The 72,089-nt window shown below is 44.9% G+C and overlaps 1 protein-coding gene across 3 annotated transcripts; it reads left to right on the top strand.

The window, feature by feature from the left end:
• The first annotated feature begins 22,918 nt into the window (after window positions 1-22,918).
• Window positions 22,919-61,282, top strand: LOC146200441 (uncharacterized). 3 transcript variants are annotated; one of them, XR_014705236.1, is made up of 4 exons: window positions 22,919-23,078; window positions 23,656-23,756; window positions 29,199-29,259; window positions 43,135-43,319. XR_014705236.1 is itself a non-coding variant. In XM_084595521.1 (4 exons), the coding sequence occupies exons 3-4, from the start codon at window positions 29,243-29,245 to the stop codon at window positions 61,239-61,241; spliced, it is 360 nt and encodes a 119-aa protein (XP_084451647.1). In that variant the 5' UTR covers window positions 22,919-23,078; window positions 23,656-23,756; window positions 29,199-29,242; the 3' UTR covers window positions 61,242-61,282. The 3 variants fall into 3 exon arrangements, 1 of the variants encoding a protein (XP_084451647.1); XR_014705237.1 differs by lacking the exon at window positions 43,135-43,319 and adding an exon at window positions 40,031-40,568; XM_084595521.1 differs by lacking the exon at window positions 43,135-43,319 and adding an exon at window positions 60,899-61,282.
• The last annotated feature ends 10,807 nt before the right edge of the window (window positions 61,283-72,089 follow it).

The following is a 72,089-nucleotide window of genomic DNA, read 5'->3' as shown; positions in this document are numbered from 1 at the left end:
TGGGGAGGGGGCGTCACTGATTTCAATCCACTGCATGTTTCTTTTTTCAGCTATTCTATGAACATCTTTGCCCATGTCATTGTGCAAGTGCATGCAAAATGTTTTCAGCCAGCAGCAAGAGGCTCATGCTAGTTGGTCACTGTCTAATAAGGCCAGTGCTCAGCAAGCCTTTGCACGCCTGTTGCTTATGATGTTTCTTTTTCAAGAATAATTTTTCTCAGTAATTTGCTCTTGCAAAATAAACTGTTTCCTTCGTTAGTTGCCTTGTTTTCAGCCTCCATAATTTCTCATTACCAAGCCTTTGTGTTGTTCCTAGGCCCAAAATTACATCATTCACATCACAGCTTGCAGTTCGGCGGTCTGTGGGTACCCATGTCTGAGCACAACGCAGTGGCCCAGATTATGGAACTTGACTGTTAGATTTGGAGAATTCTATTTCGATTCTGGCCTTGGTGTCTGCGTTTAGATGGTGACCAAACACAAAGCTGGCCGTGCACCGTGCAATCTCAGTGTATGTTAAAAAAAGGCGCAGTAAGCTTGTGCACATCCCGACTATGACATTGCTTGAAACTTGACATGCTAAATCCTCCCAAGCAGCACGCCGTCAATGGACCACCACTGGTCCAATATTGGGATATATTGGTCCCAATATTGGTCAATATTGGCGTCTGATTGGGGCGCACAAAGAGCCAAGATATATGCCAACCAATTTGATTGGCTCTCCTATCAAAACCAGTATTGGCATACTACCTTGTTTACTGGCATTCAATGGCACTCAATGGCTACTCAATATCTTCCCCCCAAGCTCACTCACTGGTGGTTGTATCACGCTATCCCGCCAAGCTCACTGGTCATCCAATATCTTGCTTCCATGCTTATTCACTGGATATTTACAACTGGCATCCAGCCAGATTTATCGGCTACCCAATATTTCCAATCCAATCTTGCCCGCTGGTTTTGCATTATTGGCATCCAGCCACAGCAATTGGCAATCCGGCACATTATAGTGCTGAATGTTTCAATAATCAGTACTACGACTAGTTGCTATTTCGTGCTATGGCTAATAGGCAACTACAAAGCCATCCCATGCGTATGCAGTGCTGATGTTTTTCATGTAGCTTTTTATGAAATAAAGCAGGCTGAGAATATCCATGCACAGAAAATAATACAGCTGAAATGTTCATTGCATTGCGATTTATTAGGTGTGCATGGGTTACAAGGCATGTAAATTTTCAGGCAGAACTCTTAGACTTCAGTGCTCCTGTTTTTGCGTCCCATGGCAAGGTGTTCTCAGGTCCCAGGTTGGAGGAAGGCACTGAGTTCATTGCAGCTTCTTTCGTGGTCGGTTGTAGGCGCAGCAGCTCCCAGCAGCCTTTAAAGATATGGACTTGAGCAGTGTGCATAACAATGTATTTCCTTTCGCAGATGGCACCTGGAAATAAAAGCAACATTCATAAATCCCATTAAGAGAGAAAACTTTTGGAAAGTGGAAGTACAGCTTGACCGTGGAGTACAAATGCAAAATAAAGCACCACCTGTTGGCCTTCAGGCAACTTTGTCTGGTTTACTCAGGTTTAAATAAGCTGCATACTCGGTGAGGCCGGCCATATTAACTTGGTTACATTGGTTTCGACATCTGGCAGTACACGGCTTCCCATGTGGATGTGTTGTTGACGCTGAAAACATAAAACAAATGATTCCGTTATCTATTCGTTAAACGGTAGTCAGTGCTTGCCCCCTTCTTGTAGTGCCTTTGTGATCGAACGCCTGTAGAAGAAAGACGTCGTCATAACTGCATGCTTCAGATCAATAGCTTTCCTTTGAATAGTTTTCGTTAGGGTAGATTGCCGCAAGAACTAAAAGAAACTACAAAGAAAAAAAAGAGACGCAAAAAATGGCAGTCGCACTCCGACCGCGGCTGCTAAAATTAGTGTACACCGCATCATTACTGCAAACAGAATATTTTAAAATTTGTCAAAGCTGCAGCCAAAACAACATACTACACAGATGCTTTGGGGTTTGTATGATATACTCAAATTGAAAAAATAAAGAAATCCATAGCTTAGCATCACGTTTGTTGTGGAAACAAGTTTGTACGTGTGGCAAAGTATAGGAACTATGGTAGCAACTGTAAATAAGAATCCCCTTTTCAGAATTTTTTTTCGTAGAGTTCTTCGCGCGGACAGTAGAAGCTCTTGCACGTAGAAGATAAAGTGTCATGTTTCAGGCAAATCCTTTTTTCTGCGCGATATAACAATCAATAATTGTGGATAAGTACATTTTTGAACGAAAAGTTTTTTTATTATTTCCGCAAAAATTCAAATTTAGCAGTAAGAATAAGTGCGTCAGCAGATCTTCTTTCCGGACGCTTTTAGTTTTCTACAAGTGATAGTAAAACTGCACCTGCTGGCTATTTTATGACACTTCTACTACTCGGGATTAGCGCCGGAGAGAGATCAAACAGGTGAATAAACTAAAAGGCGTTTAGACCATTCCGAACGCTCATTCATAACGGAAAATTAGAATATTAAATATTCGCTCGCAACTAAAAATCATGTTCCAGAAAGCTCAACTTAACCATGAGTTTTGAATATAGTATGTAAAAGAAATTGATCACTTCAGACATACAACACGCGCGATGAAGTTGTAACCTGAAAATCACACAAAACACGCATCATTTTTTACAGGGCCACATTTTTCTTTTGCAATACAAATTGGCCACCTCTGCGCCGTAAATTTTGTCTTTGTGACCAGAGTTTATGCATACAAAATAGTGCGCTGAAAATACAGTTCAGAATTGACAAGAGTGGTGCGGTCCAAATAAATGTCTTTCCGTTCTTGCAAGCATATCGGTTATTGACATGATGATCAAGGCTGACAACATACAGCACCAAATCATGCAAAAAAAGGTATCTTACCGTAAGGCTAGCGCAGATTCGCAGACCTCAGTTGCAACAATCCAAAATGAATGTTGCCAAGCAAAGTACATCCCAGTGATCTGATGCTTTATTACACCTGGTAAGAAAAAGTAGCGATCTTACAACGAGACAAAGCAAGAAATAATCTCAGAAAGCTCAGTTCAGTTATGAACAAACAACTTAAAATGCTGGTGATACTCACAGATATCCTCTTTCAGGCATGGTCATTAAAACGAATTGGAACTTTCACACGGCTTGGGTTTTCGGTTCTGCTGTCCAAAGCTGCGGGAGCTCGAGCAGCTCCAGCGGGTGGGATTGTGTGACCGGCCGGACGCCTCTGAATCAGCCGCTTGTGTTGAGTTTCGAGGCACGGTTGGAAGGGGGCAGAAGGGTCGTTGTGTTTTTTCTCTCTCTCTCTCTGTTTTTTTTTTTTGCTGGAGATCTGTCGAGAGAGGAGGCATAAAGCTCGAAAGGCGGTGAGAGAAATGAAAGAGGTCCCGTAGGACCGCGCGAGCCAAGAAGGCTGCCAGCCAGGAAAGTTGGGTCCCCCCCCACCCCACCCCTCCCCACGTCCAATCTCCCCTTCCCCCGGACGCCAAGAGTGCCGCCGCGACATGAGGCCGGCATAACCCGCGTCCGGTATCCCCCCCCTCCCCCCCAAGAATATCCCACAGATCCTAGCAGAAGAAGTTGACGGGAAGGAAGGGAAGAGTGCGGGGGAGTAGACGGGGGGCATTGTGAGCAACGCATGCCTAGCCGGGATGAAAGAAAGGGCAGTGAAGGTCGCTGTCCTTCCGCGATGACTGCTTCACGGGGAGAAAAGGCTACAAGAGGTGAAGTTGAAAGCAGTTTGGAAAATTGCTTTAGTCAAGGCCCTTGGGCGGAGAAGCGACAAAAGGACGAGAAAATGGAAACCATATGTTCTTTGCGCCAGGCATGTGAGGAGGAATGCGCAGAGTTTTGCCCTCGGCTTCGCTAAAACAACGAGAAGTGCGTTCGGAGTTCTTTGGTTGCCTAGGTTGCTGGCTCGGTAACGTTTTCCGGGGCGTGATAATTTCGCTACATTTTTTTGTTAATGCGAAATGCGTTTTACCTATGTGTTTCAGTAATAATCACATACGTAAAACAATCTTCAGTTTTCATGGAATCGTTCTCGGTTCGAACAAATGGACATAATATTTTTACTGAAGATGGCACACAGGTTCATGACGGAGTGCTCTTGTAACGTCATCACGCGCAACTGAGCGATGCAGCAGCCCTTATACTTGCTGTATTCCTATTAAGGAAAAGAAAGGCGAAAACGACCATAACTACGGGTACTTCAAGGTTAAAATTCCCATGTTATTAGTTTTTTTTTTTCAAATCAGGTCGACGTTTAGAGCAAGAAAAAATCCGCATAGAACTAAGCATGGGCATACAAAGCAGCAAGAGATACAAAATACTCAACGAGCTAAGATCTGAAGAACTAAATTGGCAGTAAAGAAAGAATAGAAAGAAAGCAAGGGTCAACATTGAAACTATATCTACGAACTTGGGACAAGGTGTAGTCCTCAGAAAGAAGCGTGGTAAAATCATCTTTCAGCCTGCGGAAGCTGCGCTTGTGAAAGCGGCAGAATATTTCAGAGGAAACCTAATTCTCAATCATGTGTTAGATTCTTCGACAGTGATGTTCTCTAAAAATGCCCCAAAACTGCTTAAATAACGCACTCGCATTACTTTTAATATATATGAATTGCCATTAGCTATCTGGTTGACAAGATGGGATAGAATTGTTTAGTTCTCTGGAGGGAAACGCCTTCAGTGCGGTGATTATATGGTTGGATAATAAGGCATAGAATGCCTGAAGAATAGTTTCTAATCAGTGCTTAGGAGAACGCTGTCAAAAGCTGTAGTCAAATGCATCATTATGAGCCATGTATTGCAGCTTTTGAACAAAAACAACTTCCATAGAGAGCATCGTTATTATGCAATTTCAATTTTGTTACCGTATATGCTGGCGACAGATGAGCGCGCATTCATTTCACTGTAGGTAATTGTTTTAAATTTCTCTTTTTTTCGTTTGCCTTCCCACATGTAGTGCTGTTGATTTTTTTTTATTATCTTCCACATGCACAAAACATTTCGGCAGTGTGCGATTTACGTCGCATTAGAATACTAACCATTCCAGTACAGTTCAGATTTCTTTTCTTGTCAAGTGAATTAGCTAGACATAGTGTAGAATATATTTGCTTGTATTTTTTCTTTGAGCTGAAATATTTTATGCGCTGCTACACCGATGGCCAAAGTCGTTCAGTCTTTATCTGTCTATTGCTGAAGCCCACAGCAGAGCGCTAAAGAGTACAGGAATAATATGAAAATTTGTGTTTAGTAGATATTAGAACTCGAAGGCATTGAAAGCTGCCCAACATATCTGTCTATAACAACAGCTAGTACTGAGGCGTGGTATAGTCGGTGCTAATGCTGACTGCTGGAAACAGCTAGCGTAATTTCGAATCATGAAGTGAGTGTTTGATTGGCTAGCGCGATCGATCTCTCCCACCTCTGCTATCACTTGAACATATGTAGGGTTTCTCTCTATTGCGTAAAACAAGGCGGAAATGATGATGCTACGCGTGTGTGTTTCCAATCATGGACAAACGTTTACAGGAGGTGGATTCACCGGATATATTCGATCGTTTCTACGTTTACTATCCAAACGTAGCTAATGGTGTTTGTTCAAGCGACTCACACGTTCTGTTGCGCTCTTTGCATTTAAATATACCGTGCGTTTCTTGACTGCGCAGGTGGTTTTTCGCGGACACGCATCTATTAAACGCTTGCTTGTCAGATGTGTGCTCGAGCGTGTGCGTATGCTTGTGCACTCGTATGCGTATATAAAGGCCCATGGAACGAAATTTCATGCTCGAGAATTGTTGTCGAGATGTGTTCAGGATCTGTGCACTGATGTGTCTATCACTTTCAATCATCCTGGTTTGACAAGATCAGAAAATCAAATCGTCTCCACCAGGAATCGGACTCCTAGCCTAGCTAGCGCTTTAACCAACTGCGCTAAACCCTGGATCGCGAAACTAGCACCATACGTAATTCTCCTTGTCTACTGTGATGATAGCGACGAGAATGACGCTGCAATTAGTGGTAATGAAAATGATGACAGTATCAATGGTAATGATGCTGCGTTTAGTTGATAACGATAATGATACGTGATGCACCGTATACAGCAGCATCAATCTCGCCTTCGCAAATTTCTGCAGTGTAGATTCCACGTGGTCAGAATTTTTTCAACACTTGGCTAAAGTTTGGAACACTATCTGTTTTAGCTACGTCCACGCGTGATCGACATCCGGCCCTCTAGTCTGCAGGAATTGTCTCGAAGATATTGTATGCAGAATTTTACATAACAAATAATCGTGCCTAAAATCGTAAATAAAAGTGTTCTCTACCAAAATTGTCAAATATAATCGCAGGTCATCCGCAGCAATTAGTGAATCACGAAAATTATATTCAGAAAAATATATTCTACATTTTCCGTGATGGGCGCTTCTGTGCATTTTGTTTGGTCAGCTCAGTCAAACAATTTTAAGACAATCTGTACATTGATCCCAAAAACATTATATATAAGGTGGCCCAAATTATGTATGGCGTATGAATATCTTCTACAGTTGAACGTATACACTGATGTCCGGGCCAGCGAAAAATTTAGTTGGGACCAAATTAGTCCAAACACAGTTATATTGGTATACATGCACATTGAAAAATGTCTGTGTCTGTCAGAGCTGCTTCTACTGTTTTTTTAGCGCCGCCGCAGCCTAAAATGTACAATGGTGACCAGCCATCAAAGCTCGTTAGACAATATTGACTACTAGAAACCACGGTATATACAATATTGGAATGCCACCAAATCTGATGGGACAATATTGACCAATCTATGTCAGGATATATTTGATGTTGACCACCCATCCATATTGGCAGAACATTATTGCCCAACCTATGCCATTAGGATGCAATGCTGGCTAGCCATCACAGTCCATCGAACATTATTGAACAATATAATGCAATATGTATACATTGTTGGCAGGCCGCCATGAGAGGCGGGTCACTATTGATCAATATATGCCAAGATTTATTTATAGCTGACAAGACAACCATAATGGCCGGACAATATTAACCAATTGATGCCATTATATGTGCAATGCTGGCCAGCCATCAAAGTTCATTACACAATATTGACCACTATAAACCAAGATATATGCAATGTTGGGATGCCACCAAAGCTGGTGGGGCAATATTAACCCATACATGCCAAGATATATTCAATGTTAACAAGACAACCATAATGGCTGGACAATAATAATCAAGCTATGCCATGATATGTCCAATGCTGGTTAGCCATCACAGTCCATCAAACAATATTGACCACTAAAAACCGATCTGTATACATTGTTGGCATGCCAGCATGACTCTCAGAACAATATTGACCAATGCATGCCAATATATATTCAATGTTGACAAGACAGCCATATTGGCAGAACATTATTGCCCAACCTATGCCATGATATGTGCAATGCTGGCCAGCCATCAAGGCTCATTAGACAATATCAACCAGTAGAAACCAAGATATTACAATATTAGGAAGCCGCAAAAGTTGGTTGGACATTATTGACCACTGTATGCCTAGATGAATTCAGTATTGAGAAGCCGTTGTTATTTACCGGACAATATTTACCAGGTTATACCATGGTGTGGAAGATATTGGCAAACCATTGTAGCTGGTTGGCCAATGATGACCAGGTTGTCTCATTGTGTATACAATAATGGCAAACGCTTCAGTCTGCATGGACATTATTGACCGCGTTTAGCCGGTCGAATGCCGATAACGGATATGGGTGAAGTTCACTGGGCCAATAATGATTATGTTATAGCACGGCTGCACATTATTGGTAGGTCATTGGCACCATTGGGCCACTTGTGGCCCAGTAATCCCCAGTCAATCCCCAATATTGGGCCAATGGCTGGTGCTGCCTAGGCTGTAAACAAAAAAATCATGTTCTCAAAACGTATGGGCAGAGGATGTACAGACAGCACTAAATGGGTGCTTAAATGAAGACATAGTCGTTTTTTTAATTTTCAGTATTTTCAGTAGGTGAGCAGCAGACCGGTCACCGGGAAGTGTCTGTCATATGAGAACAGGTGGAAGGAAAAATGATAGTGATATTGATTATTAGAGGTTATGACTTGTGATGACCCACATGTGTACCGACGACCTGTAATTGCAATTGATTAGAAATGACTAAAATGACTTGCAATGACCAAATGTCTAACAATGACTTGTTACAGCTACAATTGATCCATGAGTGCTTGGTATTCCAGCCAAGCGGCAACTAGTCCTATCATTGACACCACTCAGTAAGAGTCGCTTAAGCACTTCATGTTTTATGTGTATGCGCTGTTATGTGTACGCATGTGTATGCCCTGTTTACAAATGTGGAGCACCACCAAATCGTCTCACAGCTGTTCTGATTTTTGAAGACATGTGCCACACAAAAAGTCCTGTCCGTCAAGCTTACTATATTTAATCAACATCAAGCAACACAGGTAATTAATATACCCCTTGTTAGCTATCAAACTAGACTTTTCTGCAGTGCAACACACCATACCACAGTTCCTATTATGTCAAAAGGTAAAAATACGGCCAGAAAAAACAAAGATAATAGCAAGGTTGAGTCTCCCAATCTTCATACAAAGAACATATCTGTACTAAAGCGGGGGGAAAAATGGTAGCACATCTGCGGCGCACATTGCAAAAATAAAGGAATAAAATAAAATGCTGCCATAGCAGCAACTAGTGAAAACATGGACTGTGCGTGTGTCTTCCTGCTTTTTCCTCACATCCAACTTCATAAAACCTTTCCTGCCATTTGTGCGTTAATTGCAGCGCGAATGTTACTGCAATTCACGCCAATCACAGCCCAAATGCTTTGTGAACACAAACACGACCCAAGGACGAAAGTTTGTACTGATCACGGGTCGTTTACAGTACGGAGACAGTAAAAAGGAGGCATGTCGACAGCACAGCATTGCATTAAAGCCACCGACGACCACAGACGTGACACAGGCGTGATCACACGCACAACTCATCACTTCGCCACGAGACCTATGCACACGGTGCACAAGATGCTATCGCGCACACATAAGCGCGCGCGCACACACACGCACACACACACATACGTCGAATAAAATTATACATCACAGTATGCGCGTTGGACGCGGAAGCTCTTCGGCCATCACCGGAGACGCATTTAGTCACAAGGACGATTTTATCGCACGTTCTATTTTTTTTCTTTTCACTGAACGCTCACTGATTCACGATGTGCTTGGCTGCCTTACTGCGCCACGAAAGGGGCCCAAATGCTTCGTAGGCTTGCAGCCGGGTGCCAAAACGCAGAACCAGTGATTTCAACAGTTGCAGAGAAATAGACTGCTGGAGAACGAATGCTGACAGAGGGAAAAACGTACTAGTGAGCGCACAGGCCACACAGCAAAACACCCGACTGCAATCTTCGTTGCTCCCTTCGGCTGGGCCCGTGTTCACCACAGTGGCGTCCATGAACACCCTCAGCAACCACGTTAGTCATTTTACTTCATGACACAATCTTAAGCCTCAAAAAAGCAATGACACGGATCTAGCACAACGCAAGAATGACAATGTTTACATCTCTAAGCTGGGACGGGGCCAGCACGTCCCTCCTTTCCCCTATTTCGCTACTTAGGTACCTGCCGTCCTTGTGTCTTAACTAAGACAGCACTAGAGTCGTAATCTTGCAAGTGACTTATAAAAGTCAAGACTAAAGCCCAGTCTTGGCTCCAGTCTTAAGCAGCCATGCTAGCGGCCTATCCTTAAGACTCCAGTCAAGTCTGGACTTAGCTAAGACAGTCTTAAGATCGTTTGTGCAAGCGGGCCCTGGTCTCTTTTCAAACACTTGGTTCCTAGAAAGAGACCATTAGTTCAAGAGCGCAGGCTCTTCTTTTGGATCCCCGCCACGCGGTTCCCTTTGCTACGGTGATACGTTGTTTTACGTTTTCGTCCCATTCCTTGCGCCACTACGTCTTGATGGGGAAGGCAGAATATTCCAATTTCATATATCACACCTTCTATGTCCATGTGAACATTCAAAGTGCCACCAAATTGCACCAAGTGGGGAGCAACGGTTTCCTTCGGTCTAGTTTGAAATGGATATCAGTGAAACTTCGCGTCTGCCCCTACGGTTTCCAAGTGCGAATGAGAAGGCGCCTGCGCGAATTGTTCACTAAAGTCGACGTTTTGAATAGTGTGCTGCATTTTACGTCGCTGTGACAGGACGGCGTTGTTAGCACATCAATACAAGTTATTATGCATGCTTTGAGTGACCCTTACCTGCGGAATATTTCTACCTAGATACGCCGGCCCTCAAGGGTATGCATAAAACCTAGTCTTATGTCGGAGTGTAAAGTGTCGCCATAAGTACTTTTGCGGCTAGAGTCTTATTATGCCATATTATAGCAGGTATTCTGTTTTAACATTTGATTTTGGATTTTGTATGAATATACATCTGCGCTCGAACGGCACATTGTTAGTGCATTGTCAGTGAAATACCTGCGATACATTTCACCGAGCATAGCTCGCATGCTCTGCCTAGTCTTCTTGTATGTGTGCACTGATGTATTCTGTTTATAGTGGAGATAGCTTATTGGCATTTTAGTCAATTAGGTGCTTTCAAAAGTGATTCTAATTTTGTTTCTTTGCATGGATGTAACATCTGCAACCACTAGCATTCATTTTGCCTTACAACTGGGTGCACACACTTACTAGACCTTTTTGTATATAACTCATAACTTTGTTTAAAAGCCGCAGTTCCGGTTGCAAAACGTAGTTAACATGCCCGTTAACCCAAGTGACTATACTCGTGCCAGACGTTTCTAAAGCGTGTTCTTATGTCTTTCAAGTAAAGACTGTTACGCACACCGGTGGTAAGAAATACATTTAGCTTTTTATTAATCATAAATCTTGGTTGACTGTTTTCGGTGGTTGTTGTGCGCGCTGTGTGTTGCCCCAAGCACCGGTAAAACGGGTTTTGCGGTCGGGCTTTGCGTGTTTGTGTGTGCCGTGCGTACTGCGAAGCGTTGGCGGACTTAACACAATCGCGAAACCAGAGCAGCCGTCCTTCTGAAGGGGCGGTGGGGATCCGAGAACCGGCGCCGGAAGCACGTCAAGGGGGAGAAATTTATGAGCTCCCGCAGGGTGCCCTGCCCGTGTCATCCGAGCTGGCCGCTGCCCGCGGCTTGAAAAGGGTGTCTTCAACGGTCGCCGGCTTCTAGGAAATGTTTGCACCTCCGAGTAGTTAGATTGGATGCTTGGCATGTGAAGACAGCCGTGGACCTGGCGAGGAGGACTCTCGGAGGGAGAGGGGGATCGGAGGGAGCACCGTGGACACGGGACGAGAGAAGACGACAGGAGAGACTGAGTGATACGTACGAAATGCGGCAATTTGTAAATAAATTCATAATAATCAGGAAAAGCCAGGTGCGTTCGAGCTTCGTCGGAGAATGCCAGAGGGACGGAGCAAATGATCTGCCTGACTGACGCAGCCGACAGGATCTAAGACGTCAAGCCGAGCCGACCGGGAACTGGACGGAGGATGTGGGGTCACAGCTGAGCGTTAGCCGGGAGCGTCGACGAATTTGCAGTCTTCCCCTGCAGCGCAAGTCTGGACAGGTGGGTGTCTTGTTGTCTTCTGTTTTGAGGACACTATGGCAACCACGGAAAATAACTTGCGGAGTCGTGAGGCCGAAGTAGGGGCCCGAAGCGAAGAAGGGGAGAGGCAGATGGAGCTGGTGACGACTGCCGAGGTGCGAAGCGTCAGCGAAGATTCAGTAGTTTCCGTCACTGACCAGATGGCATTGTTGCAAATGAAATTAAAAATTGCGGAAGCAGAATTAGAGCATGCAAGACTGTGTAACAACGGCAGTGCCGGTGTCGCGCTGATGGCTCCTCCGAGTGCAGAGGAAGACAGGAGGCTGAAATACACAAACATGCTGAATGGAGTGCTGTTATATGCCAGCGGAAGAGGCGCTTGTCCCAGGCTGGTTTGATGATATTGAAGCAACACTGGATGCCTACAGCGTCGCAAACTTATGGAGAGCGGGCTTATTATTGCCCAGACTGAATGCAAAGGTTCGGGGACTGCTCGGTCGGCTATCGGCGGAGAAGCGCAGGAATTACGTTGCGCTAAGAAGCGATTCTTAAAGTGCTCAGACTGTCGTCAGCTGAATACAGGCGACTTTTTAACCACTCAAAAAATGGTTCAAATGAATCATAGGACCAGTTCGCAACGTGACTGCAAAATTATTTTGCCTATTATTGCAACAGTTATAACGTTACTTCTCTGGAATAGCTGCGAGAGCTCGTAGTGGTAGGCAAATTGAAGATGTTAAGTCCCGATGCCCGGGCCTTTGTTGTTCAAAATAAGGCTACAGAGAAGGCAATGCGCCCGGATGAGGTGACCAAGCTTGCGGAATAATTTGATGAAAGCCAGATCACTAAACACCCTAATAGGAGCACAGGAGAATCGGTGGGTGGTACAGCGAGCCCGGTAAGGAGAGAGAGAAAAACAACTGACTCGGCTAGAACGCGCTATGACGATGCCGGACGATCGGCTCCATATGCCAGGGCACGTAGGCAATGCTACGAATGTGGTCTCCCTGATCATCTAGCCCGCGATTGTCCGAAACGGCGGTCAGCACAGGCGAGCCTCGTGCAAACGACAACAGATGGAGGCTTGGTAGCTCGTGTTGCGGGGGCTAACTTCTGATTAGGAAACGTAAACGGTGGGGAACGCCCGTTCCGCGCCCTCAATACGGTCATGTTAGGTAGCGAGAAGGCCGCATTTGTGGGGCACTTGGATTTGGGAGCACAGATTAGTGTAATCAGACGATCCATTCTGGGAGACCATGAGCCACTTACAGGGTCAAAATAAAATTAACTGGTGCATTTGGGAGCAAAGCTGGCAGAGTTGGTGTAAGTGCCCTTGAAGCTATTGGGTACGCCTAAGTACGTCGGTGCAACTACGGCTGGCACCAAACTTCTTTGTGCCGTGACAGATTAAGTGACCCCCGGGATAAACGCACTTATCACACCAGACAAGCACGTACAGTTGCTGGAAGAGACACCTGCGGTGACAGCCGCTGATGCAGCGTTAGAGAGTGGAAGCGAGACTGAAGTGCGCGGAGATGCGGCGGTGACCGCGGCTATCACTACGACCAGTGGACCGCACAGTGACGGCGACGAGGTGGGAGACGGTGAGCGCGCAGGTGCTACCGAACATGAGGCATTTCGCCGCACGCAGATCGACGATTCTACGCTGAAGAATGCATGGGAGCAGGCCGGAGTGGGAAGCCATAGCATGGTGGAGAAGGACGGTTTACTTTATCACAAGGATGAGATCATGGGTCGGTCTTGTTTGCCGCTTGTAGTGCCAAAGTCGGGCCGTGCGGAGGTTATGAGGCTTCCCATGCCTCTGAGTGGGCTGGTCACCTAGGCGAGAGGAAGATTCTTCAGAGGGTTAAGGGGGCCTTTTACTGGCCCAGAATTACTGGGGACATACAACGTTACTGCCAAAGCTGCAAAGGATGTCAGATGAAATCCCGTGTGAGAACAAGTGACAGATTACCGATCGTGCCAATTACTCGGCCTGACACGCCATTCGAGGCCAATAATATTGACTGTATTGGGCCAATCGAACCGCCTTTTGCAAGGGGCCATCGGTATGCACTATGCGTAATCGATCTCTGCACCCGAAGGCCCGAGTTGGTGTGTTTGCGTTCGGTCACTGCAAAGACGACCTGCGACGCCATGCTCGACATCATTTCGCGAATGGGGGTGCCGTAAACAGTGTGTTCCGATCAAGGGACCAATTTCACGGCCCGCCTTACGCAGGAGTTCCTATCGAGAATGGGGGCAACACCACGATTCTCGACGCCGGAACACCCACAAAGTAATGGCATTGTTGAAAGGTTTAACGGCACGTTCAAGAGCATGTTGTTTGATGTAATTCAGAACCATGGTAGTAACTGGGATCGGCACGTGCCTTTCCTGCTTTGGGCATATCGGGAAGTCCCGAACGCTACAACGGGAGAGAGTCCGTTTGAAATGATGTATGGACGTGTACCTATCGCACCGCTAACTATCCTTCAGAAGACCTGGTCAGGAGAGTGGGCAGTGCCGGATGGCCTCAACACTCCTGGGGAGCAGTATCTTCGCGGGTTAAGGGATAAATTGGCGGCGGCAAACGAACGAAACTCCGTAACAGCCCACCTGAGGCAGATAAGGCACGCAAAAAATTACAACAGAAGAGCCAAGCAAAAGCATTTCCAGGAGGGCGAAACAGTTCTCATTCAGGAATCAGACAACGCTGGCAAATTCGCAGCGAATTGAGTAGGACCCGCAAGCGTCGTACGTAAAGAGAGACCTCACAGTTATCTTGTGCTAACCGAGGATGGGTCTAGGAGGAGTATCCATGCAAAAAGACTCCGACCGTTTGTAACGCGGGTGAACGCAGTGGACGGCATTTCCGAGGAGGACGAGGCATTCGGTGAAATCCCATCATTGACAGCTTTGCCCCACTTCGCTCGTTCGCGGGTTACGCTCGCTGTCGATCACCTCAGTGAGGAGCAGAAGAGTGAGCTCCCGACGTTGGTGGAGCAGCATAGCGACACGTTATCTGAGACGCCTGGGAGATGCACAGGATTCGTCTGAAAGACGGTGATGAGCCGTAGCGGGCTCATGTATACCTCGTCCCTTTGAAGCTTCGAGATGAGGTTGAGAGACAGGGCAGGGAGTTAACGGAATGGGGTCTGAGCTATCCAACTGAGAGCGGGTTTGCACATCCGATCGTGTGCGTTGCGAAAAGGGGCGGCGGTTCGCGACTGTGCATTGATTATCGCCGATTAAACTCAGTGGCAGAGCAGAATGCGTTTCCTATGGGAAGAGCTACTGAGTTATTGTATCAAGTGGTCGGGTCGAACTACATATCAGTGAATGACATGCTGCGAGGTTACTGGCAAATACCGCTCGATCTGGTTGCCCAAGAGTACACGACGTTCGTGACTCACCGGGGACAATATGCGTGGAGAGTGATGCCGTACGGTCTCAAGAATTCGGCTGCGACTTTCCAACGAATCATGAACGAGATCGTCATGCCACATCAGGAATACTCGTCCGCGTACATCGATGATGTGGCGGTACATTCAAAGACGTGGGAGGATCACTTAGAGCACCTGTCGGAGGTGCTGTCGGCCATTTTCGCGGCAGGGTTCACGGCAAACGCGACAAAATGCAGGTTTGCGCAGCATGAGGTGAAATACTTGAAACACATTGTAGGCTCTGGTAAACACGCTCCTCATCCTGAACGAGTGGTTGCCCTACGAGAGTGCCAAAGCGACCACTAAAAGAGAGTTGCGGAGTTTCCTGTGGTTGGCCAATTACTACCAGGATTATGTACCGGGTTATTCCACGGTGGCCTTGCCCCTCACAGATATGGCCAACCGTAGAGTGCCTGGCGTAATACACTGGACAGAAGAAGCGAATCGAGCGTTTGAGCAGGTCAGACAATGTCTTGCGGATGCACCTGTATTATTTACTCCTGATTCAGACAAGGAATATGTGCTCGCTACAGACGCTTAGGAGTTCGCCGTAGGCGCCTGCCTGTCGCAGATCGACGCCGAGGGTTCAGAACGTCAAGTGGCCTTTCTGAGCAAAAAGCTGAGGCCGACTCAGCGTCGCTGGGCCACAATTGAGCGCGAGGCCTATACGATCATCTGGGCTCTCCAGCGTATGGAGACATGGTTGTTGGGAGCCAAGATTACTGTCAACACTGATCACAATCCGTTAAAGTTTCTCACTCTGACTTCTTCTGAGAGCGCCCGCCTAATGCATTGGGCACTGGCAAGGCAGGAATTTAATTTGGTGATTGTTCACAAAGCGGGATCACTCAACGCCAATGCTCACGCATTGTCGCGGTTTGTGGCATCAGCTCCATAGCCTCGGGTGTATGGCACGGGCGGGAGGGGATCCTTAACTTTGTGCATATGTTGTATTTTGGTTTGCCATGGTGTACTGAATATGAAGTTGCGGGGCATCTGCTTGTTTCAGTTTAGCGCGAGTGATGTTGAGCTCAATGGCGATGGGGCTGTCGTGCGCGCTGTGTTGCCCCAATCACCCGGAGAATGAACGGTCGGGTTTTGCGTGTTCGTGGGTGCCGTGCGTCCCGTGAAGCGTTGGCGGACTTAACACGTTCCCGAAACCAGAGAAGCCTTCCTTCTGAAGCGGCAGCGGGGATCCGAGAACCAGCGCCGGGAGGACGGCTAGGAGGAGAAATTTATGGGCTCCCGCAGGGCGCACTGCCCGTGTCATCCGAGCTGGCCGCTGCCCGCGGCTTGGAGAGGGTGTCTTCAACGGTCGCCGGGTTCTAGGAAATGTTTTAACCTCCGAGTAGTTGGATTCGATGCTTGGGATGTAAAGACAGCCGTGGACCTGGCGAGGAGGACTCTCGGACGGAGAGAGGGATCGGATGGAGCACAGTGGACGCAGGGACGAGAAAACATGACAGGAGAGACTGAACTGGAGTATCGTGCGGAGAGGCCGCGCTACGTGATACGTGATACGTACAAAATGCGCGCAATTTGTAATAAATTCATAATAATCAGGAAATGCCAAGTGTGGTCGAGCTTCGTCGAAGAATTCCAAAGGGGCGGAGCAAGGGACCTGCCTGACTGTGGTAAATTGTTTTTCTGAATTACACTTTACTGTGTGAGCGAAAATGATGAATGCCGTGCTTTCCAATGAAAGACAATGTCACTAATTGCACAGTTCTGCCTATATTTTACGAACAGAGTGATAACTCCAAAAGTACAGTGCATCGAACCGCTGTGTTTTCCTGGTTCTGGTCGTCGGTTCAGGCGAGATCGCGGAGCCGTCCGAAAACACGATGCCGCTATATTACAATGCTTGGCGTATCGCCTTATTCGGCCGAAACAAACTGTGATACGTAGTGGCTGTCTGCGTTCAGTAATTGAGAAGTTAAACGGTTCTAGTAGGATTGGTAAATGCCGCGTTAAACATCGTCTCATAATGAGCGCAAATGGAACAGTTTTTTTTTTCAGTCAGCATCGGCTCCTTTTACCGACTGCAAGTGCTACATTTATTTTGAGGCAAAAATCTACCTAATATCAGCCTCCGCTGCCAGCCGTAACTACTCTGTTTTTGGGAGAACGAAATGCTACCCGAAAGGAACTCCCGCTGCCACCCGCATATTCTCCGGCTTATGGGGGGTAAAATTCCACCCCACATTTTTTGTTCGAAAGGGATCCTAATTTATCGAGGAATATATAGGACAGCCCATTTGTTCCGGTTTGGATGAGTTCGTGTTTAGGGTGAAATCTAGATTCAGCTCAACTTGTTTCGGCATATGCGGGTCTTCAACCGTGGGCAGGAGAATTGAGCGCTTCCACCGACGTGGTATACGCGTGCAGTGCATGTATTTGAGATCAGTGCGCCAAAATTGTTTCGTAAATTCACTGCATTGCCTCTGTGCCAGCTAGAGACTAGTTAATACGCTTTTGGGTGGACGTTTCGCACGAAAATGAGACACATGCGCCGGACATGCGGGCCGCCATGTTCTGAATTAGTGAGCCTGACTGAGATGGCCAACCCCTTTTCGCGGTAACCGTGCTTTGCAAACTACGGTTTGGTATATCGTGTGGATGTCCGTAAGTGCGGTTAGCATTAACCGCAGTGAAGCCTAGCCATGGATAGACTGCACAAGTGACAAGAGTATAAAGCTCCTTAGCTGTGGCTGCGGTAATAAAAGGGTAAGCGAGTGGAAAGAAAAGTCAATAAAGAGAGGAACAATAGGGAGAGTAGACATGATAGAGACATAAAACAGTGACAAGACCACCGCAACCGCTCGCGATTGTCTTAACACAACACGCTCATCACTCCGATTGTGCAGCAATTGTTCGCACAGCGTCCGCACGTGCAGTAAGAAGTCAAGTTCGGGGGGGGGGGGGAGAGTTCCTCGGATGATTTTATTCCCATCGAGGGAAAGATGCTTCCCAGCGAGCGGAGCGCAGGAAGGAGGATATGAGGCACGTAGTGTTCATAGGGTACCTCTGACAATGCATCTCCCCTCCCATTCTTCCTGCCGAAAGCTTTTTATGCATTTCAACTGCACCCCCCCCCCCCCCCATTACTCTCGACCTGCTGTCAGGCTCACTCTGCCATTCTTAAATACCTTCCCCTCTTCGACAATGCTCTTGCCGTCCTCATGGCATTCGCTCAGTGGCGGAGATGCTGTCACCGAACCACACAACCACCTGAAAGAAAAAGTTTGCACGCCGGATTTCTTTCCGTTTGCAGTCTTTGGAGGTGGAAATCTCGATTATATACAGGAAGAGGGCTTCAGTCTGGCTAGCACGAGTGCTTCTTTTGAATACCACTGTTATTTTAACATGCGATACTTCCTGAAGTGGCTATGGACTACATTTCGCTTTAATTGTTGCGGCAGGACTGTAGCGAGAGACAAAGCACCATTCTGAATGGCGAAATTTCAAGCCTTGCTTCGTGCACGTAGCAATTCCAGCCGAAAAGTAGGAATTTATTTTTTCTCATTCCATCGAAAGTCAAGTAACTGTTCTGTCGCCTCATATGTGCCGTACGTTCGTAAACTATTTGCTCCTTAGTCGTTCATTGAGGAGAGAAATCCGGAGTGCTTGCTGTCCTACAGGTGAAGACCTCTCAGGGCAATTTTACATGCAAATGAATTAGCGAATTCTTTGTAAAGAGGCGTTGATGTGGTAAGTGAAACATTTGTAATTCACTCAAATGTCGTTGCTTTTCCCGGTTTAGTTGGCAGCAACAGCTCGTAACTAATTCTTCCAAAACGGTGGCGGAAATCGCCAGTACCATTTGCATTTGAAACTTGCCAAATTATTTCTTGACTATAATCAGAGTCGTTAGGTACAAGACAACGCGCACTTTCTTGTGTTTTTTTAACAATCGCTGAAGCTTTAACAATGCCATAATATAAAAATGTGCTGATTTAAAATTTTAGGGTAACTTTCAGCTTGATCTTCTGTCTCATTTATCACCCTCCTATATCATAATTTTCCATAAGCGATAGTAATATGCCGCTGAGCCAATTAGTTTGTAGTTATTAACCTGAAACTTCACATTTCGGTACAATTTAGTAAATAAAAAGTAGCTGCCTTTCATTCAGAACAGAGGCTCTAGAACTATTCGTGTTAAACTGTTGCCAAGGTGTTGCAGTCAGCTGTTTAGCATATGCCAGTGGTCTGTATACCGTTTCACTGCGACGTCATGAAAAGTAGTGAACACAGCTGTTTGTTAAAAGGCTCTGGTAGAAAATATTTTCTTCCCCGGTGACCGTGAGACTTCGCCCCCAGAACGCAAGGCCGCAAAGTGTTTTTGAAAAGAGTAACTAATAGCGCAGTTACAGCCACCGCAATCACCCGATTGTGTCGTGCTTATCTTCTTCCGTTCCCTCGCAAAGGTTTTTCACTCTCCTACCCGAGGTCGTCTAGTCTCCGCAAGACAAATACCCCTTCCTCCTCCGCGTTTGGCGGCAGGTGGGGCGTGGCACTCCGTGTGCGCGAAAAAAAAAAAGAAACGGGCGAGGGAGCGCGCGCCGGTGGATTCAATCTGGCCCTGGCGAGGGAAAAGCGCGCAGCGAGCTGTAGGCACCCATCCTTCACCCTCAGACCGCGAGTCGGACCAATGGACGTCGTTCCCGACAAATACGTCAAAGCTACGGCTCGACGGGCCAGTACAGGGAACGGGAAAGCTGGCTTTCTGCAGGAGAGCATGAGAGAGCTTTAATTTGTATTTTCGTTGCTTTGCGGCGCATGTGTCACTGTAACATTTTGCACAGACTATCTCCGGTACCTGATCGAAACATTGGGCTCCTTCGCTTAAAAGGTCCTTCCCTAGACAGTGGCCCTTTAAGACTTCTTTGTTTTGCAATAAATATGTTGAAATACAACAAGTATATTTGCCTGATGCATAATTCATGCATTGCCGGAATCATTTTCTGCGTTTACATGCACGTTACCAACTTTCTGATTCCTCAGTTTCGCTGTATAAATAATAAACTTTGTTTCTATGTCTGGTGATTTGCTTTTATATTTGCATATACCATCTCTGAAATGCAAGGCGCACTTTCTGAATCCTGAACTTTGCTCAGCAAAGGATTACAGGTTTCGCTAGAGCAAGCTGGCGATAGAAATGTCGTAGATCCGTGTACACTGTTCCACACAATCTACATGGTCCAATAAAGTTTTTTCTCCGAGTCCTTTTTTTTTTCGCTTCTTTCAATGAATGTTTGATGACTACTAAAAACAAGTCCAGTATTTATCTGTCGTGTTGCTAAATGAATTATGGATTAAAATCTTGTTTCAAATGAACCACTAAAAGGAGTGATATGTTTGTAGGGAAGTGATGGCTCCGCCAGTGAAATCAATGTGATTTCAGTGGGGAAAATGGAGCAGTAAAGCGTTGTTGTGCTTTCTACACACAGGCGATATTAGCTTTACGTAGCTTAACTTTAGATATCGACCTACGAAAAAGGATAAATTGCAATAGTTGAGAACATTCAGTTTCGCATACTCTTCAGTTACCTAGCCTAACAAAGCTTTCAGTTTAAACAATTCGCAACCTCGCAGCCTATACAGGTTTCACGAAGCCATTTGTCTAATTATACGTAGTCCATAATATTCTGCGACTTACAGGCTTACGTGCAACTCCGGTAAATGTTATTAGGGTTTATTGGATGCGATATAGCCCTTTCTGCTGGCCCCATGCAGCATCTGCAGAAAGTGGCTTCATCGGGAAAGCCAGCAGCCCTTCTTGTTGTCTGGTGTCGAGTCCTCCACAACTGACACGAATTCAAGACGCATGTGCATGTCACCCGGGACATTTGTGATTTCTGCGAAGCAATTCTGTTTATACCTGCTGCATGCAGCCTGTTCCACACCTAATCAATAGATGCAATCAAGGTTAGCATATCACGAAGCAACCGAGCACTGAAGAATTGAACATGAGTGGATACTACTACAATCATTTGATTTTCGTCGTATATAGTCGCTCTTGTGGCCAACCAAGGGCAGCATCCCAAATTTCGCCTTGCCTGATGCAGGCTTCCAGCCCTACCTTTATGATGGCAATGAATGTCCCATCTAGAACCGGGATTTATTGCTAGATATTACGCACGTAGCTCAGAGCTGCCAGAATCATGCGTTTGGGCTATCTTAGAGAAGCGGTTTGCGTTATGTGCATTCACCGTATATTTTAAACATCTTAGACACAGCTTAAGCATTCATACTCAGAAATAAAGCTTCATTGCAGGAATGGCTTTACACACAAAAGAACAAATTCAGTCTTCACATAGTGATAATGAAGCAATTAACTAGACATGTTTTAACACCTTGGCTAACACTGCTGTTTATGTATACGTAAAAAAAAAACTAAACACCCCCTCCTGAGTTGTGTCTGGCTTAATGAGGGAGAAGCGTCCCTGAAGTAAGGACAGGATATAATCATTCACGAGCGCCTTAGTTTTGGTGTTGATAATTTAGAACAATTTCACTTTACCTATGCAAATGTCAAAATTTGACATTAGAGGTGAGCGGGTAGTTTGAAAAGGTTGCAGAAAGCCGCATTGTTATGCATTCCGCCGAAGTGTCCTTACAGCGATAGAAACTGTGGCTTTTACTCCACAAACTAGCCTGTCTCACAGAACCTGCCGCCAAGGAAATTTCGCCAAATCACTCATTTCGACTTAATGTGCACTGAGGGAATACTATTTCAAAAAGCAAGCAATATATCGTAGCAGGCACCCCTGACCGAACAATGTATGGCTGCATCTACTTGAAATAGGCTCCATGCGAGGCAGAAGAGATTGAATGGCAATATTTGTTTTTTCGAGCATTTTTGGTTTTAACCGCGGCTATTGCCGCCTATGATCGCTAGCATACGAGTTTTGGCTATTCACACTATTAGGTATTGTCAGTGGGGCCAGGCATAGTATGAAGCGAAATATAAGTGAGCATCCAGCACTCATTATTTAATCGATCTCGGTTTCTCTAATTTGCTCTCCATGGCGTTTATCATTAAACCCAATGAAGTAGACTTCTCCCTGAAAAGGTGCGCTGTAAAGATAATCTAGGGTTGGAAAGCCACTGGAGCCCCCTACTTCGTCACGACGCATGGCCTATGTGCCTTTGTAAAGATAAATACTATATCTACATAAACTATAACATGAACTAAAACAGGTTCGTTTACATACCTCAAGTGAATATAGTAAACACGTTTGTTGTTTCAATAACCTATCCTGGAAATCTCGAATTAAGGCAGATTTATATGGAATGGTCGATTTGAACCCAAACTACCGCTAGCTCTTATTGACACTTGGCGTTGTCGCTATGGGCCGTAAAGCACTTCTCATTGCAACTGTTCCTAAAGCCCTCATATTTTCTTTGGAAGGTAATTTCATTTTTTCCATCTTTGCTCATTGATATACGTGGATATCAGACCGTCTCCTTTTTTCTCCCCTCTTTTTTTGTCGCATCCCTCCCGGGTATAGATACCCATAAAAGCCTCGGGTCTGCATAATGAAGTCTACACAAAGACTGAGCGTCATGCATCATTTTTGCTCCTGACAGTACATCGTACATGTCACCCATTAGATATGCAACGAAACCTACCAATTTATTACATATATTATTAATTTAATGCTGTCTGTAGCGAACATTTTGCTTTTCCTATTTCAGCACTGCTCACATCAGCCAGCTACCATCATTAATTAGCAATTGTCCGCCGGGTATACAAAATCGAAATGTTGTATTTTAAATTCATTTGGTGCTGCCTTAGCGGAAAGACGAAAAACATGTGCCATGTAATAAATGTGAGAGTGCAAGACAGTCAGTATTTATGTCGACAATCTACTCGCCTGCTCACGCAGTGTCGCATGTTTATCTGTAGGATTTCGACTTACGATAATTTTAGCTGACCGTTGCTTCGGCGTTAGAAGATTGCCCCTCGGGACTTCGTGAGAGGTAATGTATATTTTTTTATACAACTAACTTGAAAACTTATTCACGCTGGCTGGCGGATTGGAAAAGCGCGATAGCATTCATGAACCGTTACGATTGTAACAATATACATACACCTGTTAGAAATTGTAGCTGGTGTTTCAGCACATGGGGCAAACTTCCTCCCACGTTTAGCCGTACCAATAGGTCGCTCTGGGTTTTGGGATTTAGACAAGAGAGCTACCAGTTTTTCTCTTTTTATAATATGCTGGCTAATTCTAATACCAGCTGGTAGCACCCGTGTCAGTGCGTGCTTGTCCAGTGTAGAACACTTACCAGTTCAATGATAAAGGGGTAAGGACCTTTCGAGACATAGAGAAACATGTGGAATTATGCTAGATATTGTATCACTTTAGCTATGAATACTGCTCATGAGTGCCTTATTCTGAATTACAAGATGACATCACTATAATCACTTTCATTGCTGTTCAATAGTCTTCGCTGCTGCTATTGTAATACAGTTTAAAACAACCGTAGGCGATTATGTATTCGTTTGAGATAAGCGAATTTATGAATTACGTTGCACTGCGTTTTGTTGCAGTAACGGAAGCAAGTAATTGTGAAGGCGTCAAAAATGAATACAATGATTCACGGAAAAGTTTTAATTTTCTGTTTACTTGGCCTTCACATTTTTGTGCCAAGGTGAGTACGCTTATAGTGCTATACAAAATGTTTGTCCGACGCCACCAGCTTTATTCTAGGCCAAAAGTGACAAGCATCATAACTTTTTGTTATAACTAGTTCTTGTCCGACTTGTCCCGGGTTGTAGAAATATCTGCCTATTGCAATACTAAATAGTTGGTAAAACAATAAGCAATTTTTAAGGACATGTTGCGACAGATTTATTGGGTTTCTTTTGCCAACTGTTCTTTCGGATTCTTGTTTGCGTACATAAACTTTCTTACTCACCAAAGCGAAAATGCCTTTATTTGTTCCTCTGTGTCACACGAACTCTGTGTCATACGGTAATATATGAACGGTCACATGACACAGGTGTAACGCCCCGCATAACTAGGCCGTACGTACGCGTCTCCGTGGCCTGGGCGGGAGTGCCTAACTAAGACTTTAATGCCCTGAAAAACATATTCTATATCATCTTTCCACCTGTAAGGACCGACCCGTGTCGGCCATGCCATGTAGTCGCCTTGTGTCCAGGAACTGTATGACTATCGAATTTTCGGCCATACCAGGCACAAACTAAGACCTGCCAGAGCAATTTCCGTGATTTTCGCCCACGTCGCTGACGCCGAAACCGGCGATGCGGATTTTCTGGATGTCACGCCCTTCACACAACACAATCGTGGTAATAAAGCCTACACTGCACCATCATTGTAATACTACACTCTTCTTACTCCCAGTAATTTGGGATGCAAATTCAACACTTCGATATGGAATCGCTTGGCACTAATTTTAATAGGTAATTTGCAAAATAAGCTACATGCGCATCTCATGATTTAAATGCCAGAAACCCTTGTGTAAAACAAGCCAGTAGTTAAATAGGGAAAGCACGCAACAAAACTTAAACGTAAGAAAGTCATACACCTTATATCTGGTGACTGCATGTTACTGCTAGTTGAACATGATCTCTCAAGGCCAGCCTTTTTCTGAGATATTCGACCCCTTATTTTATTTTGTTTAAAACGCTTTTTAGGTGTAGTCTCATTATCCTCTTTGCCTGGAGAATACTTGCCTGTTCCTCCTCAACCGCCCATTCTCGTCTAGCTGCTGTATTTTCGCATACAGCTTTCTTGCTGTCCAGCCGTCCACCTAATAGGTCGAAAGTGCTAATGGCCAGTTTCTGCACAAATTCGTTGCTCCTAAATATGCACGGACATGCTAAAGTACTAGTACATTTAAGTTCATGGCATGTATTTCAAAGGCTACAACGGAAGGGGGGGGGGGGTTGACCATAAAGTACTCAGCTCGTCCTCCTGTGGGATCGATCTGGACAAGGCAGAGTGACCGTCGCCACAGAGAACCCGTATGGGTCTCAAGTCAGTATTGCAGGGACTAACCCAGAGGACACATTTCACAGATCAAATGATAATTATGTGTCATATACGCGAGAACGTTCCTTTTCCAGCATGGTACATGACTGTGTCCTTGCTCAATAAAGAAATGATGGAGGTTTTATTCGTCGATTCTGAAACATGTTGTGCACAGGAGATTTCTTTTTCGGAGCCCTAAGCCACATCGGATCCGCTACAGCCGTCGAACTTTTCATATCAAGGTTTCCAGCTTAAGCATTTAATCATAGCATTGTGGTCGCAGAAGTGGCCACTCTCGTGCCGCCTTCGAGAGATATATTCGCGATATTTTAAAGGCATCGAGACATCAGACAGGGGTTGAAAGGGTTCTGTTAGGAGCGTATAAGCCGGCGGTAACCCCTCCCCCCGATTTCCTGTTTTCCCGTTTTGTTCACTGTTGTCATGCGCGTCCAGCGAGACACCACCGGCCATCCAAATTCCATCGCTTGAGCTTTTTGTGTGTTGATGCGTGCGAATTAGGCCACACGGTTAGTCAGCAGTACGAGCCCTGTGTGTTCTGACAAGGGTTCTGGTTTATAGGCATTCGCAGATTCGCCGCGCAAGAATGAACAGATGCCCCAGAGACAAATAGAAAATGAAGACAGCGACTGCTGCTGCCCGTACCATCCTTGCTGCCTGCTGTATTGTTTAGAAAATCACTTTTTAGGGTCTGCTCGTGGAGGTGTAGTCTTATAAGGAAACCCTTAACGGCTTTGGGGACTGCATATGATGCAAAGTAAAACCAATTTTGATTGCACCAGCGTGCCATTGTCCTACTGAACCTACGCTTAAACGCCCTGATTGTGCATAAGAAGCTCGATTCTGAATGACGTGTTAAAGGTAACCGAGAATCGTGCACAAAGGTATTTAAGGGGATATTTTACCGCGAAATAGAGTGCATAGCGCCGATATTCTGCTGCGTCTTGTCTGCCTTCTTTCTGACTTGCACTGTACTTAGTCCTTTCATTGATAAACGCCATATAGAACGCCTGTTTTCAAAGCAACGTGTCGTCGTACGAGCCACAGAAAGAGCTTAGCGCTCTCCGACCGATGCCCTTTACGATCACCGCCAGTCAGAACACGCCATTCTTTCCATCTTTAATTTATTCGTTCGTATGTTCGAATCCGATCTCATCCTTCCATTTGAACGAGGTCGCCAAAATTGGCAGCTGCTTCCTTCTTGGTCATGCCGTCTGGCCTCGTGACGACAAAGAAATTGGCAAAGCATGACCTTTTAGTTTCACGAGTGAATCTGAAATGAGTGCAAGCGCACAATTGCACCCTTGTACAATCAGTGGTCGTCATGTTACCTGCTAATTACTACCTACCTCTTGCCAGGCACATCCTAAACTTTTCGAGGCAGAGATTTTCAAACGAGAGTTGAAAAGGTTTTTTATGCCACCTCGGCCTATTAAGGCGGAAAAGATTAAGGTGAATAACCTTACAAAAAGCAGACCCGACACCGAGTTTTCTGCCTTGACAATTGCCATAAAAGAGCTATCCATCCCGATAATGACATGACTACAAGCGCTGACATTATAAGATAGCAACGGAGCAATATGATCCTCAAGCGAGCTATCGTTTAACCTCAGAAGGCTTTTTGAAACTGCTGGCAACGTAGTAAATGTCAATGTTTCCAAAACGGGAACACAGCATGTGCTAATAAAACAAAATCTGCATCGGCCGGTGTGTTGAACCGATGCTAAGCAGCTTTTTTCTTGTTGACCGCGACATAAGCGGAGATAGCAGGAGAAGGGCCGAAGATAGTTGCTGCTTTTGGTGCGTTATTTGACTACCTTGTTCTGTTCAATATATGTACTCAATGACCTCCGAGGTTTATTTCGGAAACTTCAAGTGTCGCATTTCGGGGTGCCACTTTGCGCAGGTACGCTGCACATGAAAAGAATAAGAGAAGAGCTGAAAATGGCGAAACCTCAAGGCTTAGAAATAATTCCATTACCAGATAAGCGTTATTGTTCCGTGCTAAGGTAGACGTCTTCACATCCATGTAGCTGAGTAACGGTAGCTTCTGGAAGTCAGTTCACATTTTGACTTCGTCGGTGGAGTGTTCATTTGGAGTGCAGTAAATTTTTTGTTTTGCTTTTGTCGCTGCTTTGCTTCCGGCGTGCTTGTCTGCCACTATAAAATAGGTACATTTTCTGAACGTGCTTTCTCATCTATTTCTATATTTGGATTCGCTTTTAGAGGTAATAAACTAGTCGCAGGGAGCCCTTGCACTACTTGCTATTGAGGAAGGTCGCTTCGTCCTGTGACTCTGTGTCACAAATGCAGCAAGGAATTGCGGCACTGGATTTTTGCCGGATTCTCTTATAACAAAGGTACCATGTTTGAAGCAAAAATTAGTTCCCGGAAATATTCTTAACAGCTTTTAGCGCTATGGCGTTACCAGTTGAGGTGTCATGTCTGTTGAGCCGGTTGCGGTGCTGTTACATGCATAGCTCTTTTGAGGCACACATCATCGATATACTTGATATTGCTTATGTTTTGTGGCAGTTTTTGTTATTGCGGTCGTTTTGGTTTTTTCAACATGATGACCATTTGGGCTAGTTGGTTCCAATGTAACCTATCGAACAAGCGAAAGGCACATAAATAGAAGAAAAGTAGTACTTCTGTTGTTTTTTTCTCCTGTGTACTTCTTTCCTTGTGTTTCTGTGTCGTTTGCAGGTTCAATACGTTGTTGGCTTTTGTTCTGCAAAACATAAAAGTTGGGATCCAAGCTTAATTTGTTTTGAGCAACAGGCACAGGATGGTGATTTCACGCTTCTTGAGATAGCGATATATATCGTGGTCGCCCAAATGCATCATTTCTAGCATTTTTTTCTTTTTTTGCTGAGTGGTCGCCATGTTTTCATGGCCATGACTTTGGGTTCTCCTCTGCTCCGTGTTCGCCGAGACTTAACGAAATGCACAGTTGGGCGAACGAAAGGTATGCGCACATACTTTGGAGACTAGGCCCTCTTTGTAGAAGGCAAGCGTACACATTTTAGTCTTAGAATCTGCACCTTCATCTGCTATGCTGCAATTGTCACTATACTGTAGCAAAATTGCATCTACTCCATTGCATGTACAGTTGGCCGAACTAAAGCTAAGCACACATATTGTGGAGGCTAAACCCTCTTTGTAGAAAAGAAAGGTATAGATTGTATTCTTAGAATATGATACTCATCCGCTATGCTACATTCGTCAATATACTGTATAAATATTGCATGTACTCTGTTACTGGACGCCTGATACGCAGTTCAGGGCGTTTTCCATTGTATGTTTTGGAGCAGCTATAGATTCTACCCCTTGGTGAATTGTTTTTAAATTTAATAATAAACACCAAACATTTTAGAAGATCTGTGTAAAATATCCATTATCCAGTTATGCGCAACACAGCAAATGAGGCTAATAAGACAAGAGGTCACATAAGCAATGATCGAAACTTTTCCATATAAACACTTTGGTATAGCGATTACAAGATGTGGTAAAACTACCCGGCCGCTAAATTGGAACAGTTTTAACAAGATATTGAAGAATGCGTCAGCGTCATAAGCTACCCCTATATATTAAATTACAGTTCGTGGACTAAATTCAAATAATAACGTTAGATTATGTGTTGTAGCATCAGATGCCTTAGATGACGTTTTTCTCCATTGCAACCCAACCGAATATTCCATTGATAGCTCGACTTATTGTTACCTTCATTCTGTCAACCTCTTCCATGCTTTCACAGTCCCATAATTTATACCTGTCAGAATTTACGCACGTCACATACTATGCTCTTACACTCGACACACCCCTCTTCCTCTTCGGGATACTCAGGCCCTTCGCGTGTTCGTCACGGTTCTAAGCACTGAAACCTCTCCGCTGGGTTTATTAGGAGGAATAAAATTGCATTGGTGCCCGCTACCAAGTGATAGATAAGAAAACCCATATATCAAACAAATTCATGATAATAAAACACAAATACTAGCGACTTCAGCCACAGTCTTCATATTCATGAATGTTAGGTAAATCTTCGAATTTTTCTTCAACTGTTTCTGCTCTTTTTCAGTGCGACAGCCAGCACCCACTGTCCCAAAGTGCCTAGCAACAGAAATGAGTGTGGCGGAAAAGTATGTGTCTTTATTTTAACTTGTCCTGTGGATGCAAATTGAATTTTATAATCACAGGTGTTTAATGTTTTCAGTATCAGGCACATCTTTCCAGCAATAAATAAGCGAACCCAGGCGAACGGTGAGGTGACACGTGAGAATCACAATCATCCAAATTATATTCAAGAAAAGCCGCCTAAAAATTCAGCAAGATCACCTGCTTACTTGCATGCCCTAAAATATGCATTCCTGGGAAAGTAAGGCGTCTGCACATTTTAGGCTCACGTGATGAGACAGCATTCGCTATCCTTTTTTTATTCTGGCGGCTTCCAATTCATTGTTTGAAGGCAATGAATGGGGGATATCGGCGCTGGCGAAGTATAAAAACCCCAGACAACATTGCCGGCACCGCACTATACATGAGTTGAGGAGCACATGTGGTGTTATATGATTTGCGTCGCAACATAGCCACTGCGACCTCAGTGATTACCGCGTTAACAGGGAGTGTGTGTTAAGCGTCTGAGTTTAGGAGGAAAGCCATAAGTTGTTTGCAGGAAAAGTACGATTAATCACAATTTTAACTGCATAAAGCCACAGCATATAAAGGAATGCGAAACCCGTTGCCAAAATACGCATATAAGTTGCTAACTTTACTTTTTTCATGACAAAATGTTCATTGCATGAGGTATTGTTGCGCCATGAAGCAGTGTAGCACGGAATGAAAACAAAGGGTGTGCAGTAGAAGAGAAATATATGCACAATCTCGAAATGCGTTTCACCTCGGTGAAATTGGTGAGACAAACTTCATGTAGAAACGTACTAGCACTATTCTTGAACTTTCCTAGAAATATTTAGCTGACAAGAGTGCGGAATGAATGGAAACTTCTTACAACTGGCATACATAAATAATTTCTTAAATGCTTACTGCTTACTTATCGCAATAAATATATTTTCGCGTTAGAAAAAAATTGTACATTATTAGCACATTGTTGGCATATTTATTGCTATACGTCACACACTTAGGCATAAAATACAGAAAGAATAATGAATGCATATGCCTTTATTTACCACTTTGAAAGAGAACAAAGAGCACGATTTGCCTCACAAGTAAGATATTGCAAGGCAGCAGACACATAAGTAAAAGCAACCAAAAATGCATAATAAGTTACATGCAGCACGCAGAGCCGTCGTGAGCATACCATCATCCTGAAGCTCTACAGTCATTAAACTATTTTAGAGCTTTAGGAGATGAGCAAAACAGTTCATGTCATCACTGCTTTATTCAATACATACATATGGAATCAAATAGTCACGCGATTGTCTGCCATAGTTAGTTCATGTATGTTGTATATTCACTTTAGAACTGGAATAGGTAAAAAAGCAATTCGTCCTAGGTTTTCCATTTGGCAACATTAATAATGAACCCAGTATTGTGACAAGTAGATAATCTAAGAATGTGTCGTAATCTTTATTCTAGAAATACATTAATGCGACAATTTGATACTGACGAAAACTTTCTGTAGCGTAAGCCATAGAGTTGAAAACAGCAGTGGTTCTTATATATTTTTTCGGAAGCATTAATAGTTTGTTAGTGTTACTCCCAGGCGCGCTCGCCCAGATGCTGGCACGTGCAACAAATTTTAGTGAAGCTGAATATATTTAATGCAATGAAACTACTTGCGTTCAAAGCATTGCATACGAAATTAGGAACAAACACCACGAAAGTATACACGTCTGCTGCTGGCCCTCAGAAATAAAACGGTTATGATTGCAAGGAGCTCTACTGTAAAGGGATATGAAGTGGTTAGGACTAATCTGCGTTTAAAAAAATATAGTACACGCGCTTACCCGAATCGAATGCAGTGTTCTCTCTTCTACATGTAATACAAATAAACACAGATTTACAAAATTCTTAAACAGTGATGAGGTCCACAGTATAGTAGCGGAAGTGGCAATTTTGCTGACGCAATGTTTAACAGTAGAATGAATTTTAGCTAAAAATTTGGTAATGACTTACTCATGCCATGCGTAGGAAATAAAAATAATTCTGCGCAACGTCGACCAGAGATCAAACGGTGTAGACCCCTGCTTCAGTGTCCTATTTCAGTCTCCGGTTAGAGTAAGTTATAAATATATACAGTCGCTTACCGTCCCACACTACCTCGAAACACCTTTAACTAATGCTCATTCCTAGCCCTTAAGATTAATCAGGCGTATGCAGCGCATAATGGTTGCAAGCACGCCGTGGCTCTCACAGCTAAACGCCACCTCGACAAAGCAGCAATTTACAGTCACTAGTTGTGTATCCGAATGAAAGCAAGGCCAGGGATGTGGCCTCCATTTCACGGACGTCATCAAACATTACCAAGTTCTTTGATTGTCCCTACAGTTGTCGCCCGTAGAAACAGATTTCAAGCCAATTAGTTGATAACTCCTAGCAATTAACTCGTGCAGTTTAGCTCTTAACTGAGGCGCCAAAATACAAAGTTATATGATGCATCACCTGGTTTATCTCGACCTACGATTAACACGTGTTGTGCGCCAGATGAGTAATTTAATATATACGTCATGTTTTATCCTCTATTGGCAATGGTAGATGATAGTGTTCGCTGAAATACGCAGTACACCTATATACACCGGGGGCTTCAGTAAATGCTTTCGAAAATTCTTAAAGAAGGAAATTTAATTTGGAATAAACGATTTGCACAAACAAACTCCTAGCTGCGGCGGACCGAGTACGCTGCACTGTTTTTCTAATTACAAGCTAATTAAGAAAACTCCATGACTCACGTTTTAATTGTTATAGTTTGGTGGGTAGTCATAACGGCTAATTTGAAGCCCTATCAATTTTCATATGCCATAACAATTTTCGAAATGAATAACTAATTGTTTGAAGCTCTCTAGCGCGATGATATTCGACGCTTTTTCCATACGAAACGGAAAATGAACGCAAGAGAGGCGCAGGAAGGTCAGGACAGGCGCGAAGTCCGGTGACGGCGTATAAAATGGCCATGGCGCACAGCCCGTGCTGCAACCGGTACATCAAGTACGTTTTCCTTTGCAGCTTGGTGCACGGAAAGAGACAGTCATGCGCAGAACATGGCCGCTGTTAGTGACAGCACGGTGCGAATAAATGAGCGTAGCACGTCGTAGTACAGCAGGCAGTTCAGAATTGGCAGCCTAGCGCTCGCACAAGTCATCAGAGGATGTCACGTCTGCGCCGAGCTTTGAGGGAGTCTCTTGCGCTTGGTTTGGATGTTGTACGAAAACATTATCGGGTTTATCGCGCAGCAGGGTGCTATAAAATTAGTTTTTATTCGTCTCGAACACTTACATAAGATCGTCACGCTGACCGGCTGGAAGTCCTTATTTAAATAAACCGACCACCTCTGACATATAAAAGGTAATAGGTTCTTGTTAATCAGCAGGATAAAATGAAGAGTTTGATTTCATTTGTTCCCACCCTGGCTGATAGTTTGTTCCTCTGATTACTTTTTCTGTCCTGAACTCACAGTTATCTGGAAATTGTGAAAGATTTACTAAAACACCCGGTATATGTATGCCCCCTATTAAGAATGAATGTACTTACTCTGAGCAGGCGTCTGCAATCAAGCAGCCATTGCCTAACTAAATACGGTAAACACGTAAACAGCGGATCAAAAGTGTCATATTAAAGGTGATAGAATAATTATTGTGAAAATTTCATAGTACACAGATGGCGGCTACATGTGGAGTCTAACAGAACCCAAAACGAACCCGCCAAGGACTCAAGCAATACCTTCATACGCTCCTTTAGTCGAAATATTCTCCAGTGGTGGGATGTCTCAAACCTTTTATGTTTTGCATTCCAATAATGAAGCACATTAGGCAAGGGGACAGGATTTCCCTGGAGCTCTTTACCGCGTGGTTACAGGAGGCTGATAATAATTTTTTTTAAACACTGTGCGCAAACATAAATTAAGGATACCTCTATAATCTTTATTTGCCTAATTAACTCACCTTTTCAGTCCCGCACCAAAGAAATTGCAGTGAGAGTGTAACTTCAAGAGGAGATAAGAGTGGTCAGTGTAAAACTCTTAGTAGGTAATGGCAGTCTTGTTTTTCATATCTTTAGAGGTAAGAGGACATAGGCAGCTAAACGTTGCAAGAGTACAGGAATGCGTTGTATAGGACAAGTAGCACTCGCAAATCTGTGCGATGAAAGTTAAAAACATTAACCAAATGACAATTAGGGTGAAGTTGAATTTAGAAGCAGTCCTTAGTGATGAAAAGCTGTTTACCATTATTCTTCTAGGCTTAATTGTTAGTTGCTGTCAATTAGGAGTATTTTTATATGGTGCAAAAACATCGAGGCTGAAGAAAAAAATCGATCTTAAATTTTGGAAGACGCAGGCAGCAATGGAAATTAAAATGACATCGGTTCCGTTAGGAGACCGTGAAAGATCATGGTAGTTCAGAGGAAATTCGCAAACTCATTAAATTGCTAGGCGAAGTCAGGAAATTTAAGGAATCATTTAAGCTTAGCCTTAACAGTGTGACGCGATACCAGTCTGTAGCCCTCATGGGCGCTTCCGCATTGAAAAATTTCCCTAGACGTGCAGTGTGCACTGAGAAGGCCTCTTTCAAAATTATATCAAGCGGGCGCCCACTGTTGAGGGAATAACGTACCAGGTGTCAACCGAGTTCCAGAACTTTTCCGACACGTTTTCTACTCGATATCTCAGTTTTGGTCTAAGGCAATGGTGACAGCTCTTCAGGCCAGCGAGTCCCACATGCTTTAGCGGATAAGCAAATGGTATTATTATTATTATTATTATTATTATTATTATTATTATTATTATTATTATTATTATTATTATTATTATTATTATTATTATTATTAAAGGCAGCATTTAAAAAACGCTGCCTTTCCTCGCGTGTGGAAAATGGCACGCGTGTTTCCTGTCTTCAAGTCTGGAAACAAATCTGATGTTTCCAATTATCGTCCGATTTCTCTTTTATGTGCAACCTCTAATCTTTTCGAATTAGCTTGGCACAACGTACTTTCCTTCCATCTCAAACATATCATAGTACCGAATCAACATGGCTTCATGTCGGGTCGCTCTACTTCTACCAACCTAGTCACGTTTATGACGTATGCCTCTGCAGCAGTCCTTCAGAGGGGTCAGGTTGACACTGTTTACTGTGATATGAGCAAAGCTTTCGACGTCGTTACTCACTCACTACTTCTTGAAAAACTTCTACTCTCTGGCGTTGAAGTCTCACTCGTAGCCCTCTTACGCAACTATCTCCTTGATCGCTTCTGCTTTGTCAGTGTCAATGGACAGACTTCTTTCGTTTACCCTGCAACGAGTGGAGTTCCTCAAGGTTCAGTACTAGGCCCGCTTCTCTTCTCCGTTTTTATTAATGATGTTTCCTCGGCGATAAAAAACTCCTCGTTTCTTCTTTATGCTGATGATATAAAAATATTCAAGTTAATACATTCTTTTCAAGATTGCTTGTTGTTGCAATCGGACATATCTGCTTTTTCTGATTGGTGTACGAAGAATCGACTTACCCTCAATTCTTCCAAAACTAGGGTTGTGTCCTTTACTCATATAACACACAGCTTTCTCTGCCATTATTCTGTGAATTCTGTGCTGTAGGACAGGGTTGATGAAATTAATGACCTTGGTGTTCTTTTTGACCGCACCCTCAGCTTCTCCTCTCACACTAAACGCATTGCTCAGCGGGCTACGCGCACACTCGGATTCGTTTGCAGACTTTCGAGAGGGTTCCATACTTCACTTCCGCTCCTAAAACTGTGCCTGTCCATATGCTTGCCGCTCTTGGAGTACGCGTCGGTTGTTTAGAATGGTACTTGAAAATCGAACTTGGACAAGGTTTACAGAGTACAAAAAAAAATTTTACGGATATTTCATTATCGCTTTCCTTGCGTAACTTCCCCCTCTCGCTCCACCAGGAGCGCGCAACTGAATCTTCCTTCTCTTCACTGCCGTCGTATCAGACTTGATATTGTCACGTAGTGGTGACGAGGTCGACGACACAAAGGAAGGGTCGATGATTGTACTGAAGAAACTCTTTATTGGGCTGACTTGCGCCCGCAAAAGACCTAAGCAACTCGGCGGCGGCGGTAGCAACAAACGTGCTCGTCGGTCGTCGGACAAAGAATGCCCGTCACACTCGGCAACGCTCAATTTAAAGGCTGCACAGAACAATCTAGATAACGTCGCAAAAAGCTACCAGCACGGGCTGGAACATTGTGGAAAGACACCCAAGAGGCCGGAACCTTCGAGACAGATCTCGGTGCATCTTGCGCTACAACAAAACTGATAAAGGTGCGACTCGCGACATCGAGCATTAACAAACAAAGATTACGGAACTGATACGCGGTCCAGAATCAGAGTGATAAGCCTGTATGCCGGCGGCTGTTAAAAAACAACAAATACTGTTTTGAAGGTTTCGCGGCATTACTCCCCCCTTAAAAAAACATCGCCTCGATGTTTCAAAACAAAGAAACTTAAACATAAACACTGCAAAGTTGAAACACCACACATTCCTTAACGCGCGTAATATGGCTTCAGTCGTACAACATGTACAATTTCTGGGCGTGCGCGTCGCCGTTGTGCTGCTGACGTTCCGTCGGGAATGACTTCATAGTCCAGTGGTCCGACGCGGCGAAGGATTTTGTATGTCCCAAAGTATCGACGCAACAACTTTTCACTTAATCCGCGACGGCGAATTGGTATCCAAATCCACACTTGGTCTCCTGGGTTGTACTCTGCATGGCCTCGTCGTAAGTTGTATCGTCGGCTTTGGTGTCCGATCTCGGCTTCGTCGTTTCTTAAGATCATAGCCGGGGCATACCGTTATTTTTCGCTGGGTGGCGGTGTCGGCTTGCACTCTGGTCGTGTTGTCGTCGATGTCGTCGTGTGGAGCGGCAATGAAATAGCTGCGTCGTCGTTAGTGGTCGTCGGCGGCGGAGGATGTTCGTCTTTTCGCCGTTGAGCAACCTCACCTCCAAAGATTGCTCTGTTTAGTTTCCTCTGCGCGGGCTTGGGGACCTTCCGCGCATACTCTCATCATAGCTACGGCCTGGCGACGCAAAGCGGGCCCTGTACGGCGATGGAGATCTGAACCGACGGCTTGGTGGCGCAATCTCACCGCTACGCAGATAGTTGTCAATTTCTTGTGGTCGTTCACCTGGGCGTGGTCGTGGAGCGTCGACTGCAAATCCGCGGAGACGGATTCGTCGGTACGGGCAGTGGCGGAGAATGTGGCCGGCCTCACCGCAGTGGAAGCATAATGGCCGGTTGTTTGCAGTCCTCCAGGCGTCGCACTTCCTGGGGCTTGGGGGTCGTTGGTAGGCTTGGCGGGCGGGGGCCAAGGGGCGGCTTTCAGGAACAGGACGGTAGCGACGAGGGCTCGGAAAGTCATCACGTCGGGGCGCAGGGCGACGTAATGCACCAGCGTAGTTCATTGCTGTTGCCTCTTGAGCTGGAGCAGTCGCCGCCGTCGCTTGAGGAACGCCCGTCGCCTGCTGAACTTCTTCACGGACGACGTCCGCGAGCGTCGCCACCTGGGGTTGTTGCGATGATGGCAGCATTCGGCGGAGCTCCTCTCGCACGATCTCCCGGATTATGTCCCGAAGGTTCTCTTCCCTTGCAGATGCGCTGGGGTAGTGGCATGAGTAGTCTGGTTGAAGTGGTCGCTCGTAGTGGCGCATCCGGGTGTCCAACGTCTTCTCGATGGTCGATGCTTCACTTTCAAATTCTTTCACAGTTCTCGGCGGGTTCCGGACAAGACCAGCAAAAAGCGACTCTTTAAGGCCTCGCATTAGGAATTTCACTCTCTCACCTTCGGTCATGTGAGGGTCGGCGCGGCGAAAGACGCGCTTCATCTCTTCAACGTACGCCAGGACAGGCTCGTTAGGAAGTTGAAGTCTTGACTGAAGGGGGGTCTGGGCTCTTTCCTTTCGGACGGCGCTTGAAAAGGCAGTCAGAAACGTTTCCATGAAAGTCTCCCAATCCTTCATAGTTGCCTCATGATTTTCGAACCAAACTCGGGCATGTCCTTGAAGAACAAAGTAGACTTGCCTAAGTTTCGCGGCGTCATTCCAGCCGTTGAATTCTGCCACACGGTCGAAAAGGTCCATCCAGTCTCCAGCATCTTCATCCGGTCGTCCATGGAAGCAGGGGGGCTCACGGGGTTGGACGAAAACAACCGGTGCTGTAGGCTGGGCCATTGTCAGCGTCGATGCCTTCCGAGATCGAATGGGGTCAGGCAGCAGACCGTGTTCGGGTTGTACGCCTTGAAGTCGGCGGCTGGCTCGGTGACATGTAGGCTGATCTTCCAGGGCGACAGGAAAACGGCTTGGGTCTTCGCTTGAAGGATCAAAGGCAGCACCTCCACCAGATGTCACGTAGTGGTGACGAGGTCGACGACACAAAGGAAGGGTCGATGATTGCACTGAAGAAACTCTTTATTGGGCTGACTTGCGCCCGCAAAAGAACTAAGCAACTCGGCGGCGGCGATAGCAACAAACGTGCTCGTCGGTCGTCGGACAAAGAATGCCCGTCACACTCGGCAACGCTCAATTTAAAGGCTGCACAGAACAATCTAGATAACGTCGCAAACAGCTACCAGCACGGGCTGGAACATTGTGGAAAGACACCCAAGAGGCCGGAACCTTCGAGACAGATCTCGGTGCATCTTGCGCTACAACAAAACTGATAAAGGTGTGCCTCGCGACATCGAGCATTAACAAACAAAGATTACGGAACTGATACGAGGTCCAGAATCAGAGTAATAAGCCTGTATGCCGGCGGCTGTTAAAAAACAACAAATACTGTTTTGAAGGTTTCGCGGCAATATCATTTTTCTGTACAAACTCCTTCATGTGCCCTCAGCTCTTAGAGTATATCCTATTGCGCGTTCCGCGAAAGAGCATCAGGGAATTCAGACCATTTCAAGTTTCTCGTCTTCATTCCCACTCCCCTCTGGACAGGATGCAGTGGTTATTTAACTCTTTTTGTCCTCACCTTGACATCTTCCAAAACTCGCTCTGTTCATTTACATTGGATGTTCGTAGCGTTGTATTCTAAATAGTACTTTATCACAAATAACTCCCGCTTTCTAGCCTTAATATTGTATTTACTTCACTTTTTGCTTTTTCTCCTGTTCAATGCTGTCTGTATCTTGAACTGCTTTTTATCCGTTTCTTACTTATATTTCCACTTTAAACTTTATATTCGAATCTTACTGTCCCATGTTCAATTCTATTTCTTTATTGTATTATTCGGGATTTCTAGCCTGTGTTTTAAGTGCCATGCACTTGTTGCGCCTGAAATGGTTGTTTATTTTATGTATATTTCTATATTACTGTAATCAATGTCAGTTGTTTGTTGTTTTTTTCTCCTCTATCTACCGTTCTTTTTTTCTTTCCGGATGTGCTCAAAAATTCTCTCACTGTGTATATAAGTGATGCTACTCATTGATTGCTTACTTTCCGTGATTCTTTTCGTCTCAGTTTCATTGCGTGTATGATTTATTTCTTCTTTTGTGTTCTCTCTGTGTGTGTAAACATGTTTGTGCATTTTCATTTTTGTTTCTTATTTTTTTTTTATTTGTGCTGCAGCACGAGGACCACATGGTTGTTCCTGCGCACATTAAATAAATTTTGATTATTATTATTATTATTATTATTATTATTATTATTATTATTATTATTATTATTATTATATTATATTATTATTATTATTATTATTATTATTATTATTATTATTATTATTATTATTATTATTATTATTATTATTATTATTATTATTATTATTATTATTATTATTATTATTATTATTATTATTATTATTATTATTATTATTGTATTATTGTATTATTGTACGCTGCTTTCGATGAAAATACGTTTAGCTGTGCTCTTTTCCTAGACGTTAAGAAAGCCTTTGATACGGTTAATCATACTATTTTATTAGAAAAACTGTACCTTCTGGGCTTTCGAGGTCCTTTTTATGCTGTTTTAAAGATTTTCTTATGCGGACGTTCACAAGTAGTCAGAATTAACAGCCAAATGGAACACAGTGGAAAGCTCTCTGTAAAAGCGGGTCTACCACAAGGATCCATTCTATCTCCATTGCTCTTTATTATATTTATAAATGATCTGAGCTCAGTAACATCCAAGTTCTTGATTTTTCAGTACGCTGACGACACATTTCTTCTCACGAAGCATATAAACTACGAGACGGCAGTGAATGTGTTGCAGGAAAACATTAATTATGTCATGAAATGGTTTTCCGATAATGGAATCTCGGTGAACATAAACAAAACGAAAATGATATGTTTCAGAAATCCTTTAAAGACACTACTTATAGATAGACAAGTATTGTTGCATGATCTTGATTCCCTCCCCTGTTGTTGCAAGCCAATAGAATATGTTAACTCAATCAAATATCTCGGTGATGTTTTTGACAGCAGCTTATCTTGGCATGGCCACTTGGCATATCTGTGTGCTAAGCTACGGAAAGTTACGTGGTTACTCTTCAATATGAAATCTTTGGCGCCGATGTCAGTAAAAAAAAACTATAATTCATGCACTCGCCTACAGTGTTCTCAGATACGGCATAAATACATTTGGGCCATGTCCTTCACGCTGGTATTGCCGTATTGATAGTATATAAAAAACATGTTGAAGAGCATTGCATACAATTGTCACATACCATCCGGCACGGACTTCTTTCAGTTCCTAGGCCTTCCGTCATTTCATTCTCTTTTTGTGCAGGCCGTTGTTCACCGGCATTTTTGGAATTCTGACTTTTTAATTAATAATACTCCTGAACGGAAGTTAAGGAAAACATTACGTCATTATATACCACGGAGTGTAACAAGATACGGGAAAGCAAGGCGCTGTGCTTATGTACCTGAAATCTTTAATAAGTTACCGGATGAAATTTTTGCAGTAACTTCTATGCGTAGCCTAAAGATGCATCTGAAAGCCCTTTGTTGATATTTGTATTCTTTTGTCAGAGTGAAGTTATGCTTAAAAATATATTGGTCAATTCATTTATTTTTATATTGACGTCTACTCTGGGTTTAGAGTTGAATTTCTCAATACTCATGCTGTTAACCTGTTTTTTTCCACTTTTTTTTTTGCTGTCGCTTGGGTGTAGCGAGAAGCGTTGCTATATCTACTGTCTTTTTTGTAGTCTGGCCGTAACTGCCGGGCCCAGTCCCTCAAGCCTCTTGTTGGCTTATGACGGTCCTGAACCATATTGTATCGTCTACAAAGTGGCAATAAACATTATTATTATTATTATTATTATTATTATTATTATTATTATTATTATTATTATTATTATTATTATTATTATTATTATTATTATGATTATTATTATTATTAATAATGATGAAAGGATGGCACGATAATGAAGAGTCATTAAGTGTAAAGAAGGAGGCTTCACGAGAAGGAAAACATCATTCGCGGCGGCAGAAGCTAAAGGGAGCGCAGCTGCCACAGGTAGAAGATAAATTAAGGGACACAGTAGAAGCTGCTTATATTGAGAGCCTTAAAGAAGACAGCCTTTTCCACGTAATCTAGGTTCAGCGTTGTCGGCGTTGCGAGCGAAAAATCGCGAGCATGCTAAGTGATGCTTTCGATGCGGCCACTGATTGGTGGTTCACCTGTGAGCCATCACGACACCACCCGAAATGGGTGAACTGTCAGAACCTGCCAACACGGGTAACTCTATCAAGATGAAAATCGAAATCGGGTCTGCTGCGTCCCGGCTCTGACATGCTTCATTTAGGCTTTGTAGGCACATTCGCATAATTAGGTGAAAGCCGAGATTTAAAACTATGTCAGGTAGTGTATCTCGTAACACGGTAGATGACCTCTCTAGACTAATAAATTTGTGCGAGATAAGAAAGACACAAATTAAGGGGCAATGGATGACGGGAATAGCAAAGTGCATGAATACGAAGAACCAGAAGAGCAGCGGCAAATTGCAGTCATTCGAGCTGTCGAGTCAGAGCCTCAAAAGTGGAGCTCAAGTCTCCTCCAAATTTCAATGCGTAAGCATTGCTAAACCATTCTGTGAAGTGAGCGGTGTGTGGCCGCAAAATACGAAGAAAATGAAGATGGCCGTTTAACGGTTTTACCGAGAAAGGAATGTGTAGAGATCGGAACAGACGATGGATCGCCATTGAAATATGAATAGGGAGTGGACAAATATATATATTGTGTGAAACATTAATCTGCGCCGGGCGATAAAGAGTCAGCTTGCGCACAGCTAGACGCCGTCGTCGAAGGACGGACAATTAAAAGCACTTAAAAAGAAACCGCCAAAGCCAGCTATTAGCGGTGCATCACAAAACCATAGGGACAACACCATGAGGTAACAATATGAATTCTGGTATCACCGAACACACCTCACGTATAAGAAACACCGCAGCCAGACATGAAACAGGTGTGCAATGTAGGAGGAGCGAAGCCACAGAAGAAGCGAATGCCGCCTGTAAGGATATGATGCGATCGCGTAGGCTACCACCATGTATGTATAAGCAAGCAGTGTGAACACGCCTGCGCAGCCTAGCTGCAACGTGGATTCAAATTTTATGGGAGGCTGATTCTGACATCCAGTCAGTGCTTAGCCATGTCACCTGCCAGGTACTAACTTACAGCGCTATGCTCGATCATCTGAAACACGCAGACCAAGCTACGGAAGGGCATACTAACGATTGTGCCTTAAAACCGAAAGTACTGCGAGAAACGGGAAGACGAGAATCCCGGTGTTGCCCAATACAATTACAAAGTGAAATGTAGGAGCAATGCGCGAACATTAGGGCGAATGTTTAACCTCGCTAAACCTAAACCGCCAAATCGTAAGCTTGAAAATGAAACCCGATAAAGCTTGGCTAGACTTGGTTGTGATTGATGATAATGGCTTAGGTGATACGGCACGTCTTCGGCGGCGTTCGGCATTTTAATTGTGACATCTGGGGAGACGAACTTCGTTTTCTTCCGAGATCTCGACGCATGTTTCGCTCGTCCCGCCTCTCTTCGTCTCTGGGCGGCCACCTCTCGGCGACCTACGTGCACTGGCAATCGGATTCAGCTTGTCGTTTTAACAGCCGCTGAGATGCAGACAGTTCCCGAGGCGTCTCGCCTGGATCATTCATGACAACTGCTGCGGTTATATTGTCGAGAGCTGTTGCGATCCCTTGGCAATGACTAACAGGACGCAGAGGATATCATACAGAGCAAGCGCCACAGCTCCGTCGTAGCTGCAGTTAAGTGAGATCTTGGTTGTCACATGACTAGGAAGAAGCTACCGTGCGGTTACCTCGATCTCGGCGGCTGCGACTGAGTGACGTCATAGCTTCCACGTGGTTTCTCCTCGGTTCAAGATGAAATACGCCCACACTGCGAAGCTACGGAGGAGAGTAGTGAAAGCTTTCGCTTTTAAAAACGGCAAGATGAGCGCGAACAATGCGGGCGCATTTACAGTGCGTAGGGAGGCTTAAGTTTTACATTTCCTGTTTGTTCTGCAGTGACTGAATTTATTCTGTCGATGACGATAACTTAAAATTTATATCATTTTCATCATTAGCGAAATTACCTAATAGGCATACTTTAACCATTATTTTAGGAGCTTTTTAGGCACTGCAATTTGTGTTAGGGCATATTGTAGAGATGCTAGAATGAATGCTTTCAATGTTGATGGCATTTGGTGTACACAGTTCGGTGCCTCACATTTTTGACGGGGGATAGAACTACCAGTCTCTTTAGGTTGCTTTTTGTTTTACCGATTCCCTCAACGTGACGTTATCAATTTTTAAGCGAACACTTCTTGGCCCGCATTTACTGTTACAACACCGCTTTTGCAGCTCTGCGGCGTCCGAAATACCTGCCCGAAAGGCTGTTACTGCGACAGCGGAGCTCACTGGTGCAAGAGTTACTGCAGGGCTAATAAAGTCTGAACTTTCAGCTGGCTGCGCCATCAATCTCAGTATTCTCTTGCGGGGTAACTGTGGTCATCGGCGCGAATAAAAAAAAATGTTCATTTTCTGTATTGGGATCATGAGTGTACCTTAAAAACATGAAATTATCATCTTCAACTGAATATACCGAACTGCAAGGTAAAGGCCTGTATCTTATTCCTCCAATTAACAATGTGTTTGACTGTCCGCATCAATATGACTCCTGCGAGCTTAATAGCATCACTCGCCCACCTAATTTCCTGCCCCCCCCCCTCCCTGGCTGTATTGCTTTCCCTTGGAATCCATATTTTATTAAGCTTAACGTTCATCGATTGTCCTATATTCGCACTACATGTCTTGCCATGGTCATTTCTTCTTGATATCGACGAGAATGTCATTAATTTGAGATATGGCTCTGACTCAACCTTCACGTTTATATCTCTTAACATTACACTCGCCATTTTCTGTTCCATAGCTCTCAGGGTCGTCCTCAATAAACCTAAAACTAAACTTTCATTTCTGCAAACTAAGGTATGACAGCTGGTTCAGGGGAATAAAGGGTAGAATTGCGATTGCAATACTTAATACTGGGAAACTTGCACCGCTCTGAAATTTCCCCCGATGGCCCCGTTATGGCGGCAGAGTTAAGCTCGGCCTTTGCGTACAGGAGGCCAAAGCGTTAATGTGGGCCTCAAAAATTCAAAGCTATCATTAGATAGACCTTCCGCTTCCGCGATGCCTCTCTTTTTCTTGATCTGCGGTAGGAAGAGTAAAATGTTGAGGGACACTTGCATTCCACCTTTAATGTTATGACGCGATTGGATAATGGCTTCCATTTTCCCAAGTAGCACGCCGTCATTGGACCGCCATCAGCTCAATATTGGGGAAACCGGCCCCAATATTCGGACCAATAATGGTGTTTCATTGGGGCGCCACCCGTGCCAAGATTTAATCCAATCTACTAGACTGGCTTTTCAACAATGGCCACCAATGGCAGGCTAGGTTACTTATTTACATGTAGACTCACTCAACGGCTACCCAATAATTTCCACCCAAGCATACCTACTTGCTCCTATATAACGTACATCCAGCCACTCTAACTGGCCATCCAATACTTACAACCAAGCTTACATGCTTTTAATAACTGCTATCCAGCTAGGCTCATCGGCTGCCCAACATAGCCCACCCGAACTTGTCTACTGGCTTTGCATAATTGGCATCCAGGCAATCAGATTATTGCTTAAATTTGCTTTTTTTACAATTTTTTTATTTTATGGGTGTTATGGCGCGAGGCAGCTAAGGCCATCATGCGCCAAACACAGGGTTGAGTTTGTTTATGTGCAGGTATTTTACATGCCACTAATAATATACATACAGCATCCTGAAAGTATACATGCCTTTACACAAAAAACACAGAATTGTTGGTTTAATGGATATTTATTACGTGCGCATGTGGTACAGAGTGAAAATCAAAACTATATGCAGAATTCTTTCAGACTTCCGGGACTTACCTCTGGTTAGGTTCATTGACAAGGTGTTGGCAGATTCCAGGTTGTATGAAGACGCCGCATTAAAGGCAGCTTCAGGTGTCTGCCAAGCCAGCATCTCTAGCATGCGCCTCTTGCTCTCAGTTATAAGGACAGCAGCTTTCAGCAGCCCTTGCCTATGTATGCTCTAGCAGCTTGCATGTCACCATCTTCCTTTCGTACAAACATCTGCAAGCGAAAACAAAAATAGGAGACAATATTATGCAGATTTCTTTTTTTAGTACAACTTGGGTAAACTATTCATGAGCAGTAAAATTGCCACTACTACAAAATTAGTTTGTCCAAGGCAGTGTGCTGAAATCGGAATTCATGAAAAATGCATATTTTCTGTTTGGCGCAATAGAGTTAAAGCAAAAGCTTTTCTTACTCTTACATAAACAGCAAATACGCACATTCTGTTAACCTTAATTATCAGGTGCGAATGGCTGACAAAATGATTAATTTCCAGTTAATACGCCGCATTGTATAAAAAATTGATATCTTACCGGTTGTCCAGTACAGCATTGCATGCAGCGTCAACCGAAGCAGCCCAAGAGGAAATTGGCACGCAAAGGTCCGTCCTAGTAATCCCGAGTCTTTCCTCCTGCAGGGAAGTGTAGCAACATGGGAGGCAAATAAAGCAACAAAAGCTCCCAAAAACCTACTCTGGTACAAACATATTCCCACTGAGGTGCAGACTGTTCCGCGAGACGGGACGAGGCATATCGTGGTTCTACTGTTTATTCTCCGAGTGCGAGTGGAGCTGCAGCAGACAAGCCGCGAGGCACGCACCTGCGCTGCTGGAGAGGAGGGACGAGCGAAGAGAGAGGCCGAGCCGGCGCCAGTCGTGCGAGCGCGGCAGCGCTGTCCGCATGGTTTCATACGACACCGCAAGTTGGAATTCCGCCGGGGTTCAATGGACCCTGCTCAGGCGTGGGAGCGAAGATTGCGTACGCTGCCACGGCGAAGGCTGGCGCCACTGCGTCGCAAACAGCTGCCTATCTAACACTGCTAGAAAGAACGTACCGTCTTTGCCAAAAGCAACCAGGCTGCCCGGTTTGCTTCTTAACCCTGTAGTTAAGCTTTTAAAAAGACATACCAAATTAGTAATCATCTGTGCGGAAACAAAGCCCATTACTTTTATCTGTAAAGACCATTTCTTGCCTTTTGAAATGGATCAAAGGCTCTAAACACGGTTGAGAAGGAAACCCTGCAGCATGGTAACTTCTGGCCACAACGGTACGTTTTTCTAAACTGTTAGAGCGAACTAACGTAATTTCTGGATTGAAATAACCTCGCTCTGGTTGCAATGTGTTTTGATAATATTCCTAAAAAGCATTGGGAATCTTCCCAGAATACTGCATAGGAACCAGCATTTAAACGCGTGATGTTAAGCCGACTTAGCAAAAATCTTCGAATGCAGGTCATGAGAGTTATACACGCACGCGCTTATGCAGCTTTCAGACAAAAATAATTTCCTTGAAGAGCAGCATAACCAGGCAACAATATTTTTATGACAGATAGTTTTGGTGGTGAGCACGCATTCATATTTTTTTTGTTTCATGAAACAAAAAATTCATTTGCACTTAATTCCAGTCTCCAATTGTGGAGTTGCTATGCTTCAAGCTTCTTCAATATTTTCTTTTTTGAGTGTTTGCCAGGAAATGTTAAGTTCTAGCTAGTTAACAGCTGCTACAACAAGTACACAACTTCTAGTAAAAGGTTGGCAGCATGCGATGCTGTTGAATATAAATACACTTCATTCCAGAACATCTCAGAAAGGTAGACTTTTTCTCTGCTAGGCGAAGGTAGAAAAGGTATAGAAAATAATGCTTTTATTTTTTTATGTGGGGGGATATACCTTTTGACTATGCATCAGCAGCATAAGGGGTTTGTTCATCATTCGCCCCTTGCTGAAGTGCTCAAAGCAGAGCACGCCGGCATATAGGAATCAAGTGCAAGTTTATGGCTGATGTAAATTACAACAGAAAATATGCTTCAGCTATCCCGTCTTCTGTGCTTACAAGGCCAACTACGGCGCAATCAGTCGGTGCTGGCGCCTCGTTGAGGAGTCCGCTAGCGTACATGACGAAACCAAGCAGCATTTGCCTCCACTAGCACAATTTTTCCGGCCTCTGTTTTCTAGCATATGATCTTTTCTTTCACCACGCAAATAAAATAGTGCATAAATAAAGCATTTATGTGTCTATTTCTAGCCATGGATAGAAGTTTTCAGGATGCTGATGTAAAACCTCATCGCAATAATTTAAGCCGAGATAACAGCCTATAGTATATATGGTTTTGAAGGTGGTACGTCTTACTGGCCTACTGCTGATTGCAGAAGTGTATATGCTTGTATACTGCGCCGTATTATGTTTCTATACATAGGCAGCGACCGTTGTCAGCCTAAAAGAATTATGTGTCTGTTTTGTTGCGAATTTGTCGTGGGAGGCGGCGAAGTATTCATAAAATTTTGATGTATTAGTGGTCTCATGCATCACGCCGAAGACGTATAGAAGGAATGCCAGGGCCTGTAACGGCTGCGCGTTCCACCTCTTTACTAAACTGCTTCACAGTTGAGAACAGCGCAGCAGTCGGGTATTTCAACGCGCTTCCTAGACAGCGTACGCCACGCGTCCGACTCGACGGCAACATTGCGCGAAGCATGCCCTGCTTGCATACTTAATGCCCCGCAATCATTCTTTGCGGGGCTTTTTAAATGTTTTGGCTAAAGAATCTCTGCCTTTACCTCATGGCATGGGTTTGTCATGAAAATGAAACCTTACGCCGGCAGGGGTTAAGCCACCGCAGCAATCGGGGAGGACCCTATACCAACCGTCCCCTTACCGCCTAAGCCATTTTTGTTAAATAAATGTTCTCTACTACTTTACTATATCATTGACAATGTATAAAACATACTTGAAAGCCATCGCGAAGGCCACAACAGTATTGTTCGAGACGTTAAAAATATATCAGGGCAGGTTGAGAATTGACCGTTAGTATCTGCAAGCCAATTCCGGCCAACACTTCATGTTGTGTGCAATGCTTTTGCAGCCGAGAGAACTTAGTGCACAATATCGACCCCTATAACCAAGTCATATTCATTGTTGTAAAGTCCCAAAAACTGGCGGGGCCATATGGACCACTGTGTTCCAACATGTATTCAATGTAGACAACCAAGCTATACTAACAGAATCATATCAATCCATGCATACAATGATGTGTGCAATGTTGGCAAGCCATCGCAGCTGCCCATAAAATATCGACCACTATAACCCATGATGGATAAAATACTGTAAAACCATCTCAACTAGTAGTAAAATATTGACCATTGTACGGCAGTAAATATTTCAAGTTTACAGGCCATCAATGATGGCAAGAGAATATTGATTAACCTATATAAATATGTATGGTATTTTGGCAAGCCATTAGACTTCATCAGGCAACATCGACCTCTGTACTTGCCTATATACAATGCTGGGAAGCCAAGACGACGGCCGAGAGGATATTGACCAATGTATGCCAAGATGCATTCGATGTTGACAAGCAATCAATACTGGCATTGCAATCTTTACCAATGAATGCCATGATAGGTGCAATTTTGGCCAGTCGCCACCCCTTATTGGGCAATATTTCCCTCTGGAACCAACAAGTATATATTTTTGGGAAATCACTAAGACCGGTGGGATAACATTAACCAATATATGTCAAGAAATTATTAATGTCGACAAGCCAGCTATACTAGCATGACAATATTTACCATTGTATGCCATCATCAACAATTTTATTGGAAATATACGCAATGTTGGGAAGCCGTCACGATTGGCATGGGGATATTGACCAAGGTATGCCAAGATATATTCGTCGTTAACAAGCCGGCAATACTGGCTGGACAATATTTACCATTCCATGCCGTGATATGTTCAATGTAGGTCAAGGGTCACCACTCGTAGGGCTATATCGGCCAATGAAGCTGAAAATGCATATAATGTTGGCAAGCCACTAAGACTGGCGGAATAATGATGACCAATGAATGGCAAGCTATATTCAATGTCCATAAGCCATATATACTGGCAGGAAAAGATTTACCTATGTATGACATGATTCGCGAATTATGGACAAGACATTGTCAATGGCTGGGTAATATTGGTCATCCTTTTTTATTGTGTATACAATGTTGGCAAGCAATTCTATATGCAAGGTCATTATGGCCCGTTGATCGCCCATGAATGGCAATCATGGGGGAAACATGTATATCACTGGTCCAATAGTGGACAATGTTATCGCATGGCTGTACCATTGTTGGTAGCGCATTGGCAGCGCCGGGCCACTGGTGGACTAGACGTCGCCAATCAATTTCTAATATCGGGCCAGTTTCATATGCTACCTGGGTTGTCAAGCCTTCTAACGGACCCATGTTTACGCACAGTCACAATCAATATGAAGGTGACCGCTCGAGCCGCAACCTAGACAAGGAGCAACGCCATTTTGCCACATCATCTTCCGTGGCGAGGGAAACATCTTGGTAGTCCCTCCCCTATTTTCGCTGTTTTCTTTAACAGCTGATAATCTCCGCTAGCTAATAGCAATTTTTCTTTTTTTTACACGTATCAAGCAACCTGCAGTGATCACAGATTTCTGTCCGCAGACCGCGTCAGCAAAATAACTTGTGAGTGATTGAGACGCGATAGAGATTAATGAGTGGTATCAATCGAAAACGGGTGACGTAATGTTGTGCATAAAATAAATTATTTGCCTATAAGTGATTAGGTAATTGATGAAAGGCAAATAATGTAAAATTAAAGAGGAAAATTGTCTCATTACTCAATTGTTTGGTGTCACATATGGATGTATCAAATACTAAAATAGGTAACTAAATCGGTCAATTAAGGTGACGTCAAAAAATGTGATTTCACGCAACCTGAAGTTGACCCAAAAAAATGCATAGGGAAGGATTGGCGCGCAATTTGAAAGTTCCAAAGACTAAAATGGGGTAACAAGAAATGAATTAGGAAACTAGAAGCGAACAGAACCAACCAACCGCAGCATCCTTTCTTTCGCATTACTCCAATGCAGGTTCTGCAGGGCTCTTTAATTTTTTTATAAATCACCAGTGGGGCATATATGTAGGTTCTAAGAGTGGATGTGCTAACAAAATATATATCAAGGCATTATTATCATTAGTAGTATTATTTAGCAAGGCTGGGCTATTTCAATACCAATGAAAAAGAAAAAATATGCGATAAAGATAAAGCCAAGCCCAGGAAATCTGTGGGGAAACGGGAAACGACAGTGGCAGTTCATCGAACAGTCAAAGAAAGAGGGAAGTTGTCACGGTTATGCATTTACGTGAAAAAAATATGCGATAAAAAGGTGCTTTCGCTAAAGAACGTCAAAAATGCATTACGTTCACCTCATCAGCTTGCGCACAGAAGCGTCATTGTTAGCCAATATATGAAGCAACGACAGACACACAAGATTGTTATCATAGGTAAGAATACACAGAAAAAAAATGCCAGCGAGTTAGTCAGGGGTGTGATGCTTGTAGCCCGGAAGTGTGTAGGAGGGCAAAAAGGCAGCGCAGTCATTATCTTCACAGTTCCAAAATCGGCCGCTATGCAGCTTGAAAGGCCCACCGGTCGAGGCTCCTGTGATCGTCTTCATAGTGATTGCAACTGTACATGAACGTAGCTGCTCGCAGGATTAGTAACTCTCTAATTTCTACATATATCCCTTGAACATTATCTTTATGTTACACTAAAAGAATGTATTGCGTACGTACATACAAAAAACACGCATTACCCCCAGACAAATAGCACTATAAAAACATCCTAAGGCCCTTAAACAAAATAAGCTCAAATACATGATTCTTCAGACAGGGGAAAACAATAGAATCAGAAACCGCGCCTCGCCATCCGTTTCTAACTGGCCAGACAGATACTGTTGTGAAACAGACACATGTAACGGCTGCAAGCCTCCGTCTTTCCAGCCAGCAGCGACCTTCTCAGAAGAAGCGAAGCCGACAAGGAGCCTCGAACACGAAAATGGCATTCCCGTTCGTAGGGAGGAACGGGAGCGCTTTCCATGAAGGCTACTCACCAACGCCGCTGTGTAAACAGCCGCGCTCGTACAGCCGCGGCGCCGGCACAAGGCTGTCGGAGCTGAAGAGGCGAGCGCCGGCAGTAACAGGGAAAGGAGGAAGACGGCGGCTAAGCGTTTCAAGTTGGCGACACAAGCCAGAAGCTTTTTGTACCCCGTCCTTTTCGGACGGGCCATGTATTCGTGCGTATTATAGTCTTCCGTTTTGTTTTCCTCGAAAAACGTAGTTGTCTCTTCACTTTTATCTAATGTCAAACCCAAGTTCAAAAGTTATCTCACATCTTAGTGCCGAAACCCGTGAATTAGATCAACATTTCTTGTGAGCCTTTAATCATTGTGTGTGAGCGGATGACATCGTACCGGCTGTCCCTTTGGAAAAGCCTCAACGAAGACAACGGTGAAGTGACCGAGACCCATGGAGAAACTTAAAATGAAGAGGAGAGCGCGGCGGGGACAGAATACAGTCCTGATGAACGAGGTCGCAAAAGCAGTACAGAGCCGGGATGCCAGCGTCGAGAGCCTGAAAACTCTGTTGTACTGACTGGAATGCAATAGTAACGAGCTGCGAAGAATCAACGAGGAGTTAGAGGCTTCTATGCCAGAAGAGACGTTCGAGTCAGAATGCATCGAGACCATCCAATACGACGACAGAGCGATTCACGCCATCGGACAGCTGAAAGGAAGAATAGCTGCAGTGGAGACGACTACAGCTTCATCGTGCGACGTGGCCATGACGCAAGCGATACCATCAGCGCCGCCACAACCGGGATCAAGCTTCCAAAGCTGCACCTACATACATTTAACGGTGAGCTGTGCTACCATTTTGGGAATGCTACAGGAGCGCTGTGCATGACAATGAGGGCCTCTCCAAAGATGAGAAAATGCACTATTTGAGAACGTTGCTCTCCACACCCGCCTTGGCAGAGCATTGCCAGCGGTTTTGTCGTGAAGCGATGTACGGGGGGCTCCGCCGTCTGCATAATCACGTGCAAGCTCACGTTAGCGGACTCAAAGGACAAGGAGTCAGCTAGTCAACATACGCGGCAATGTTGACTGAAATTATTTTGTCGATTCTACCGAGAGAACTAGTGTCGAATTTCATCGGCAGGCTAGCCGAGCGACAAGGAAAAATGTTGAGCTCGAATTGGCTACTGATTCCTCAGCTACGACAAGCGAAAAAAGCGAGGAAGACTTAAAAAAGGGTTAGAATTTCTCGTATTGGAAACAGAAAGCAGAGAGAGATGCATGGGAAATGCCAATGTTGTGCAAGAAAGTCACAAACTCAAGCGCAGTGCCCAAGACGACCGCCGAACCTGCGTACGAAATTTCTTCCCGACTGCAAGTGCCACGGTGCTGCATGCTAATTCTTCCAAGGTCGAAAACTGTTTATTTTGTACATCTCAACAGCACAATATAGAAAGCTGCCCATCAGCCCTCTCCATCGGTGAAAAAAGGAACAAACTAGCCAAGGCAAGACGATGCTTTCACTGCACAAAGTGGGGCCACCAAGCGAAAGACGGCAGACGGCAGATTAGTTGCATGCACTGCAAAAAGCGGCACGCGTCGTTAGTTTGCAATCCCAATTGGATATCGGGGAGCAGCATAACGAAAGCAGGAGAGACAAATATAGCACCTGCTCATATCGCAGCCAGCGTACACGCTGCTATTATAAAAAAAGAAATAAAGAAGTGGCTCTGCAGACGTTCCGCGCATGGGCTGTTGGGGACAGTATGCAGGGATACATACGCGGAGTGTTGGATGGAGGAAGTCAGCGCCACTTTATCCGAGAAAACGTCTCACAAACGCTGAAACTGAGAGTCTTGATAGAGAAGGACTTCCAACTAAACACATTCGGCGGTGCTAACACAGATGTCCGAAAATGCAGAGGTGTCGAGCTTCGCCTACGGGGACAATACGACCAAAAAGAAACGACGGTGGACGCTGTCGAGGTACCATTTATATGCAGCGATGTTATGCAGGTCCCAGGAGAGCACAACTTTGTATGAGAGATGGAGAAGAATGGGGCATTGATAGCCAATAAAGTTCTATGCACCAGCATCTCAGCAGTACCTGGCATTGGAATACTAATCGGGTCAGACCACCTGTGGAGATTCGTAACAGGAGACCTTCGCCGTTTCAAAGAGGACGAAGGATTAACTGCCGTGAACACCACCTTAGGGTGTAGTTTCCAAGGTCCTTAAAACGTCACCAACGCATTCACTTTGGTAACCAACGTGTGCGTGCTGAAAATTGGAATCGAGTCCGCAGACCAAATTACACTAAAGAAATTTTGGGAGTTGGATGCAATCGGCATTAGTGACAAGCCCGAGAATCAAACATGTGAACCTTCAGTTCTAGATATTTCACGCACAAGCGACCGCCACAAGGTTGCGCTGCCATGGAAAGAAGATTGTGCCGAGCTGGCGGGTAACAAAACTATGGCGGTGCATCGACTAAGCAGTTTGACAAAGCACCTTAGTCGCAGCAAGGAAATGATGGAAAAGTATAGCTCAGCAATTAGAAGCTACATGGAAGCAGGACACGCGGAAAGCGTTCCTCAGGGAATGAAGACCGACCATGTGTATTATATGCCACACCAATCAGTTTTCAGAAATGAATCGACCACTACCAAACTGGTCGTAGTATTTGATGCCTGATCGCACGTTCCCGGCAAAGAGTCACTGAACAACCCTCTAGAAAAAGGGGCCGAAACTGATCAGTGACTTGGTGCGCATATTAGTGCGATTCCGCCTGCATTAGGTAGCACTTGTTGCCGATATAGAGAAGGCATTTCTGCAAATCAGTGTCCGACCTGAAGACCGAGATGCCTTGAGATTCCTTTGGTCCAGCAGCCTACCTATTGCCGGATAACCATTGCCCAAGGTAGAAGAATGGAGAATGTATAGAGTGACGTTTGGCACTACAGCAAGCCCTTCCTTCTCACAGCCACACCTCTCCATCACTTCGAGAAGGAAACGGGTGCTCTGAAAGAAACAGCAAGCATACTGAAGGAATCCTTCTATGTAGATGACTCGGTAACGGGAACGAAATCAGACGGCGAGGCACTAAAGATGGCAACGGAAGCAGCAGACATAAGGAAGAATGCCGGAATGCGCCTGCGAAAGTGGACCTCAAATTCGGCCGCAGTGCAAAGTGCCCTGAGCAGTGAGGACTGCACTGCCTCTGACGAGACACAAAATGTAGTTGGCCTTCACTGAGTGCCCGCGAATGACAACATGACAATATCGCTCACAAGCGTGCTAACTAACGTGAGCACAGGCAACAAAACTAAACGTGCGGTATTGCAGGCGTCATCAAGAATGTTTGACCCATTGGCTCTTGTGTCTCCATTTGTCGTCCGAACAAAGATGTTATTTCAGAGGTTGTCGGAAAAGGAGTTAAGTTGGGACAAGCCTTCGCCCCTTGATTTGGAAGCTGAGTGGGCACATGGGTGTTCAAATCTCGTGAAGCTCAAGCAACTACATTTCCCACGCTGCAACGTGCCCAACAATGGAATTTCTTGGCAGTTGCACACTTTCTGCGATGCAAGCCCACAGGCTTACTACACCTGCGTCTACTTGAGGATTCAGGACGACAATGGGAAAGTGAGCGTCAGCCTTCTTTTTCGAAAGTCAAAAGTGGCACCTCTGAAAGCTCTGTCTTTACCTCGACTCATAATAATGGCAGCCCTGATTGGAACAAGAATGGCAACATATTTGCAAGATATAGTCCTTCAGAAAGTGGAAGCGTATTTTTGGTCTGATTCAACAATTTGTCTGCGTTGGATCAAGAGCTCAGCCAAAAACTGGAAGCCTTTCGTGCGGAATCAAGTTGAAGAAATACAAAGTGCCAGCCACCCAGAACAATGGATCCACTGCCCGGGTGCGGACAATCCAGCCGACTGCCTCACTCGAGGAATGAAAGCAGAGACACTCTTGACAAGTAGATATTGCTCGAGTGCGACAACGTACTCAAATGACGAGAGAAAGAAGCAGTCGAGCCAGCTCCTGATTGAGGCATCGCATCTGCCACCCTTGTTACCGGCAGACACTTTCAGCAATTACACTCGCTTGCTGATAGTCAGTGCATGGGTCATGAGATTTGTGAAAAACTGCCGTACTGAAAACAAAACCCCTCATGCATACCTCACAACAGCGGATATACGTGACGCTGAAAAATACTGGATAAGGCTGGCTCAACTGGAGTGTTTCAAGTTAGAGATGAATGCTCTGTCTATTCTGGAAAACCTACCGACATCATCGCGGATAATAAAATTCAAGCCCTTCCTTGACGCAGACGGTTTGATACGTGTAACTGACAGACTTCAGTTTTCACCATTTCCTGAAGATATCAAACATCCAGTGCTCCTTCCAAAAAACCATGCGATCACATAACTTGTCATACAAGGAGCTCACGTGCGGACCCTCCACAGTGGGCTACAGAACTTCGCGAGAAGTTTTGGATCCAAAGCTGCCGACAAGTAGCATAGAGCATGATTGTCAGGTGTCCTGCTTGCCTCCGAGACCGAATAAAGCAGGCGACCGCTCCAATAGCGCCTCTCCCAAGTAATAGAGTGAGTGGTGGCCAAGCTTTCAATGTCATTGGCATTGAATTTGCAGGACCGTTATACACAATGACCAAGAAAGTTAGCTACAAAAGCTACATTGCCCTTTTTACCTGCGCTACAACGAGGACCATTCATTTAGAGCTTGTCTCCAATTTAACTGCAGAGTGTTTTCTGCTAGCCTTGAGACGGTTTGGGGCTCGGAGAGGAATGCCATTGGTCACTTATAGCGAGAACGCATTCACATTTAAGAAGTCATCAAACGACGTCAATACACTGTGGAACATTGCTCGCAGTAGAGAAATGCAGGACTACTGCAGTTCACGTCAAATCAGCTGGAAGTTCATAATTGAGAAAGCAAACTGGTGGGGAGGCTGGTGGGAACGGATGGTTAAATCCGTAAAAATCGCCCTACGGAAAATCCTCGGTCGTCAGAGCCTCTCCTTTGAAAAGCTTGCTACCGTACTGACCGATGTAGAAGCCACCATAAATCCCCGACCGCTAACTTGCACGACAAATGATCCGGGTGAGCCATATATTCTGACGCCGGCCCATTTGTTGACTGGCAGGAGGCTGACTTCCCTCCCTGAAACACGCTTAGCCTGTGTTCCGTCGGCCACTGCTTCGGACATTACTCGTCGCTTCATGTACCGACAATCTATCGTCAACTTGTTTTGGAAGCGATGGCGAAATGAGTACCTCTTGCAACTACGGTCGGCTCACACAGCAGCAAGTCCGGCCAACACCCTGCAAGTAGATGACATCGTCATTGTCCACGACGATAATGCACCAAAGCACATGCGGCACACCGCTCGCGTCGTGGAACTTTTCAAAGGTCGAGATGGCGACGAGCGTTCTTGCGCCATAAAGATGCCATCGGGAACGCAGCTACGGCTACCTGTGCAAGTCCTTTACTCTCTGGAGACGAATGTAAAATGAGTATACTCATTTCGGGGGGAGTGTGTTGCGAAACAGACACATGTAACGACTGCAGGCCTCCGTCTTTCCAGCCAGCAGCGACCTTGTCAGAAGAAGCGATGCCGACAGGGAGCCTCGAACACGAAAAGGGCATTCACGTTCGTAGGGAGCAACGGGAGCGCTTTACACAAAGGCTACTCACCAACGCCGCTTAGTAAACAGCCGCGCTCATAAATTGTGAGGCCGCGGCGAGGGCGCAGGGCTGTCGGAGCTGAAGAGGCGAGCGCCGGCAGTAACAGGGAAAGGAGGAAGACGGCGGCCAAGCGTTTCAAGTCGAAGACACAAGCCAGAAGCTTTTTGTACCCCGTCCTTTTCGGATGTGCCATGTATTCGTGTGTAATATAGTCCTCTGTATTGTTTTCCTCAAAATCGTAGTTGTCTCTTGCCTTTTATCTAATGCCGAACCCAAGCTCAAAAGTTATCTCACAGATATTTCCGAATGACAAGGCGCACGCGTTGCAAGGCTGGGTACATTTTGCGGGCGCGAGTGCGGCGCGCCTCAGCGAGCCACCTGCGACGCCACAACTCAAATAGAACTACAGTGAACACAAGATGTTCTAAAGGATTGCGCCGGCGCTTGGCGCCGGGGTTCATACAGACGTTAAATATACTATATGCGAGCCGCCTCATTGTCCTCGCAATTACACACTCAAAAAAAAAACATGCGAGAGTCTCTCGCGAGAACCGCAGTAGGCACACTGGTCACTGGGTGTGATAACCCATATCGCAAGGCGCTGTCTCGTGGGAAAGACGCCCCAGCGCCTAAGCAAGTCAAAATCTCGCACTTCAATTGGCAGCCGACAAGCTTCTCGCGCTCGCCATTTGGGGAAAGCGGTCTTTCATTGATCATCAGCTAAAATCCTGCAAATGGCAACAAGTTCGCTGATGCGTATGGAAGGTAGGTCACGTATACATTAGCATCTGACAGGTTGACATCGAGAGTAGAGTTTATCTCGGCCACCTCGTAGTAAAAAGGCAGACGTCTGTCCGCCTGTGAACTGAGGTAATGTCCGGGTGTGAACGCACGACGCGCTGTGCTCATCCAGTACCGGATAAAGGCCCCTATATAGTCCGACGTAACGCACACGCGCGCGCACGCCCGCCTCCGCGACGGTACGTCGGCGAAAACCCGAGGTCTATAGTCGAACGCCACGGGGTGATGGACGTAGCGAACGCGAGCTGACGCGGCCCAACGTCGCCGACGGGTAAATATAATCTCGCCTATTTCTCGCCGACCGCGCCAGAAGCGCCGGCCACGCATCCCAGCGTTCCTCATGCGCAGTGAAGATGGCGGCTTGCGATGTAGGCAGCGATTCTGCGCGCGTTTCAGACACTGTTGCGGAAAAGCTGCTATAAGGCATTCGAGGGAAGCCCTGCGTCTATGATAACAAGCGGAGTGACTATAGAGACGTTCAGAGGGAAAAACAATGTCTGGGATGCAATCTGTCAGCAATATGGTCGGGCACAGCTGTGAGTTCTTCGCCACAGTGCGTGTGCCATACCCGTTTTAAAAATGCAGTGCTCTAGAAGGTGTAACGATGGTGGTGTTTCACTTAGCTGCAGTACATTCAGTGGAAGAATACCAGAAACTGCAGAAGTCGCTTCGCATAGAGTTGTGACCGGTACACGCCGGAATCGAAGGCAGTACTCAATTTGGCCACACCAAACGTCAGGGGCTCAACAACCAGGGATTTCGCGAAATGGATGGAATTCTACAGGAACTGCGACCGACCGAGAAAGGGATCCTCATTACTGCTTAATCTCTAACTCTTGTGTAATTGTAAATGTACTTAATTTGTGATTAGTTTTCAGTGAAACACGCACGTACAAAATCATCGTTACGTCCCTAGCCGCCGTCGACGCGGGCAGGCCGTTGCTGGGCTGGACGTCGCCACGGCTGGCTGTAAATGTATTGTGTCATTTGAACATTCGCAGTAAACATATCGCATCACTGCCATGATCACAACAGTGATTAGTGCCTCGATAGGCAGCCAGTTCTTCCCTGCAGGTGCCTGTCGTCTGCTCGAAAATGCACACCAAAAACGTACCAGACCTCGAGGGCGTCTTGTGCGCATGCGCGCCGCGGCGCCATGCTCGCCAGCCGCGCCGGACTGTAGAAGCGGCAGCTTCTTTGACGCGCCCGTCGTAGTTGACGTACCGTGGCCGACGTCGCCGCCTCTGCCAGTCGCGTCGAAAACTTCGGACTATATTGGGGCCTTAAGAGAGCGACCAGGGTAAGACTCTTCAGTTAATAGCCTCTCCACCATCTTTAACGCGAGTACTCGAACCACTGTCGGGATGCACGGCAGGTCATGGCCTCCCCTGCTCGTTGAAAGGTGTATGATATGGCGGGCGACTAGCGCTGTCCTGCCCTCCTAAACGAACGTCCCTATAAGGGACACGAATCGGTTCACCACACAGCATGGGGCTGTGGCGATGCGCGCCACAAAAATGGTGAAAACACTCGCTTGTTTCTTGACGGCACTGACTTAAGCATTGAGCGTGCGGCTAAAACGCGCTGCGTCAGGAAGAGCGTGCGTTGCTCGCAAGAGAACTACGTCCCAGGTGCCAAGAGAGATCCCCCTTGGCTCAAACAGCACGCCTTGTACACGAATGGCGTTCATGAACGGTACGGGGGCAGCTAAAGGGCCCTTGAACTGACCGAAGCGGAGTGCGTTGCTTTTCGTCGTGTAAAGCTGCGCTCCAGATGCAGCATCGTATTCTGAAAAGATGTTAAAAAAACAATAAAAGTGTCAATTTCACACACAAAGAATGAAATGTCGTCCGTATATGCAGATGCAACTGACCCTTGATGGAAAACCTCGAATACGCCTGTCCGCGGCGACTTTACGCAGCAGCGGGCCGAGTGAAAGTATGAAGAGTACCGGCTGGAGTGGGCATCCCTGATGCACTTCCCGCGTAATCGAAAAGCCGCCGGCAATTTGGCCATTCAGTACTAATTCGTTGCTATGGGGAACTGCGCTGTCCAGGGGGCGTGCTTAAAATCAGACTCAGCGCCGCCTAGTTTCAAAATACGCAAGCGTATAGTAGGACGGAGTACGCCGCTTGTCGTGCCATGGCTTGTCCCTTAGGCGGATTGTGAGCTTTCTATTTCGTGCATAATCTTTTTATCGCACGTTTAATGTTCTGAAGACATTTTCTTTTTGATTGACTTCAAGGCACAACCTGAACTCCTCAGCTGCCTGCCAACTTAGCAATGTGCCAGGCCACCACAGCATTATCGAAACTATAACGTCGCTATGTTCAGGTTTTGAAACAGCTTGTGAGTTCAGTCTTTCTTTCTTTTTTCTTGCTATGGGGCGTGTCGATGCGCCATGAATTACGTGCGCACTTTCTAGCAAATAGACATCAACCCGAGTGCGTGCAAAAATACGCGAAGTATGTGTGCCGTCTAGCAAATAAGATTCACCTGCGTTGAAACATCGCTAGTGGAGGGTAAATATATGACAGCAAAATGAACGACTTCCCTGCTATATTAACATTCTTTGGAATTTTGGATTATGCGCGCGTTAAGCGCATATAGAACGCGTGCAGTACTTACCTACTGCCCTTTTGAGGAACAGTAATAATTCAACAGCTTCATGATGAGAAAAATTTGTCGACCAAAGTGCCCCTGTGTCGTGAAATATAATGCCCCGTTATTTAAGGTGATGCTGTTGAACGCATCTATAGAGAAACAAAGGCCTACAGTAGCGTATCGACACTTGCATGTTATCAACAGCGAACGACTAGCAATTGAAGGGTTGAAGTATATTTTGTTCATTCTTTGAAGCGAATAACATCGAGATCCGATGCGAAGGACGGATCTGAAATGGTTGCAATGCTAGGACTGTAAATAGTTCAATGTCCACAATTGTTGGTGTAATAAAGGCTGGGTGGAAATTTTTGGTGCCCTACAATGGTGAGAGCGCGCGGGAGAGTCGCCATACCTTATGTCTTAGTCTAAACCCACGCGCTCTATCTTAAGAGCAAAGAAGAATTGACTGCAAAGAAGGATAGGGTTAGTATCGGTGATAGTTATTACAAAAAAATCAGCGAAACTTGAAACAACAAAATTGCAATGCTTTGTTCCTTACACATAATGAAAAATGCAGCAGGCACCATTTAATGGTGTGATGTGTGCAATTATACTTGACGTATTCCTCCTCCCCCTCCCAAACCCTCCAGCCACCTCGTGCGCAGACTGTGACTGGAGATCGGCGTATCTAGCCGATTCTATTTCGTGCTCAAATAAAAGACTCATGACTCAGAAAGCAGAGGACCCCTACATTGTTTTGCTGAACTACCGGAACTCGCCGGGTCCTACAGGTTACAGTCCAGCACAACTTTTGTTGAACCGTCGATTACGCTCAAGAGTATCTTGCGTTCAATCTCTGTTAAAACCCTGTGTCGTTAGTCCTTCGATGCAGAAAATGGATGAGGAATACACAAATAGGCAGAAAAGATACTTTGACAAACGTCATGCTGCCATGTCTCTGCCCAGACGTTTTGCAGGAAATCGAGTGTGGCTGAAAGACAAGGGTGCTCCCGGAACTGTGCTGCGGCCGTCCCAAACACCACAGTCCTACTGGGTTGGGACCGACAACGGCGCCGTTCGCCGGAACAGACGCCAGAGACGGGAGACGACGATAGTGCTCCATCGGCGGTTCAACGGGATCAGCATCAAGAAGGGATCGACGCAACAGCGAAGCCGAAAGTTTCCGAGTCGCCCGCCAAATCGCTGCCTACGACGCCAGGGAAGTATGCCGGTGTGCAGCAGCAGTCGGGTGGTCAACAAGCGAGCGAAGCCACCGGACATTGTAGAACCACCCGCTGCGGTCGCATGATCATGACGCCAAAACGATTTGAAGTTAATAAATAACTATGAACTGTGTTGTTGAGTTATTGTGAATGTACTTAGCTTGCAAAAAGAGAAAGCTGTGGCGTCAGCCTGCATATAAAAAACGAGCACACTTCTTTGGCTAAGACATCCAGCACTTATCACAAAAGTCATGTGACTGGTGCTTCTGTATATATTGCACATCGTCGAAATAAAACGGCGCATTCCCTTTACCACCGCCCTTACGATGCGTGTCTGACAATTAATAATCCAAATTCCTTGCCAACATATGAAACTCCGTAAACTTAAAGTTGGATTGACATCACATTGGCTTCCCCAAACTTAATTAAGGAGGCTTATTTTTGGTTAGTTATGCCAGGTTCATCCCTTTCAGAGCACATATTTATTTCTTTTTCTGTCATTTCTCAACCTTCATCACAGTCTAAGAGGCTTCCTAGAGCCAGTTCATGTCGCTTAATTTCCCAGTTAGCGTTTCTGAATTTGTTTCAGCATTTTTACAATCATCAGATCTATTCAGCGCCTGCCCTTGATAGCGTCCTTTCAAAATTTAATCAGATCTTTATCAAACTCTACAACGAAAACCTACGTTCTGGTAAGTCTACATTTCCTGAGGGATCTGTTTGGTGATCGGTTGATTTGCGCATGGAGCGCTCACGTGTTCGGGCTCTTCGACGTCATTTTCAACATATTTCCGACCCTACACAGAGAATTTACAACCGCTCAATTTATTATAGAGGTCTTGCTGTCTATAGAGCTAACATCAGGCGCACACATGACAATTATGTAAAGGAACTTTGCTCAAATGCTACAACGAAATTCCTTTTTGGCAAGCCATACAAGTATGCTTTTGGAAAGCTCAGGACCCCCTCAATAATTCCTATGCTGAGATACCCAGACGGTACCTATACAGAGACGTTTCAAGACACTATAAAGCTTCTGCGGAATACGCATGTCGCTGTGGACAATTCTTCTTTAGATCTACCTTTACTTACTGACGTTAGGGATATTATTAAGCAGCCTTATAATAACTCAATCCAGGATCCACCGTTCACTCTTGAAGAAATTGAGGCTTTTATCACTTCAATGTATTTATGGTCTTCTGCTGGCCCTGATCTTATCTCTCCTCGTTTTGTCATTTTCTTGTTTAATGCTCATCCCTTTTTCTTTTCCTCCATTTTCAATTCTTCTCTGTTTTTGGGTCACTTCCCTCAGCCACGGAAAATAGGCAGTTATTTTTATTCCCAAACTTAACAGACCACCGGACCTTTCGAGCTCATACTGCCCGATTTGTATTACTTTTTCATTTTGTAAAGTACTCGCGCGCTTGCCTTATGGTCAACTGTACTACTTTTTATCAAAAGATAACTTGCTTCACAGGTATCAGTATGGTTTCACTCACGGCCGGAATTCTGTCCAGGCCATTTATAAATTACGTGAATTATTACAGGATTTCGAACAGAAGCACACTGTGGTTTTAATTTCTCTGGAGTTTAAAGGTGCATTTGACAGTGTTTGGTACCCTTTCATTTTACGTTTTCTAAGGCAGCATCGATGTCAAAAAATATATATTGCCTTTTAGCTTCCTTCTTAGATGACCGGCATTTAACATATCAATCTCCTTGTTCTATTTCGGCTCTTTCTTCTCTTGGTAGTCCGCAAGGTTCGCCTCTTTCCCCATTAATTTGGAACATTGTCCTTTATGTGCCTCCTAAATATATCTCTTCCTTCCCCAATTCACATTCAGGCATATGCCGACGACACCATTATCCTTGTACCTGGTAAGATAAGTCGCGAGTTATCAACAACGGCAACCAGCGTTCTAACCTTAGTCCAGCATTGGTGTACCGAAAATTGTGTTCAGTTAAACGCACAAAAATGTTCTTATGTTTTATTTCATAATGGAGTACCAGCATAACATAAGCGTAAACCCACCATCCTTCGTGGATCTCACAGCGTTAAGTGCGAGCCAACTATCAAATTACTAGGGGTATTTTTGATTCGTACCTTACCTTTATTCCCCATGTAAATCACTTGCAAACTAAAACTTTGGCCTCTACCACTAAGCTCCTTAATTGGTTTAATTCTTTATTTCCCATGTAAATCACTTGCAAACTAAAACTTTGATCTCTACCACTAAGCTCCTTAATTGGTTTAATTTACACTTTCGCGTTTCACCGTCTCATTTGCGTCAAATTTATCACCACGTCATTCTTCCCTCGATTACATATGCTGACCCAGCATGGTGGTATCACTGTCCTCTCTCTACTAAGAGATCGCGTCCTATCACAACAACGAATACCACTTCTCGCTCTTACCGGCGCCTACGCACCCACGCGGACATCTGCAACTCGTGCTCTTGCAAATGTTGTTCCATTCTCTATTCATCTAAACCCGTTATGTACCGAGTTCAAGCTTTTCACACTCCGGCAACCTATAGTATATGACAACGTTACATACAACCCTTCTGAAACACAGCCATTGTTCAATCCCTGCACTGATCATCCCTCAATGAAGTTTAAATTTCATTTTAGTAAAGTCACCTACCAGGAAGTCATGTTTTGCTCTTCCCAACGCGCCCTGCATATCTATACTGATGGGTCGTTCACACTCCACTCCGCGGGCGCAGCTTTTGTAGTGCTTAACTCAACCCAAAACATATTATTTGTTCATCGCCTTTCTTTGCAGCCACCTTCCAGTGCGTATGAAGCGGAACTTGTAGCCTTTAATTCTGCAGTTGAATATGCACTTAACAATCCTCCCACTACACCTATTCATTTCTATACAGATCCTCTGTCTCTGCTCTCTGCCAGCTCTTCAGTAAATTCGTTTAACACCACAATTCGTACCATTAAAAAGAACCTGTCGCACTTAACGTCTCTCGCTCCATTCATGTTATTCCATATCCAGGGCCACTCCGGCATTTATGGCAATGAATTTGCCGACCAAGCAGCTAGTAGCGCAAGCCAGTACGGCCGTTTACATAATTCTACCCTTTCAAGACGCAATGTCCGTTCACGCTTACATCGTTCTTCGCTTGTTTTGTGGAGCACATATTGGCGCGAAAATAATGGCGGCACAGAATTATTTATTTTGGATACCTGATACCCTCAATATACCACACATTTGTCCGCCCCGTAATGCGATTACAACTCTAATACAGGGCATGGCAGATTTCCTTTTTATTTTAAAAGAGTCTATCCTCCTCTTCACTTTGTTCCTGTGGCAAGATGTGTAATGACGTCCGTCACTACGTCCAAGACTGGTCCTTTTGTTACTCGCCTGAAGTCTTTTTGCTCATCAGATATTACAACGTCTCAATTCCCGACTTTGGTTCGGAATCCTGTCACTTGTGCAATTTTATTTCAAATGGTACCACAAATAAGCAGCACTATACCTGGCTATTGTCGCTGACATTCTTCTGTTAAGTGAACTATTTTCTTGCTATTTCGCATTCTTTAAATTATATGCCTTAGGGTTTATTTTTCTACGTATCTCCTCTGAAAGGTTACCTATGTTGTTTTCTTTTTCTCTTTATATCTGTCCTAATACATTATATATATATATATATATATATATATATATATATATATATATATATATATATATATATGTATATAGCATTTCAAGCATTTCAATTACGTACGTAATCATTTAGAGTTGATTTCATTTTATTTTCTCTCTAATATTTTCCTTTTGTTTTTCTTCTCAGGTACCCTTTATTTCTATTTTTTTGTTTTTCTGGCTGCCTTATTACTTGGGTGCATTTTTCACCTGTTTCCTGTTGTGACGTGCACGCTGCTGCTGCCAACAGTCCATCCTTGGCTCTGCAAACACTGGTGGATTTCCGTTAGATCCTGTACTTGAGTCTGGGGATGAGGGACTCCTCGGAGTATCCTGCCGACCCCCAACCACGCTCTGTACAGAGGAGGAAGATTGCTCTTCTTTTCAGCGTGTCTAATTCGGACATGCCCACTTGCTTGCATGTAGGCGCCTACAGCTTTAGTGCGCAGGACATTTATGCCTACTGGATCACGTTTCTACGTGTCCATTGGTATTTCGTAGTGGCGTGCCCTTCGGTGCCGCCAACTCTCCATCTTGGTTTTTACAAGCACCAGCGGATGACCTGCTGACCCTGTGCTTGAGCCTGACGGTGGGGGGGGGGGGGGGGGGCGAGGGTCTCGACGGAGGGTCCTGAAGACCTCCTACCACGCTCTGCACAGGGGAGGGCTCCGTGCTCCTGTGTTGAGCAGAGTGCTTAAGGCATGCATTTCAGTTTTTCTGGATGTGCCCGTGACGGCAGACACTCTTGCCTACTAAGCCAGGTCCGCATGGGCAGCATGCATACTGCTATGAAATGAGTGGAGTTATTACTTTTTTTCTTATTCCTCTGTGATAAGTGATACTTTACGTTTTTGCCTTTTCTGCTGCGGTTGTCACACGAGTGTGGTATAGTGGTGAAGTAGGTTTTTTTTATGTATTTTCCTCCATCGTTTCTCTTACCCGTGCATTTTGCAGTTAATATAATATGGTTTAGTGACGGACGTCTTTCGCATCACACTAGATTTAAGTTTTTTTTTCTCTTAATGTTTTGTCCAGATTTTGCAATTCTTTCTCATCCCCTCGCTCTTGTATGTGGTGTCGGCACTTTCTCATTTTTTTTGTTTGATTCTTCTGCTCCTAAAACTAGTATTTTTTCTCTCTTTGTGAATTTGTGGACCAACGATTACAATGCCGAGGAGACTGTAACTTGCTATTGTTCACTCGATTTTTATTTATTTGTTGGGGACTGTCCTATTTACTATTCTACCTCAGTCTCCTTTTTTTATGCTTTGGGTTTTGTACGTCTGCCTCTCTCTCCGTATGTTATTTGTCATTTTGTATGACTTGTTTTGCTGCTGTTCCCTTATTTTCTGGTTCTCGTTCCTGTTTTGTTTCATTTGCAGGTCTGGATGCTACCTTCTGGGTTTTTCCTTCTCAAGCTAGCGTGGACCACCTTGCGTCATGGACCTCGTTTTTTGTTTTGTTTTTGAATACTTTCTTTCGCTTTTTAAAAAAAATGTTTTTTTTTTTTATCTCGACCTTCTGCTCTTTTTTATTTTATTTTAATTGGTTTAAGTCTGGCAAAGCTTTTGCTGGTCTGGGCTCCCTCTCCTTTTTTATGTTTTTTTTTCTCAGTTCAAGAGGACGAATAAAATGGTAAAATGAGAATAATTGGACGGCCGGAGCAACAGCGTGCTGCCGGAGCTGATGGCGGCAGGGGTGCCCCAAATTTTATGGCGCAGCATGGTCCAGAAAACAGAAATTGAGCTTGGAAGCGCGCACAAATTTTTATGCATTTTGAATTTTGTTTTTTTGACGGCGCTCGAAAAAGTTAAAACAGCATGCAGGCCTCACCTAGATAGGATGCAGGACTCATCTATTTGGGGCTCGACGTTTCCAGTCTTATTGCTGTAAGGGCGAACTGAGGCTGAAACTGCGTGGAGTGTGTGATGAGGGGCTAGTCGGTAAGGCATTTCACTGAAGACATATAACTACGCAGGAGAGACGACACAGAAAAGAGGCAGACATGACGAGCATAGTCCTGTCTACGCAAACAGGACTACGCTCGTCCTGTCTGAGACTTTTTTGTATCCTGTCTCCTGCGTTGTTTTATGTCTTCAGTACAATGAAACTAACAGAATTCCATTTCTCTAGGCCGTGCGATCGTCGAATTATTTTATTTTTTTCGTTTCCTATCTTCGTCTAATTAAGGCTCACACGTGGAAGAGCGTGCCATGTGGAAGAATAGAGAGAAAAGAAAACAACGAAGAAGGTCGTTCACCATCATGGAGCGTTTTGCGCCGCTGCCAAGGTACGTCCCGCCGTACCGCCCTTTTGGATCAAGATCTCAGGTTTGCTGGTTACCCCTGCATTCCAAGGAACCGGCACGACCGGGGATACTCAAGTCGAGGAAGTCACTGGCAGATCATAGTAAACAACAACCAACCAAAACTTTGCGCTTTAGCGTAGACACACAGCCTGCAGCTCCAAATACTCATGAAGTTAAGCCTGCTGCTGACGGTGCAGAATCGTCCAGCGAAGCGCGCTCGACGGTGCCTTCGACTACATTCACTTCCGAGGAAGAAGAATGACCACCTGGTAACAGCGAGGTGTCACTGCCGTCCCTGCAAACCTCCGAGCATTCCGAGGCATTAACTGTAGCCACGGACGAGCAGACCGATGTTGCCAACAGCAGTGAGCCACCGCTATCTAAGAGCTACACCAGTGTGCACTCTGAAGGCAGCGCTACGAAGGCATCGTCGGCAGCAGGTCACAGTGCCCCGTATTCGATTACTGGTATCGAAGACGATAGCGGCTCTAAAGGGAACGACTCAAATGCTAGAATTGCTCCTAGCAGCAATCGTAAAGAGCGCGTGATGCACTGGTTTCAGCAGGGGATGTTACATAACTTGCGGAGCCACTTCCAGGCTGGCGACATCAGGGCCAGCACTACCAGCGGTAGTGGCATCTCACCTCCTGCCTTACGTCTACCCCCCAGCGAAGGATGGAGCTACGGTCCTCAGGAAGGCGAAGCGCAGGATGCTTCCTATCCGCGGTACGCATCGATGGCTGTCTTGGCAGGCCTGCTCCTTTTTCTGGTCGTGGGGTCAACGACGACGCTTCACCGCAGCATGTATGGGTCCGACCGTGAAACTACGGCTGAGCGGGAAAACACCCAGGCACCTATCGCGATTGCCGAAGAAGACGCGGTAGGAGACCTACCTCGAGTTTACAATGGCGTCGGTGGCGGTAAAGGGCCAATGATCCCTGTCTACAATAGACCTCGCGAGGATGCGAGGAAAAGCAAACGCCGTGATGGAGCGGAGGAACCCACTAGTTATGTCTCTGCGACTGATCTCGTCACACCGACTGCAGAGCACGGTGAAGGGCACAATCTTGCCGATGTGCAAGAAATCACCGGCTCATGGGCTGATGCTCAATTGCTTGCTTCAGGGCAGAACGTGAGTTTTCATGTTTAAACACTTTTAGCGCAACCTTGGGTTCATTGCTTGCATATAATATAGGTGGTATTTTTATATCCTTCAGCCTGAATGCCAAGTAAGATTTCGAAATCGAAATGTTAGCGCTATAGTGCCAAGAATATATAGTATATTGTAGACATTATGGTAGCGCTAACATAAAAAGGTTTTGGGCAGCGTGTATGAGCAGTGGGAATATTAATGAAATGAAAATGAGGAAGGTAAGAAAAGCTAAATGCATAAATCCGATGGCAGACCATAAGGTGAACGTGAAAAGAAGACGAACAGAGCCAGAATGCTCTATACAGGCAAGCGATGACATGAGATTCATATGGATATATTGATGATGGCAGATGCAGGACAAAGTTTATTGAAGAATGATTGAAATGATTTTGCTCGTCAGGGGATGTAGCCGTGGTACTGATGATTATGGCAGTAAACCACTCAAACAAATTGTATGAAAGCGTTTATATTGCTTGCAGTTTCTACAACAGTAATTAAGGTATGGGCAGGGAGGGGCGGAGGTGTAGAGGAGAGGCTGTAATGTTGCTAAACTATCATAACAGATAGTTTAGCGCATATAGAAAACCGAAAAGTATCGAAGATGGGTTGTCATTTTAGGTGAAACGAATAACAATCATACCGATGAAGTGCTTACAACTTTTCCTCCATTCATTAATAGGTTACGCCTGACTTTAAGCTCATTTCCGACAATTGGGTGTCGATTTCTACTACCATAATATTTAGGTATTTCTTTGAGTTGTTTATTGTTAAGTATGAAATAATCGCTCCCTCATAGGCGGGCGTTTTCAGCTCAGGTGTTATGTGCAACAGCGGAAACCACCAGAGCGGTTTTAAAGTGTCAGTGTGTCTTATAATAATTTATGCTGTTTCGTACCCTGATTTGGAACGGCAATAAGAGAGCGTACCCTGATTTGGAACAGCAATGCAGAGATAAAATCATACATTTTTTTTTTACATCCCAGGTAGCACAAAGTGGGCTATGAAGGGTGGGCCCCGGTGGGCCCGATGTAGGCAATGTAGGACAGCCCCGGTGGGCTCAATGTGGGTGCTGCAAGAGGGGCCGACGTAGGCCCGATGGGGGCTGTCGACAAAGCCCCAATGGGCCCCACTAGGGGCCGATGCAGGCAGCCCTTGCGTGGCTGCGCACATTTTTCCGGCATTGTTAAAAGGGCACATCCCGCCAACTCCCCGCAATGGTCCTACTTTGGACCGATTTGGGCAGCCGCTTTTGAGGAACATTTTTTTTTATTTCAGTTAGCCCCTCAGATAATGGCATAGGACCAATGCGGGTTCTATAGCGCTAGCCGCACTTGGGCTTGCTCACATTTTCTCATAGGGGTCCGACGCAGGAAATTGATGGAAAGCCCTAGTCCAAGTTTTCCCAATCAATATTTATGCACATAAGTAAATATTTTATACATGTCTGCACTTTCTAAACAGCCACAATATTAAATTTTACAATAATTCATAACATTCAACTAGCCGAAATGACTTCATGTACATCTTGTTCAGGCTATGGAGATGTGTGTTCTGAACAGTAATATTGTGCTGGGAGTTGCAGGCTGTCCAAAGCAACCACACAAGAGGCAACAGTTAGCAATCAGTTTGTTTTAGTATTTGTAGCGCAATTTGCATGAGCTCGAGAACTAAAGACATGTAAATTTCTAATCGACTAAACATGGCAACAACTGTTATACAAATCATTTATAATAGTAATTTAGGGCAACATCTAATGCAAATAAAGGTTGGAAACAATGATTACGCAATTGCACGCACGCCTTGTAGCCCCATTACGGCCGATGTGGGACCTACAGCGGTTTTGTGTGGGCAGCCCCAATTGGGCTGGGTGTTGGTTTTGAACCTAAAGCCCGCTTGCTGTTGCACGTGCCTTCAAATTCCCCACAAGGGACCAATTTTGGTATCATGCGGGCCCTCCCGCCTTCCAGCCCCATTACGGCCCATGTGGGATATAAAGCAGTTTTATGTGGGCAGCCCCAATTGGACTGGACGTTGTTTCTGAACATAGAGCCCACCTGCTGTTGCACGGGCCTTCAAAGTCCCCACAAAGGACCGATTTTGGTACCATGCGGGCACGCCCGCCTTCCACCCACATTACAGCCTATGTGGGACCTAAAGCGGTTTAGCTAAGGCTGACTCATTTGGGCTTCACGAGGGCTTGCCCAAATTGAGCCCTTATTCATATTTCACCTGCCCTCAAGTAACCTACAAGGGGCCGATTGGGGCAGCATGTGGGTATGTCCGTTTTCTTGCCCCACTACGGCCGATGTTGGTCCCACAAAGATTTAATGGGGGCGGCCTCATTTCGGATCTATGAGGGCTTTCTCATAAAAAGCCCACATTTAGGTTGGATTGCCCTCAAATATCCGGCAAGGGCCCCTTGTGGTCTGGATGCAGGAACGTGCTTTGCATTAGCCCAAGAAACGCCGCTATGGGACCCATGCAGGAGGAGTAGGGGCAAGCCCAAGTGGGGCTTGCCCACTTTTGCCCCATCGGGGACCGATGCAGGTTTTATGATGGCTGCCCCAACCCCACTTGCCTACATCGGACCTACTGGGGCCCCACATTCTGTGCTACCTGGGATTGTTCCTGTTTCAGAAGCAGCATTTATAACTTCTCTTTCAATTTTTTTCGTCTGTTCATGTCCCAAGAACCACACCGGCGTATTGTGGATTAAAGTACGTATTCTGGACCTATTTTAAACATCGAAATTTTGCAGGAGTTTCATAGTTATATTGCATCACTGCTACCTCTTGCAATAAAATTGCCATGAATATAGTGGTCACGGCTTGCAGCCTTATTACTTTTTATTGCACAGTTTTGCATTACTTTAAAGACAGATTTCCACTCCAACCAAAACGCTGGCATTGGCTATCGCTATATTTCTTCGACAGGCTGGAAAGCGTTCTGAACATTCTGCGTTGAGTTTGCATCGAATAGAGACTGCGAAACGAAGTGGCAGTCGAAGTTCATCTCTACGTTTTGGACTCCCCACATTTGGTCCAAATCTAGGCCTTGGCGAAGCCACAAAAAGGAGTGGAACCCCGCAACGCGAAGCTCCTGATGAACCGACGTCACGGCAGGCTTCAGCAGGTGTTCTATCAAAACGTGTTTGTTTGAAATTCGGTACTTCCAAAGCAGGTTTTATGTGGACTATTAAATATAGATGAGCAAGGTGCTAATGCCAACTTTAGCATCTGACATATTTTGGACAGTCTGTTGGACTCTTTCCTTATTTGTATTCGCCCTTTTAGAACTGTCACAGGGAATGAGTTACAGAATGCTAATATTCAAAGTCTATTATGGGATGTTTCTCAACTTAAACGACACATCATCAGTCACTTTTTCTTGGACCTATTGTAACAAAATTAGGCTCTTTTCATTCTTGCAAATATCAGATATTTGTATTCTTACGATTTTATTTTAGCCAATAGAGCCCCATTCGTGAACAGCATTTATTCGGCACATTTCGTGCGCTTATGCAATGAAAATCTGGCTATGAGAGTTATAAGGCTCACGAAGTTATTCTGAACTCTATGTTGCACGAACGCTTGAGAACTACAGCATGTGTATACGTTTCACGTTTGCGACACTAATAGTTCAAAACGCCTCTCTTAATATCATTGGTATAACCTATGGTAAATGCATCAGGCTGTCAAAATAATTCGTAGTTTTCCACTACTGCGTCACTACATCCTCAATCGTTTTGGATGCTTAACACAATGAGCCATAATATTAGAATTTTATCGGAAACGAATGTGCTTAATTTTGGC

This window comes from Amblyomma maculatum, chromosome 2 (genome assembly GCF_055883805.1).
Source record: "Amblyomma maculatum isolate TAMU_Amacu chromosome 2, ASM5588380v1, whole genome shotgun sequence".
Classification (NCBI taxonomy): domain Eukaryota; kingdom Metazoa; phylum Arthropoda; class Arachnida; order Ixodida; family Ixodidae; genus Amblyomma; species Amblyomma maculatum.
Note: the sequence above shows the minus strand (reverse complement) of the source record. Positions and strands in the feature narration are given on the sequence as shown.